The sequence below is a fragment of the Schistocerca gregaria genome, chromosome 4, assembly GCF_023897955.1.
Source record: "Schistocerca gregaria isolate iqSchGreg1 chromosome 4, iqSchGreg1.2, whole genome shotgun sequence".
Lineage (NCBI taxonomy): Eukaryota > Metazoa > Arthropoda > Insecta > Orthoptera > Acrididae > Schistocerca > Schistocerca gregaria.
Window position 1 is genome coordinate 546,631,682 of NC_064923.1, and position 72,089 is coordinate 546,703,770.

Genomic DNA, 72,089 nt, shown 5'->3' on the forward strand with positions numbered 1-72,089 from the left:
TAATTTTTAAATATTATTTATTGTGCAGAAGTGGTACAAAGCTCAATGCAAGTCCTCCAGCGCGTACAAAGTGAATAAATTCATTTAGAAACAAATTCTTTTGGTAGTCCGCGCAACCACTCATGCACCGCGTGGCGTACCTCTTCATCAGAACGGAACTTCTTTCCTCCCATTATGTCTTTGATTGGTCCAAACATATGGAAATCACTTGGAGGCAAGGTCTGGTGAGTATGATGGATGAGGAAGACACTCAAAATACAGGTCTGTGATTGTTGCAACTGTTGTACGGGCAGTGGCAGTGTGGGGCCTTGCATTGTCATGTTGCAAAAGGACACCTGCTGACAGCAATCCACATCACTTTGATTTGATTGCAGGCCACAGACAATTTTTTAGGAGATCTGTGTATGATGCACTGGTGACAGGGTGACAGTGGTCCCTCTAGGCATGTAATGCTCCAAAAATGATGCCTTTTTCGCCCCAAAAGAGAGTCAGCAAAACCTTCCCTGCTGACGATTCTGTTCCAAACTTCTTTGGTTTTGGAGATGAGGAATGGCGCCATTCCTTGGCCGCTCTCTTCGTTTCCGGTTACTGGAAGTGAATCCAAGTTTCGTACCCAGTAACGATTTTTACAAGAAAGCTATCACCTTCTTGTTTAAAGCGCCGAAGAAGTTCTTCACAAGAACCAACACGTCATTCTCTCATTTCAGGAGTCAGCTGCCGTGGCACCCATCTTGCAGACACTTTGTGAAACTGGAGCACATCATGCACAATGTGGTGTGCTGACCCATGACTAATCTGTAATCATGCAGCATTGTCATTCAGTGTCACTCGGCGGTTTTCCTTCACTATGGCTTCAACTGCTGCAACGTTCTGTGGAGTCACAACTCATTGTGCCTGACCTGGACGAGGAGCGTCTTCCACTGAAATCACGCCATTTGCGAACTTCCAGACTTTCTGTTGTGACAAACATGCATCACCGTACTGAACCTTCATTCGTCGATGAATTTCAATAGGTTTCACACCTTCACTACGCAAAAACCGAATAACAGAACGCTATTCTTCCCTGGTGCAAGTCGCAAGTGGGGCGGCCATCTTTATGCTGATACTGCGACGGTATGTATGCATGTGCACTGAATAAAAGACTTGCTCCTGTCTGCGGCTTCCCCAGGAGACAGGGAGAACAAGTCCAGCACACTTCAACCCGAAGCCGACTCTAGGCATCGGCCTAGGTGGGACAGCAGCTCTGCAGCACTCGGGCACTTAACACCGCCAGTTCCCCAGGATCTGAACTCCAAGTCAATGAGATTACGCCCCGCCGCAGGAGACCAGGTCTCCCACCAGTTCACCGTAGCTGTGAACACCGTCTCCTCCTGGACGACTCGATGCATGACGGAGAAAGCACGCCGGATGGATGGCATGTCGTAGTAGGTCGCCTTCTGGGTGTAATACCAGTTGAGCCGGAGGTGGTCGCCGACTACCTGGGCGTCGATCACGCGAGCGATGCCGTCTTTCACCGCCACTACGTCTGGCTTGGGCAGTCCCTCTGGTGTTCGGAGGTGGGGCTCTACGGCGACATTGAAGCCCCTCTGCACGAGTCCATGGGTGACGTACTTGACGACTGCATCATGTCGCTCCACTCGGGACCCGTGCGTCTGGTATCAAGCCTGGATGACGTGGTTGGCGGCTTCGACGGCTCTGCAGCCCGCGCGGCATCTGGTGTCTGCCTTCCGCTCGCGACTGCTCCACGCCTTGGTGGGGAAAGCGTTGATGCTGGCGCGGATGACGTTGATGTCTCGCCCAGAAAGTAGCCAACTGGTGTCGGCGACCGACTGGTGCGGCCCCCGGACGGCGGCAGACGAGCAGAGAGACGTCCTGTCGCTAGGAATGTGCAGGAGCGCCGCCCACATTCTCCGACCTGCATTGACGTCTTTAGGAGGTGATCCACATAAGTTGCCACTCCATGGCCGCGATCTCGCGCTGCACCTTCTCCAGGCCCGTACCGTCGATGGCTGACCCCATCTTCCTCAACGCCGGAGGGCTGGCCCCATCCAGCGGCACGATGGAATGCCGGGTCCTCCCTCGGCCCCAGCAGCATGGAAGTAGCCCGCGAGGCCCGGATGGCGATGTCCGCTGACTTCAGGGCATCGAAGCGGGTGCGGCTGAGGGCTGCCCATAGTTCAAAAATGGCTGTGAGCACTATGAGACTTAACTTCTAAGGTTATCAGTCCCCCAGAACTTAGAACTACTTAAACCTAAGTAACCTAAGGACATCACACATCCGTGCCCGAGGCAGGATTCGAACCTGCGACTGTAGCGGTCGCGCGGGTCCGGACTGTAGCGCCTAGAACCGCTCGGCCACCATGGCCGGCCTTCCCATAGTACAGGCCAGATAGAAGCACGTAGACGAATGCATAAAGGCGATGTTGGGGCTTCGGCGGAGCTCGGGGGATGACGTCCAGCCGCTCCCCCAGATGTCGAGGGTCGAACAGGCATCGACCAGACGTTGAGAACTGCAGCCCCAGGTAGCGGAAGGTCTCACCCACGCGTAAGGTCGGCACGGTGGTGTAGCCAGCCTTGAAGGTTATGTTGCCGTCCACCTTCACCTTCTTGTCGTCGCCCGAGGCCACTAAAGCGAGGGTGAAACACTTCGGCGGAGTGATATGCAGCCACAGACGCGCGAGGGCCGCCACGGCTTCATCAGTGAGGAACTGCAGGCCCTTCTTGGATAACGCAAACAGCAGGACGTCATCCGCATGGCCGCAGCAGCGTTGACTCTGCGGACCAGGATACGAGTTCCGATGTGTGAGGGAAGTTGCTCTGAAACAAAGTCCACAGCGAAATTGAACAGGATGGGGGAGAGTGGGTCCCCCTGCCGTACACCCTGTGACGGCTGTATGCCCGCTCCCACGCCGGCGCCGCCCGTTACCACAGTCGCGCTGTCCCTGTAGCATCTCTCGACGTATTCTATGTATTCATTCGGTAGGCCATGCGCCTTGTTCTCTTTCCTGCTGAACCCTTCTACTCATAAATAGCTACAAAAATTTTATAAAATTGTTTATCATAGTGAAATAGGCCTGTAATGCTGGTGAATTAGAAAGTGTAAAAAATATTTCCCACGCCGGGAATCGAACCCGGGCCTGCTGGGTGAATGCCAGCTATCCTAGCCACTTTTTTTTCGGAAATAGTTACAACAACATTATGAAATTTCTTATTATAGTACATAGGCCTAAAGTTCATATAAAAAAAAACAGAGCCGTTACCTTTCAGAATGTCCTGGTAACAAATAAACAAAGATAAATGTTAGCATGTGATGGCCTAAAAGTACCTAACTGCTACGATAAACACCTATAGCCAGCCGGAGTGGCCGATCGGTTCTAGGTGCTTCAGTCTGGAACCGCGCGACTGCTACGGTCGCAGGTTCGAATCCTGCCTCGGGCATGTATGTGTGTGATGTCTTTAGGTAGTTAGGTTTAAGTAGTTCTAAGTTCTAGGGGACTGATGACCTCAGCTGTTAAGTCTCATAGTGCTCAGAGCCATTTCAACCATTTGAAACACCTATAGTAGTATCAATGAAAAATCAGAGACTTCGTAATAAATAAAGAAATAGTAAAATATAAGTGTATACGTTTGATTTCTCTTGCACTGACTGGTACGCCATACCTGAGTGTGGTCTTAAAGAAGTGTTCAAGTCAGAAAGACGTTTGAGTAAGGCGTCGTAGATCAAAGTCAACCTTTTTCAGAGGAGAGAGAATATCTCGTATCTGAGAACGTATGGATTGTGATGGCGGTTGAGGGAGTGTGTGTGTGTAGGGAGGGCACTTATCGCAGGAGCGGCAAAATCCCTGGAACCGGCTCAGTATGATAACTCGCGTCAGAAAGGACATCCGCGGGTATATTTGTAGATATTAGCAACAATAATTATTTTGTTCTTAAAAGTTAAAGGACAGTATAAGTATTTACATACGAGTGACAGCAAAAAGCACAACGGATAAAATTAGTCACGGAGATATCACTCTAATACAGTGTGAAACTACCTCCAAACTCCAGTTAAAATTATTTGATAGTTGACACTTCAGGCGTCGGAGCAGCCTTCCTCCAATCAGAGCTCTCAACGTCACGCCCGAACCGTTCGCCGTCGCCAAACTGCCACAAAAATCAGTCCTTTCACTTCTTGTTCCAAGTCCGGCAATCTTTCTTGATGCGTTTGGATCCCGGATCATGGGTCTGGCATGTTTATTTCGTATTTCACCACACGTGGTAACCACACCAAAAACAATACTCATATACAACTATACTAACGAAATACACACGTTTCATACACGGAACATTACCAGACGCTACTGGATACTTCCCTACAAGACGCGATTCAGCTTCACGTATACAGTTATCAGAATCACAGAGATCGACTTACATTAGACAAGATTCGCACGACATTGTGTGAAGCCGAACTTTTGAAGACTTCAATTCGTTGTTGCGGCTCGGCAAGTACAGTCATAAATAATAAAGCTTAACCCGGTGCTCTGCCGTAGTGCAATGGTTAGCGTACGAACTTGACATGTAGAAGTTTGTAGCTTCGAATTTTGTCAAATGCAACGAAACTTTTTAATTTCTAAGTCCTATGAAATGAGTTTGATTATTATTATTATTCAATTAATCGATTTTAATTTATTTTTTATTTATAATTCTTTGCCTCGTCAGTTTTAACATCGTATAAAGATTTTTATTTGTGCTTGTGTTTCTTCTTATCATTCATTTTTCATTTGGAATCTGCCTCTACCGCCTATAATCAGTAACCAAGTGCCGACGAGGACTGCTCATCGGTTGGCAGTGCGGCAGCTTGTGTAACCACTGACAGGGAGACGCTACAGTTTACTTTTAGCGTTGAAATTGAATTTTTTTATGTCTCGTAGAGGTTAGCTTTAGTTGCCGTGAATAAAGGGATCGTGATTTTAGTTTCGCCGCGGATTGTTGATCGCCTTTTTCTCGGATACACTGTACGTCACGAGGTTGTGGTTAACTTAGGACACGATTTTAAACTCAGGGCTACAAAACGCGTCATCTGCCGCAATTCAGTCGTTGGTCACTTTAAACCTGGTGTCGACAGGGCACCTCACATTTCTGACATACCTCGCGACGGCCACTTCCAACATTCCTCCGCGGTACACATTAACAGCATGTTTGAAGTGACCCATTGTGTTTGTGTGTTACACAAATAGGTGGCCGGCAGCCGATGCGGCAACACTGTAGCGGCAAACGACAGACGTCAACTATCAAATAATTTTAATCGGACTGTAATCCTCAATTTGGTGACGAACAGAGCGCACAATTTTCTTCTTATATTCCACTTATTGCAGATTAGATGCCGTAGAGCAACAAAACTGTTGGAACGCTGAGTGCTGAGCTTCACCAGCTCTTCCAAATTTTACCAGAAGTTTCCTTAGGCCTTACAAATATTTGATAATCTCAATGATGCGGAAATAAAATCGGTTTCAGTAATTGGGATACGGAAATTTAGATTTTTGAACATATCTAGAATATGGGAGACTGTGTTTATTGAAATATGGTTACCGTTGGACTCCATGTTCTGTGTCAATGGAATGTAAATTAGGAGATCCGCCTTCAACAGTCGAAATTTCAAGCAACGGTCTTATTGTGAGAGTTGTGATGTACCGAAATGGTTAAAATAATCTAGAAAATTTCAATATCCGGGATTCAGATAAAAGACATGGGTATAAGAGGATTACGCATGCGTTGCTAATGTGGGTATCACTTCTTTTATTCGCGTAGACCTCTGCCTGCCAAGCAGATCTTGACGCCAACGCAAACGATTTACATTAACAAATAGTGTGACGTTAAATGGCCTCGAAATACGTGGGGATCCCTTGATAATTAGAATCCATCACATTAATAGCATATCTGAGATCGGACGCAGATATAACTCACTGGTACATGTTATTGAAATACATAGTTTCAACGCTTCATTTTACTGGCCACGCATGTGTGTTTATGTTAACACACTCGCAGTTGTCTCACTATCTTATTATCACATCTGAACATCAGTTAACTCCCCTCCTTAGCCTAGGTCCTAGCGCAGCGGTGTGGATCTGAGGTAGCAGGTTCGAAAACTACTGGTGGAAGAAATTCTCACCACCCAATTTGGCATGCAACAAAAGGGGAAGTGGCGATGTAAAGCCTCCGATCATCACAACAGTTCCGTAATGTCTCATGGGGAGGTTTCACGTGACGCTGTTGAAGTAATTCGTCCGTCAGACGGGAATGTTCAGCTTAGCTTGCACACCATTTGTTCTTAGATTTTTGATTGAAACCACATGCTTTTAGTTACATCTTATCCACACTCGACTCCTCTTTGTAAATTTGTAGCCAACACATATATTGGTGCCGTTAATCTTGATAGTTTCATACTGGCTACTGTTCCGTTAGCTGGGTTATTCGGATAAAGCTCTGTTAGGCGACCGTGAGCAACACGTTGACGCGATAGAGGCCGCTCACCGCGTGTACTAAACTTTGCCGATTATGGAACTTTCCTGATCGCTAGGTCTGGTGTTAATGAACCGCGAGTTTGTGGCATTGGAGTACAGAGTCTGGCGGAGCGAGAGGCAGGGTGAGCGCTTTGAGAGTTCACAGCGGTCAGCCGACGGGGCGAGGATGCAGGGAGGCTGGCGGCTGGACACCTGGTGCGAGGAGTCTGGCACAGTTCAGTGGCAGCTAGGGGGGGGGGGGGCAAATGAAAGGTGCATATTATATTTTCAGCCAATTAGCTTACAGGTCCTACAAATATGACATAGCAAACCCGTGTACATCAGAAAAGTCACTGCACTGGGATGAGGTGACTGACGTTGAATTGTAAAGATTTTAAACCGGTAATGGTACCTTTTGAATAAAGAAACTTGAAATAAATTTGTGGCTCGTTGCTGTATCGACACCATCAACATTTGTTTCAAATAACAGCAACTGCTCACTGTGGTTTCAAGCATGATTCTAAGATATAAATTAAGAAAACTGCAGTGATTTTTAATTACACCATATAGTAAAATAAAATAAAGAAATTTATGGCACCTGAGGAGAGGCAGCTGCCGATGTGTGGAGATACAGAGTAAAGTAAAGTAAATACCTAAATGGTCATTAATAAAATTGTATAAAAGTGCCACGGAGCTTCAAACTATCGATACCTATTTTTAATTTCAGTCACATGGTTAAAACGGAGGTAGTCATGCTTCCTGAATTTTGTTGATAACTGGTTGAATATTGCGCTTTTTCTCAATGAAAGGTCGCAAAATGACTGCAATATTTTTAACAGTTTTCTAATATAATTTCTATATGTGCAGTTATGTTTAGATTGGTTGTCATGGATGCAGTGGTGTGAGACGTCCCAGCAAGCATTTAAGAACGAGCTGTAGGATGCGTGTGGTCTCTTGAAGATTGGTTTTCATTGTGCTGTGGTCAGACTGTTGACTGAGCTGTGCGGCCGAGCAGCCCCGCGAGTTTTCATTGGGCTTATATCATTTGAGTTTGTTTTCGGTGATTTAATTTTGCATTATTTTAAGATCTTTAACTCTTTCTATGGACTTGGCTGCTCTCGCAGCGGTTATTCAGAAAATGAACTTCAGCTTATGGCGCTATTGATTGTGGGGAACTGTTCGGATTTTTAGTGATTGCTGTCGATTTTCGTGATTTAACACATATTTAAATGAATTTCACTCGCATGTGTCTCTGTACCCGATGCTCTATTCACAGCGCGTTATTTAATTTCTTTCATTTAAATCCGCATATCACTTGAGACTACCATTCACATATGTGTGAATGATATCCAATGAACTTTTATCTGGTTTGAACCATAAATTCCTCATTTCGCCAAAATTATAAATTTTCAGGATTTATCCAGTCATTTCACTTATGTATATATTGTTCGTTAACTACCCTACTTACTTAAATCAATCAGTTCTGCAGTGAATGTCTGGGCCTTAGAGCGTTGGTGCCTGACTGACATATATGTTATCGTAACGAGTCAAGTCAACAAATTAGGTTGTGTATTGACTACACAGATAGCGGTTAATAAAACCTCTGTTGCAGTTGTAAGTTTGAATGTACACACTCTCTGAAACTAAACATCTGTGACGAAGCGAAATTCGTGACATGGAAACACCATTGTACCATCTACGTTTCGGAAAAGAAAACGGCGGAAAGAAGTTTATAGTATAATGCAATGCCGATAGTGACTTTGTCATAGGAGGAATACTTTCTCAGCTGAGAAAGATGGGTGTGTGAAGTACCTGTGGATAGTTGCATAATCCGTTAAAAAACTTGTCTGATATATTTAGGATAACTGTATAAGATCAGTACTGTCGGACGTGGTTTTGAACGTTGCTCCTACAGGAAAATGATAAGTTTCGTAACCTGTACTACAATTCCTTGGGATTTTGGTCATAGTTTTCGCAATGTCTTTCACATATCACTTTTAGACTGAATGATTTGGATTTGGTCAATCCCTGGACAACCATACCTGCTATCGCGTGTGGCGCCAACATTGAAGTACAGAGGAGGTGGTGTTACGGCATGGGGGTGTTTTTCATGGCCAGGATGTGGTCCCTTTATTGCGCTTAAGAAAATGCTGAATGGTGAAGGATATTATCATAGACTACAGTAATGTTAGCTGTGTGCTATTGAGGAACAGTTCGAACAAGACAACAGTATCAGCATGATAATGCAACTTATCACAAAGCAGCATAAGTGAGGTAATGGTTTGATCGACTCCTGAGATCGACTGACCTGTTTAGAGTCATGACATGAACCCAATGGAACACCTTTGAGATAAGGTAGAACGTCGAGATCTCTCTTTTGTTTTCGGCTTTTGAGGAAATATTAGCTGCCGTTCCTCCGCAGACAATCAGACACGTCATTGAAAATGTTCCTAGCAGAGTGCAAGCTACCATAAAGGCGAACGGTGGACAGGCCATATCAGTGTTCACTAATGAAGGCGGGCATTGCAGGCTTGAGAACAGCCTGCATTGGAACCTCGTGGCAGATTAAAACTGTGTGCTAGACCGAGAATCGAACTCGGGACCTTTGCCTTTCACAAACAAGTGCTCTACGGACTGAGCCACCCAAGCGCAACTCAGGACCCATTCTCACAGCCTTACTTGCTCCAGTATCTCGTTTCCTGCCTTCCAAACTTCGCAGAAGCTGTTCTGTGAACCATACAAGACTAGCTAGCACTTCTGGAGGAAAGAATGTTGCAGACATGGCTTAGCCACACCCTAAAGGATGTTTCCTGAATGAAATTTTCACTCTCTAATTTTAAGGTTCCAGGAGGTTACATATCAGCACATACTCCACTGAACAGTGCAAATTTAATTATGACAACCTGCATTGTTGTCAGATGTTCCCCACCCCTTCCCCCCTCCTCCACACCTTCCTCCAATCCCGCCGTCCTCCTCCACTCCTCTAGGCCCTTGTCCTGTTGATTGAAAAGGTTGGGAAATCAAAGATCCGAGATACACTCCTGGAAATGGAAAAAAGAACACATTGACGCCGGTGTGTCAGACCCACCATACTTGCTCCGGACACTGCGAGAGGGCTGTACAAGCAATGATCACACGCACGGCACAGCGGACACACCAGGAACCGCGGTGTTGACCGTCGAATGGCGCTAGCTGCGCACCATTTGTGCACCGCCGCCGTCAGTGTCAGCCAGTTTGCCGTGGCATACGGAGCTCCATCGCAGTCTTTAACACTGGTAGCATGCCGCGACAGCGTGGACGTGAACCGTATGTGCAGTTGACGGACTTTGAGCGAGGGCGTATAGTGGGCATGCGGGAGGCCGGGTGGACGTACCGCCGAATTGCTCAACACGTGGGGCGTGAGGTCTCCACAGTACATCGATGTTGTCGCCAGTGGTCGGCGGAAGGTGCACGTGCCCGTCGACCTGGGACCGGACCGCAGCGACGCACGGATGCACGCCAAGACCGTAGGATCCTACGCAGTGCCGTAGTGGACCGCACCGCCACTTCCCAGCAAATTAGGGACACTGTTGCTCCTGGGGTATCGGCGAGGACCATTCGCAACCGTCTCCATGAAGCTGGGCTACGGTCCCGCACACCGTTAGGCCGTCTTCCGCTCACGCCCCAACATCGAGCAGCCCGCCTCCAGTGGTGTCGCGACAGGCGTGAATGGAGGGACGAATGGAGACGTGTCGTCTTCAGCGATGAGAGTCGCTTCTGCCTTGGTGCCAATGATGGTCGTATGCGTGTTTGGCGCCTTGCAGGTGAGCGCCACAATCAGGACTGCATACAACCGAGGCACACAGGGCCAACACCTGGCATCATGGTGTGAGGAGCGATGTCCTACACTGGCCGTACACCTCTGGTGATCGTCGAGGGGACACTGAATAGTGCACGGTACATCCAAACCGTCATCGAACCCATCGTTCTACCATTCCTAGACCGGCAAGGGAACTTGCTGTTCCAACAGGACAATGCACGTCCGCATGTATCCCGTGCCACCCAACGTGCTCTAGAAGGTGTAAGTCAACTACCCCGGCCAGCAAGATCTCCGGATCTGTCCCCCATTGAGCATTTTTGGGACTGGATGAAGCGTCGTCTCACGCGGTCTGCACGTCCAGCACGAACGCTGGTCCAACTGAGGCGCCAGGTGGAAATGGCATGGCAAGCCGTTCCACAGGACTACATACAGCATCTCTACGATCGTCTCCATGGGAGAATAGCAGCCTGCATTGCTGCGAAAGGTGGATATACACTGTAATAGTGCCGACACTGTGCATGCTCTGTTGCCTGTGTCTATGTGCCTGTGGTTCTGTCAGTGTGATCATGTGATGTATCTGACCCCAGTAATGTGTCAATAAAGTTTCCCCTTCCTGGGACAATGAATTCACGGTGTTCTTATTTCAGTTTCCAGGAGTGTAGTTAGGGACTGCGTGATTGCCAGATTTTTCCGTGATGGCGAAATTAGCAGTCAAGGTCAAAGGGTCACCTGCAATTCAAGAGGGTATCTATGACGTCACAATCAAAGATAGCGGATCTGAGAGAACAAGGACAAATGGTTCAAATGGCTCTCAGCACTATGGGACTTAACTTCTGAGGTCATCAGTCCCCTAGAACTTAGAACTACTTAAACCTAACTAACCTAAGGACATCACACACATCCATGCCCGAGGTAGGATTCGAACCTGCGACCGTAGCAGTCTCGCGGTTCCAGACTGTAGCGCCTAGAACCGCTCCGTCACCACGGCCGGCAGAGGAGGAAGAGAGGAGGAGGGGTGTGTGGGAAAGATCTTTTAGCAACACAGACTGTGTTGAAACCGGCAGTTCACCACTACTCACTAACGGGTGTCCAGATGCTCGTGATCGGATAGTGTGTGTAACGTACCTCGTCATGTCCCTGTGTGCTTGCTAGTGGTAAATGTTCCCACTGAACTTTCAACAGTAGAAAAATACTTTAACCTGAGGATGATCAATGGCTTGTCGGAATAGTTTGTGTGATTTTGCAGTGGCGAAGTGATTGTGTGGTATAAAATATAAAAAAGTAAAAGAATATAATCAGCTAGCCTGTCTTCATATACAGCATGTAATTTTTTCAAACGAAGGTTTTGTCCGAAGCCAAAAATGTCTGTTTCACATGCTTGTGCCACAGAGTTAAAAATGGCTACCCACACGAATTAGGGAAAAAACAAAATAAATGAATATGCTAATCCAAGGCCGGAGAGGCAGATTATTCTCTTTCAAAACATTTATTTCCGTTGTGGACTCTGTTGCAACTGCACAGAAAGTACCTTACTACGGATTGCGAACGTAAGTATGGATGTTTATTGGGATCCGTATCAGTATTCGTAACAGAGGTAGAATGTGTGTAATATCGTGACGTTTTGGTGACGCCCCGGTAACACAGCTCCCGCGCGTTTACTGCTTGAGAACCATTGTTGTAAAGAACTCCCGGAAAAATGTCTGGGAATTTATGATGTATCCGTTTAGTAGTAAAGGGCGCTGTTGCAGTATTACAGTACTGCTTCACAGTTATCACCATATAATCATGATACAATTTTACACAGTTAATTCTACACTCCTGGAAATGGAAAAAAGAACACATTGACACCGGTGTGTCAGATCCACCATACTTGCTCCGGACACTGCGAGAGGGCTGTACAAGCAATGATCACACGCACGGCACAGCGGACACACCAGGAACCGCGGTGTTGGCCGTCGAATGGCGCTAGCTACGCAGCATTTGTGCACCGCCGCCGTCAGTGTCAGCCAGTTTGCCGTGGCATACGGAGCTCCATCGCAGTCTTTAACACTGGTAGCATGCCGCGACAGCGTGGACGTGAACCGTATGTGCAGTTGACGGACTTTGAGCGAGGGCGTATAGTGGGCATGCGGGAGGCCGGGTGGACGTACTGCCGAATTGCTCAACACGTGGGACGTGAGGTCTCCACAGTACATCGATGTTGTCGCCAGTGGTCGGCGGAAGGTGCACGTGCCCGTCGACCTGGGACCGGACCGCAGCGACGCACGGATGCACGCCAAGACCCCTGAATAGGTCAGGCGTGCACTACACGCCGGAAGCGGCTACGAGGGTAGCGGAGTACGTGTGGAGTGCACATGGGGTTTTTTTAGGTTAGAGAATTCCCTCCCTAGGCCCGACAAGACGCCTCCTGAGACGCGGCAAGGCAGGAGTAGGCAAAATGCAACAAGGAATAACAATATTAATGTGCTTATAGTAAACTGCAGGAGCGTCTATAGAAAGGTCCCAGAACTGCTCTCATTAATAAACGGTCACAACGCCCATATAGTACTAGGAACAGAAAGTTGGCTGAAACCAGACGTAAACAGTAATGAAATCCTAAACTCGGATTGGAATGTATACCGCAGAGATAGGCTGGACAGTGAAGGGGGAGGCGTGTTTATAGCGATAAGAAGTGCAATAGTATCGAAGGAAATTGACGGAGGTTCGAATTGTGAAATGATTTGGGTGAAGGTCACGGTTAAAGCAGGCTCAGACATGGTAATTGGATGTCTCTATAGGCCCCCGGGCTCAGCAGCTGTTGTGGCTCAGCACCTGAAGAATAATTTGGAAAATATTTCGAGTAGATTTCCCCACCATGTTATAGTTCTGGGTGGAGATTTTAATTTGCCGGATATAGACTGGGAGACTCAAACGTTCGTAACGGGTGGCAGGGACAAAGAATCCAGTGAAATATTTTTAAGTGCTTTATCTGAAAACTACCTTGAGCAGTTAAACAGAAAACCGACTCGTGGCGATAACATATTAGACCTCCTGGTGACAAACAGACCCGAACTATTTGAATCAGTTAGTGCAGAACAGGGAATCAGCGATCACAAAGCGGTTACTGGATCGATGATTTCAGCCGTAAATAGAAATATTAAAAAAGGTAGGAAGATTTTTCTGTTTAGCAAAAGTGACAAAAAGCAGATTTCAGAGTACTTGGTGGCTCAACACAAAAGTTTTGTCTCAAGTACAGACAGTGTTGAGGATCAGTGGACAAAGTTCAAAACCATGGTACAATATGCGTTAGATGAGTATGTGCCAAGCAAGATCGTAAGAGATGGGAAAGAGCCACCGTGGTACAACAACCGAGTTAGAAAACTGCTGCGGAAGCAAAGGTAACTTCACAGCAAACATAAACATAGCCAAAGCCTTGCAGACAAACAAAAATTACGCGAAGCGAAATGCAGTGTGAGGAGGGCTATGCGAGAGGCTTTCAATGAATTCGAAAGTAAAGTTCTATGTACTGACTAGGCAGAAAATCCTAAGAAATTTTGGTCCTATGTCAAAGCGGTAGGTGGATCAGAACAAAATGTCCAGACACTCTGTGACCAAAATGGTACTGAAACAGAGGATGACAGACTAAAGGCCGAATTACTAAATGTCTTCTTCCAAAGCTGTTTCACAGAGGAAGACTGATCTGTGCTTCCTTCTCTAGATTGTCGCACAGTTGACAAAATGGTAGATATCGAAGTAGACGACAGAGGGATAGAGAAACAATTAAAATCGCTCAAAAGAGGAAAGGCCGCTGGTCCTGATGGAATACCAGTTCGATTTTACACAGAGTACGCGAAGGAACTTGCCCCCCTTCTTGCAGCGGTGTACCGTAGGTCTCTAGAAGAGCGAAGCGTTCCAAAGGATTGGAAAAGGGCACAGGTCATCCCCGTTTTCAAGAAGGGACGTCGAACAGATGTGCAGAACTATAGACCTGTATCTCTAACGTCGATCAGTTGTAGAATTTTGGAACACGTATTATGTTCGAATATGTCTTTTCTGGAGACTAGAAATCTACTCTGTAGGAATCAGCATGGGTTTCGAAACAGACGGTCGTGTGAAACCCAGCTCGCGCTATTCGTCCACGAGACTCAGAGGGCCTTAGACACGGGTTCACAGGTAGATGCCGTGTTTCTTGACTTCCGCAAGGCGTTTGACACAGTTCCCCACAGTCGTTTAATGAACAAAGTAAGAGCATACGGACTATCAGATCAATTGTGTGATTGGATTGAGGAGTCCCTAGATAACAGAACGCAGCATGTCATTCTCAATGGAGAGAAGTCTTCCGAAGTAAGAGTGATTTCAGGTGTGCCACAGGGGAGTGCCATAGGACCGTTGCTATTCACAATATACATAAATGACCTGGTTGATGACATCGGAAGTTCACTGAGGCTTTTTGCAGATGATGCTGTGGTGTATCGAGAGGTTGCAACAATGGAAAATTGTACTGAAATGCAGGAGGATCTGCAGCGAATTGACGCATGGTGCACGGAATGGCAATTGAATCTCAATGTAGACAAGTGTAATGTGATGCGAATACATAGAAAGATAGGTCCCTTATCATTTAGCTACAAAATAGCAGGTCAGCAACTGGAAGCAGTTAATTCCATAAATTATCTGGGAGTACTCATTAGGAGTGATTTAAAATGGAATGATCATATAAAGTTGATCGTCGGTAAAGCAGATGCCAAACTGAGATTCATTGGAAGAATCCTAAGGAAATGCAATCCGACAACAAAGGAAGTAGGTTACAGTACGCTTGTTCGCGCAATGCTTGAATATTGCTCAGCTGTGTGGTATCCGCACCAGGTAGGGTTGATAGAAGAGATAGAGAAGATCCAATGGAGAGCAGCGCGCTTCGTTACAGGATCATTTAGTAATTGCGAAAGCGTTACGGAGATGATAGATAAACTCCAGTGGAAGACTATGCAGGAGAGAAGCTCAGTAGCTCGGTACGGGCTTTTGTTAAAGTTTCGAGAACATACCTTCACCGAAGAGTCAAGCAGTATATTGCTCCCTCCTACGTATACCTCGCGAAGACACCATGAGGATAAAATCAGAGAGATTAGAGCCCACACAGAAGCATACCGACAATCCTTCTTTCCACGTACAATACGAGACTGGAATAGAAGGGAGAACCGATAGAGGTACTCAGGGTACCCTCCGCCACACACCGTCAGATGGCTTACGGAGTATGGATGTAGATGTAGATGTAGATGTAGAAGACCGTAGGATCCTACGCAGTGCCGTAGGGGACCGCACCGCCACTTCCCAGCAAATTAGGGACACTGTTTCTCCTGGGGTATCGGCGAGGACCATTCGCAACCGTCTCCTTGAAGCTGGGCTACGGTCCCGCACACCGTTAGGCCGTCTTCCGCTCACGCCCCAACATCGTGCAGCTCGCCTCCGGTGGTGTCGCGACAGGCGTGAATGGAGGGACGAATGGAGACGTGTCGTCTTCAGCGATGAGAGTCGCTTCTGCCTTGGTGCCAATGATGGTCGTATGCGTGTTTGGCGCCGTGCAGGTGAGCGCCACAATCAGGACTGCATACGACCGAGGCACACAGGGCCAACACTTGGCATCATGGTGTGGGGAGCGATCTCCTACACTGGCTGTACACCTCTGGTGATCGTCGAGGGAACACTGAATAGTGCACGGTACATCCAAACCGTCATCGAACCCATCGTTCTACCATTCCGAGACCGGCAAGGGAACTTGCTGTTCCAACAGGACAATTCACGTCCGCATGTATCCCGTGCCACCCAACGTGCTCTAGAAGGTGTAAGTCAACTACCCTGGCCAGCAAGATCTCCGGATCTGTCCCCCATTGAGCATGTTTGGGACTGGATGAAGCGTCGTCTCACGCGGTCTGCACGTCCAGCACGAACGCTGGTCCAACTGAGGCGCCAGGTGGAAATGGCATGGCAAGCCGTTCCACAGGACTACATCCAGCATCTCTACGATCGTCTCCATGGGAGAATAGCAGCCTGCATTGCTGCGAAAGGTGGATATACACTGTACTAGTGCCGACATTGTGCATGCTCTGTTGCCTGTGTCTATGTGCCTGTGGTTCTGTCAGTGTGATTATGTGATGTATCCGACCCCAGGAATGTGTCAATAAAGTTTCCCCTTCCTGGGACAATGAATTCACGGTGTTCTTATTTCAATTTCCAGGAGTGTATTTATGCCCAACAGTCACGCTCATCACGTAAATTATTCTTATTCCAGTCCTCTAGTCTTGATGTACTATTCTGGTCTCATGCTGTTTTTAGAGTTGCCGGTACACCTGCTGATTCTCGCACTATCTGAATTAAAGCTCATCTTACCATAATTATACAAACCTAGCAAGTTTAACATTGTTGTTAACAATAGATAATGTATTCGCCGGCCGGTGTGGCTGATCGGTTCTAGGCGCTACAGTCTGGAACCGCGTGACTGCTACGGTCGCAGGTTCGAATCCTGCCTCGGGCATGGATGTGTGTGATATTCGTAGGTTAGTTAGGTTTAAATAGTTCTAAGTTCTAGGGGATTGATGACCTCAGTGCTCAGAGCCATTTGAACCGTTTTTTATAATGTAATCTTAACTGTTTTAAATACGAGTGTAGTTACAATAGGTTTTTTACGAAAATTATTACGCATGTCACGATCCTACTGAGTGATGACAATTACTGTTGTTTCTGATCTACTTTTATTACCAAGACGACCGGAGCCATCTAATTATGCAGTACAAATCCTTTACTAACGTAATGACAACATGATTTTTTGCTATCTCCTTTCCGCTCCAATCGTTTTGTATAAACGCTGTTACTGTGCTGTCCCTGGGGATGTGAATCAGTGAGCCGTCGTACTGTGCTATACGCCTTTTTAGCGTTTTGTTTGGTGATTAAGTAGTTTTTGAGTCGCAAGACCGGCACATTTTGTAATTACTTGTTACGAGGACTCTTGGTGAATTTCTGATGTGACTTAGATATATTACATTATGCGCATGTTTTAGTTACTTGTAGACTAAGCTGTGTCTTGTTGAACTTCAAGTAACCTGAAGAGTGTCCTGTAAACTGCGCCCAGCTATATTAACGCAAAGGAAAGGTCGAGGCAATGTCACTCCCCCCCCATTCCCATCCGAAGTCTGCTACTTACATGGCAGAGTTACAGCGAGGACCCTTACGTGGTGTACTGATGAAGAGGACTGGAGATGCTCGAACGAAAACTATAACAGAATTTGTTTTACAATCGGAAATGATCATAATTATTTTACCTTCTGACGCGTGCTATCACAAAATTTCTTACTAGCTCGTGCATCTTCAGAAATTTAAATGGAAAACATAAAAAGCGAATTACAAACAAGGAATTTAAAAAACGTATCTCTTCTACTTGACAAAGCACGCGTCAAAACAAAACTAAATTAAAATACGGCCTATCCCTGCTGATTCATGCGTGTGTGCGTATCGACGGTTATTACGTTCGTCTGTCTTTGCTCAGAGAATTCTATAACGTCTCTCGCTGGCCGAGAGAGGCCAAGTCCGGGGAAGGCGATTTAAGTGTCTCCGTTGGCGAGGAGAAGAAAGCTGTCGGCGGCAGTGACTACTGGCAGTTTTCCTTGTGGCTGCTGGGTGGCCGGTGATTGCGTGTGAGCCCACAGTGGACTCGGATCTTCGTTGGTTTGGATATTCGAGCGGCACTCGTTATATGGTGTGGTCTCTTAGAAACGAAGGCAGCCTGGACTCGTTAATGTTGGTCAACTTCTGTAAGGAATGTGGACTTGTTGCCGCCAAGAAAAGGTTACATGGTGAGCAATTTGTGTATTTTATACTCACCGTGTTGTCGAAAGGATTAACGAGGCTGACTGATAATGTTCGGCAAGTCTGACGTCTGTAGTTACCGTCGTCGGAATAATAGCTGATTCGTCTACAATAGCGAGTTGATAAGCTGCAAATCAAAAAGATAATATTCTAGTTCGTTTATCCCGGTAGTACTATTTTTTTCTGGGTCGAGTTAATAAGACTTATTGTGTACTAATTATTTATAAGTGCTTCTCCGGATTTGCATTCTTAATTCAGTAGAGTTTAGCATTATATGTTTTAAGCTCGTGTTTAATTGTGTCTTTTATCTATTGTAGAACAGCTCATTGGCTTGCAGTTACTATTGTTTTTAGGGCCTTGCTGGCCGGTCACTCAACTGTAGTTAATGTGATGTTAGTAGAGAGAATAAACACGTGAAACGCTGTTGGCTAGGAGTCAGATAATTCATTTTAAATTTTGAATTGTCACCAGTAAGCCGAAGAAATCTACGGTGACTGGATTTTGAATGTTCTCGCAGTTAAAATAAAAGTAATTTTCCTATTTGGCCTTACTTATATAAGGCATTTAACATCCAGTTTGCTGAAATTTGGCATTTTGCCAGCTTTGTTATTTCTGTTTTATTCCTAATGTCTATGTACATGTTTTCAAAGAGTATTCCTTGCACAGTTATTTTTGAATAACAGTGCCTTCCATTTACGAGTAATTAGGAGCTTTCAGCTAATCCTTCCTTGTGGTTTCTTTTAATTTGCTTCCGTGTTTGTTGAACTGTTTTATTCTTAGAGATGCACATTGACTAAAAATTTTATAAGTGTGTTATTCTCTAAATGCAGTAAGTCGCCCACTGCGCAGTCTTGGCAAATATTGACTGTTGTGTAAATTACACTGCCTATTGTTTTTTTATCCCCTTCTGCGAATTCTGTTATCCTGTTTAGAAATTTCTTCAGTAATTTTTAATGGTTATCTGTTGAGCTATTGATTAAATTTTTTTGTAAGTGTGTTGAACAGTCATCAATAAAATGTTAATCAATATTCGTGGCAGGTAAACTTATCCTTGGCATTCCCCTCTACATCAGCATATAGTACATGTAATTTATATAACATACCTTGTCAGATTCACTAAAACGATGGGTGACATTAACTATACATAGTTCTCCTAGCTACATGAGCGCCTCCTCTACGTATGACTTCTACATCTACATCTACGTGATTAATCTTGTATTCATAATAAAGTGCCTGGCAGAGGGTTCAAGGAATCACCTTCAAGCTGTCTCACTAACGTTCCACTCTCGAACGGCACGCGGGAAAAACGAGCACTTAAATTTTTATGTGCGAACCCTGATTTCTCTTATTTTATCGTGATGATCATTTCTCCCTATGTAGGTTGGTGGCAACAGAATGTTTTAGCAATCGGAGGAGAAAACTGGTGATTGAAACGTCATGAGAAGAGGCCGTTGCAACGAAAAAGTCTTTGTTTTAATGATTGCTACACCAATTCACGTATCATGTCTGTGACACGATCTCTCCTATTTCGCCATAACACAAAACGAGATGCCCTTCTTTGTATTTTTTCGATGTCATCCGTCATCCCACTTGATGCGGATCCCACACCGCACAGCAATACTCCTGAATAGGGCGGACAAGCGTGGTGTAAGCAGTCTCTTTAGTAGACATGTAAAGAATTTGCTTTATAATTATAATCCTACACATTATTATTATCTCGCGGTTCTAGGCGCGCAGTCCGGAACCGTGCGACTGCTATGGTCGCAGGTTCGAATCCTGCCTCGGGCATGGATGTGTGTGATGTCGTTGGGTTAGTTAGGTTTAAGTAGTTCTAAGTTCTAGGGGACTAATGACCACAGCAGTTGAGTCCCATAGTGCTCAGAGCCATTTGAAATCCAAAAAAAATTTTTTTAGGTGGGATTGGATAACTATTTTTTACGTCAGGTCACAGTAAGCACCTTAAAATAAGCATAAGCAGGATTTAAACGTTAATACAATTATGACCAGTTATAGATGCGTGTTTAAAAGGCCATATCGTAGAAAGTTACGTCAAAAAATTCAAATGGCTCTGAGCACTATGGGACTTATCTTCTGAGGTCATCAGTCCCCTAAAACTTAGAACTACTGAAACCTAACAAACCTAGAAACTTCACATACATCCATGCCCGAGACAGGATTCGAAACTGCGACCGTAGTTGTCGCGCGGTTACAGAATGTAGCGCCTAGAACCGCTCGGCTATCCCGGTCGGCTCACGTCAAAAGTTGGAGGCGTACACCTTTTACGATTTTTACGTTGTCCGTTTGGATGACGGCGTCGACACCGCGTTGCACGCAAATTTCTCGGGATTTTGTTTGAGTGCAAATTTCACAGTTTTCATATATCCCACCTGAAGATGTTCACCTAGCGCGAAACCGGTAGTGACGTAATAAACGCACATCTAACGACTGCTGTTGGGGTTTTTATTTACGTTCACTTTATTTAGCTAGCCGTCCAGATACCAGATAATAGAAGCTGTGGACGTTGTTTACAGTTTTTGTCGCTACGTTGCTTTTTGAAGTTATGATCGAAGTGAGCCTTACACGGTAGATTAGCTGGTCTCGGAGTCAGGCCGTGCCGCCTGTGGGAGACAGCGGCGAGTGCAGTGCGGGGGATATGTTGACAGGGAGCCGGGCCGCGCCGTGCAGTGTGTGGGCACGTGGCGCCGGCGCACGTGACGCGCCATAACGATCCGGCCTGCGCCAGCGCCAGCGCCGGCGCCCGCTGCGACGCCACCACCGCGGGCCGCGCGCGCTCTCACCTACCGCGGCACCGTCTGCTGGCATTTCGTTTCAGGGAGTGCTTCTTTTGGCCATTGGATGTTACGAGGCTTATATACATTGACTATTGTGAGGTTACTTACTAGTTTTCTATTAAAAACATGTTATCCGAAGAACTTATTTTTATTGGAGCTTTGGTTCAAATGGTTCTGAGCACTATGCGACTTAACTTCTGAGGTCATCAGTCACCTAGAGCTTAGAACTAATTAAACTTAACCAACTTAAGGACATCACACACATCCATGTCCGAGGCAGGATTCGAACCTGCGACCGTAGCGGTCGCTCGGCTCCAGACTGTAGCGCCCAGAACCGCACTGCCACTCCGACCGGCTTTCATCGGAGCCCAGTTATCAATGTCACTACGCACGTATGTAGCAGATCCATAGTTTTCATGGTGAATAGCTCCAGAAAACGATGCATCCACTTATGAGACCTCTTTTCATGAGATCTGCCTCGTGGTTTACATGTGTTTCTTGGACCAGTATGACATGTATATTGTTATCCCGTGCTAGTCTTGAGAGGATATCACATTTAGTCTTACTTATACCTTCTATGTTAATTTTCAGTACTCGGACTGATGGGCCGAGGTCTCTTGTCGTTGGGTTTTGAGAAGATCCATTCATTTTATCGTTTGCCTCCATTTGTACTTTTAAGCCGCGAGATGAGTTCACGCTCATAGTGCAGCGCCACGATAGTAGTAGACTTTTGGCTACCATTCGGCATTGCCCGGGCTGTACCACTTGGAGGTAGCCACACGCCTAAAGTGGATACTCAACTAAACAATACCATGAGTACCATAACTGAGACCATTAAATCCACCCCACTATCTTGGCTTCCTGTTCTCTGCAGTACAGCTCCATCACATCTTAGGCGGCAAACCGCCTTAGTTAATGAATGGCGTAAAATCTCCTCCAATGACAACCTTCCAATCCATCAGGACATTGCCCCAGATCTTTCCCGACTAAGATCTAGAAGACCACCATGGAGAACAGCTCAAAACCTTACGGCTACGTCTTACGATGCCATGGATTCATGGAAAAATGAATGGTCACAGACCGGACTATCCAAGAACTGCAATGAAATATCACCTGGTGGAAACCTACATGGTACAGACCTGCCAAGAAGAACTTAGGTTATACTCAATAGACTCAGAACTGGTCATGGCAGAAGTGGCGAGATGCTCTGTAGATGGGGCATATGAGATTCACCACAGTGCGATTGTTGACATCCAGAGCAAACGATCCAGCACATCATTCAGGAATGCCCTAAACGTGCGTTTAAAGGATCCATTCGAGAACTTCTGCAGCCTCGAGTGGATGGAAAACCTAGACATAGAACTTTAAAGAGACTCTATAGATTCCATATATGTGATTGCTGAATGACCTTATAACAAAATTGCTATATGATAATTTTATCTTATTTATGACAAGATACCTTATTCTAACAACCTGTGTATGCCTACTTTATCTACATCTACATCTACATCCATACTCCGCAAGCCACCTGACGGTGTGTGGCGGAGGGTACCCTGAGTACCTCTATCGGTTCTCCCTTCTATTCCAGTCTCGTATTGTACGTGGAAAGAAGGATTGTCGGTATGCTTCTGTGTGGGCTCTAATCTCTCTGATTTTATCCTCATGGTCTCTTCGAGAGATACACGTAGGAGGGAGCAATATACTGCTTGACTCTTCGGTGAAGGTATGTTCTCGAAACTTTAACAAAAGCCCGTACCGAGCTACTGAGCGTCTCTCCTGCAGAGTCTTCCACTGGAGTTTATCTATCATCTCCGTAACGCTTTCGCAATTACTAAATGATCCTGTAACGAAGCGCGCTGCTCTCCGTTGGATCTCCTCTATCTCTTCTATCAACCCTACCTGGTGCGGATCCCACACTGCTGAGCAGTATTCAAGCATTGGACGAACAAGCGTACTGTAACCTACTTCCTTTGTTGTCGGATTGCATTTCCTTAGGATTCTTCCAATGAATCTCAGTCTGGCATCTGCTTTACCGACGATCAACTTTATATGATCATTACATTTCAAATCACTCCTAAAATGGTTCAAATGGCTCTGAGCACTATGGGACTCAACTGCTGTGGTCATCAGTCCCCTAGAACTTAGAACTACTTAAACCTAACTAACCTAAGGACATCACACACATCCATGCCCGAGCCAGGATTCGAACCTGAGACCGTAGCAGTCGCACGGTTCCGGACTGCGCGCCTAGAACCGCGAGACCACCGCGGCCGGCAAATCACTCCTAATGCGTACTCCCAGATAATTTATGGAATTAACTGTTTCCAGTTGCTGACCTGCTATTTTATAGCTAAATGATAAGGGACCTATCAGATCAATTGTGTGATTGGATTGAGGAGTTCCTAGATAACAGAACGCAGCATGTCATTCTCAATGGAGAGAAGTCTTCCGAAGTAAGAGTGATTTCAGGTGTGCCGCAGGGGAGTGTCATAGGACCGTTGCTATTCACAATATACATGAATGACCTGGTGGATGACATCCGAAGTTCACTGAGGCTTTTTGCAGATGATGCTGTGGTGTATAGAGAGGTTGTAACAATTGAAAATTGTACTGAAATGCAGGAGGATCTGCAGCGAATTGGCGCATGGTGCAGGGAATGGCAATAGAATCTCAATGTAGACAAGTGTAATGTGATGCGAATACATAGAAAGAAAGATCCCTTATCATTACCTACAATATCGCAGGTCAGCAACTGGAAGCAGTTACTCCATAAATTATCTGGGAGTACGCATTAGGAATGATTTAAAATGGAATGATCGTATAAAGTTGATCGTCGGTAAAGCAGATGCCAGACTGAGATTCACTGGAAGAATCCTAAGGAAATGAAATCCGACAACAAAGGAAGTAGGTTACAGTACACTTGTTCGCCCGCTGCTTGAATACTGCTCGCCGGTGTGGGATCCGTACCAGATAGGGTTGATAGAAGAGATAGAGAAGATCCAACGGAGAGCAGCGCGATTCGTTACAGGATCGTCTGGTAATCGCGAAAGCGTTACGGAGATGGTAGATAAACTCCAGTGGAAGACTCTGCAGGAGAGACGCTCAGTAGCTCGGTACGGCCTTTTGTTAAAGTTTCGAGAACATACCTTCACTGAAGTGTCAAGCAGTATATTGCTCCCTTCTACGTATATCTCGCGAAGAGACCATGGTGATAAAATCAGAGAGGCATACCGACAATCCTTCTTTCCACGAACAATACGAGACTGGAATAGAAGGGAGAATCGATAGAGGTACTCAAGGTAACCTCCACCACACACCGTCAGGTGGCTTGCGGAGTATGGATAGCGATGTAGATGTAGATGTAGATGTAGATGAAGATGTAGATGTAGATGAAGATGTAGATGCAGCTCTCCATGCTACGCTATCCTTTGCAAGCTTATTCATCTCCCAGTACTTACTGCAACCTACATCTTTCTCAATCTGCTTAGTGTATTCATCTCTTGGTCTCCCTCTACGATTTTTACCCTCCACGCTTCCCTCCAATACTAAATTGGTGATCCATTGATGCCTCAGAATATGCCCTACCAGCCGATCCCTTCTTCTAGTCAAGTTGTGCCACAAACTCTTCTTCTTCTCAATTCTATTCAATACCTCCTCATTAGTTATGTGATCTACCCATCTACTCCTCAGCATTCTTCTGTAGCACCACATCTCGAAAGCTTCTATTCTCTTCCTGTTCAAATTATTTATCGACCATGTTTCAATTCCATACATGGCTACACTCCATACAAATATTTTCAGAAACGACTTCCTGACACTTAAATCTGCACTCGATGTTAACAAATTTCTCTTCTTCAGGAACGCTTTCCTTCCCATTGCCAGTCTACATTTTATATCCTCTCTACTTCGACCATCATCAGTTATTTTGCTCCCCGAATAGCAAAACTCCTTTACTACTTTAAGTGTCTCATTTCATAATGTAATTTCCGCAGCATCACCCGAATTAATTCGTCTACATTCCATTACCCTTGTTTTGCTTTTGTTGATGTTCATCTTATATCCTTCTTTCAAGACACTGTTCATTCCGTTCATCTGCTCTTCCAAGTCCTTTGCTGTCTCTGACAGAATTATAATGTCATCGGTGAACCTCAAAGTTTTTATTTCTTCTCCGTGGATTTTAATACCTACTCCGAACTTTTCTTTTGTTTCCTTTACTGTTTACTCAATATACAGATTGAATAACATCGCCGGCCGCGGTGGTCTAGTGGTTCTAGGAACGCAGTCCGGAACCGCGTGACTGCTACGGTCGCAGGTTCGAATCCTGCCTCGGGCATGGATGTGTGTAATGTCCTTAGGTTAGTTAGGTTTAAGTAGTTCTAAGTTCTAGGGGACTGATGACCATAGTAGTTAAGTCCCATAGTGCTCAGAGCCATTTTGAATTACATCGGGGATAGGCTACAACCCTGTCTCACTCCCTTCCCGACCACTGCTTCCCTTTCATTCCATTTGACTCTTATAACTGCCATCTGGTTTCTGTACAAATTGTAAATAGCCTTTCACTCTCTATATTTTACCCCTGCCACCTTCAGAATTTGAAAGAGAGTAATCAACATTGTCAAAAGCTTTCTCTAAGTTTACAAATGCTAGAAACGTAGGTTTGCCTTTCCTTAATATTTCTTCCAAGATAAGTCGTAGGGTCAGTATTGCCTCACGTGTTCCAATATTTCTACAGAATCCAAACTGATCTTCCCCGAGGTCGGCCTCTACAGTTTTTCCATTCGTCTGTAAAGAATTCGCGTTAGTATTTTGCAGCTGTGACTTATTAAACTGATTGTTCGGTAATTTTCACATCTGTCAGCACCTGCTTTCTTTAAGTTTGGAATTATTATATTCTTCTTGAAGTCTTAGGGTATTTCGCCAGTTTCATCCATCTTGCTCACCAGATGATAGAGTTTTGTCAGGACTCTCTCTCCCAAGGCTGTCAGTAGTTCTAATGGAATGTTGTCTACTCCTGGGGCCTTGTTTCGACTCAAGTAACATATTAAAGCGATTAACATTGGAAGATGAAAGGTTAACGTAACCGCGAGATAAGTCATTGCAAATGTCAAATGCTGGATCATTAATAGCTAGTACAAGCACCAGAATGTTTAATGCAAACGGGCAAATGTGAATGCATTCTGTTGTACAGGTGCCGAATGTCAGTTTGTGAGATGAAGTCCCATGCCTGTTGCACTTGGTCGGTCAATAAAAGGATAGATAATGCTGCTTGTGGATCAAGCTGCAGTTGCCGTTGGATGATGTCCCATATGTGCGCCATCGGAGACAGATCCGGTGATCGATCAGGCCAAGACAACACTCTGTAGAGGTTTTTGGGTATGTGGGCGGGCGTTATCGTGTTGGGAAACACCCCTGGCATGCTGCTCATAAATGGCAAAAGGTCGAATCACCAGACTGATGTACAAATTTGCAGTCAAGGTGTGTGGGATAACCACAAGAGGGCTCCTGCTGTCATACGAAATCGTACACGAGACCATAACTCCAGGTGTAATGTAGTGTGTCTGGCATGCAGACAGGCTGCTTGCAAACCTTCAAAAAATATTCAAATGGCTCTGAGCACTATGGGACTTAACATCTGAGGTCATCAGGCCCCTAGAACGTAGATCTACTTAAACCTAACTAACCTAAGGACATCTCACACATCCATGCCCGAGGCCGGATTCGAACCTGCGACCGTAGGGGTCGCGATGTTCCAGACTGAAGCGCCTAGAACCGCTCGGCCACTCCGGCCGGCTGAAGTCACAAATGGATATGGTTTGGAGTCAGTGGAGTGCACGCTGTAGGGCGTCATGGCTTGGAGCTGTCCTTCAACTAATCGATTTGTAACAGTTCATTGTGTCACTGCGGTGCCAACTGCTTCTCAAATTGCTGTTGCAGGAGCAGTACGATGCGCCAGAGCCGCAAGCCGAGCACGATGGTTCCCCCTCTCAGTAGTGCTGGCTACGTGACCGTCCTTAGCCCGGTGTTCTTGCGAGCCTTCATTCTCGCGACCAATGCTACCAGCAGTTATGTACAGTGCCTACATTCCTGCAAAGTCTCTCTGCAATATCGCAGAAGGAACATCCAGCTTCTCGTAGTCGTATTACACGACCTCGTTCTTATTTAGTGAGATCACACGTGATTCGAACCTTCGACCTTAGCAGCTGCGTTGTTCCGGACTGAAGCGCCTGGAACAACTCAGTCACAGCGGCCGGCTTTTTCCCGCCAGAGAAAAAAAAACTTTACGTACTGAGAAGGAGTTTCTGGTTACCTGAGACTCCGTAGAGATCGTAGTGCAGAAGATGTACAAGTTAGTAGATATCAAAGGACCATAACGGTGTACTGCAAAAGATTTGTGTGTACCAAGTGAGGCAGTGTCTATGTTGGATACAGAGCGCGACTCGTGCGGCATTACTGGATGGTGTCTGTCACTACATTTGACCAAACTGACTGTAATTGGTTTTCTGACGCCGTATTTCTTTTGTTTTCTGTCGGCGGATGCTGAATCATCAGTCTCTTGACTGATTTCATGTATCTCGCCACGGCTTCCTCTTCATCTCAGAATAGTATGTACAGAGAACGTCGTAACTTGTTTGTTATATTGAAAGGTGGCTGTATCTTTTAGACCCTTTCAGCATCGGAAATGTATGAAGTTTACGTACGATTGTCTAGCAGCAGACGATTTTAACTGCGCTCTCTACTTTGCTGCAGTCAACTATCTGCTCGAACACTATCTGATCAAAAGTATTCGGACACTTATTAGTGGATACTTATGCGGTGTAGGGCACTGCTATTTTTTTCGAGTGGTACAGTGATATACGGACGTTGCTCACTGTTACTGCAAGGATCGCACGGAGAAAGTGGGTCCGGACAATTACAACAGACCTAACCTGTATGGTGCAGCGAGAACCAGCCCCACAGCACTGAAGAGTTACCTCAGACCAGAGGCGTCATACCGCTGGCGCAGTAGGAGGTAGGGTCTCTGTAGCATCGCTGTCCTGATTACCGCACGGCAAAGGGGAGGGGGCGGGGCACTGCTGCGGGTTAGGTGGTGGAAATCAACATTTCGTCACAACATGGGCCAGCCAAGCCCATACAAACACCACTCATTGTTTGAAAATGTATGCAGTCAGGTGGCAATCATCTGCGAACAGAGAGCTAGGCCAACCTACGAATCGACATGTATCTGCGAGCTGCCAAGCCGGACCTTGCTCCTACTAGCAGCGGGCCTGCCAATATGACCAGTAGGCCTCTTGCAGGCCAGCCGTCAGACACCGCCGGGTTCCACATTGGTGGCACACAGTTTGGAGCAACGTACCTATTCACTCGTCTTGTCTAGGCAAGCAACCAGCGGCACCTGCATGTCTGGGCATCGTGGCTGCGCTCTGCGTCCTTCTGCACTGAGCTTCCGCCGCTGCTGAGGTCAGCACGTTGGCGCAGCCGCTGCCGACTCTGCTCCTCCGGCCATGCGGCATCTGGCTGAGGGGAACAGCTGACGGCGCAGCTCTGCAGGAGCAAGCGTCCTGGGGGGCGCGGGAACGACCCAACGCCGTCACCACTGTCTAAGGCAACAACCTTCTTTCTTCTTTCCCACTGCCACTTTGCAATTAGAGCCGCTGCCTCTATAATATACGCTACTGACCATTAAAATTGTTACACCACGAAGGTGTTGTGCTACAGACGCGAAATTTAACAGACACGAAGAAGATCCTGTGATATACAAATGATTAGCTTTTCGGAGCATTCACACAAGGTTGGCGCCGGTGGGGACACCTAAAACGTGCTGACAGGAGGGAAGTTTCCAATCGATTTCTCATACACAAACAGCAGTTGACCGGCGTTGCCTGGTGAAACGCGATGCCTCGTGTAAAGAGGAGAAATGCGTTTCCGACTTTGAGGAAAGTCGGATTGTAGACTATCGCGATTGCGATTGCGATTTATCGCATCGCAACATTGCTGCTCGCGTTGGTCGAGATCCAATGACTGTTAGCAGAATATGGAATCGGTGGTTTCAGGAGTGTAATACGGAACGCCGTGCTGGATCCCAACGGCCTCGTATCACAAGCAGTCGAGATGACAGGCATCTTATCCGTATGGCTGTAACAGATCGTGCAGCCACCTCTCGATCCCTGAGTCAACAAATGGGGACGTTTACAAAAGACAACAACCATCTGCACGAACAGTTCGACGACGTTTGCAGCAGCATGGACTATTAGCTCGGAGACCATGGCTGCGGTTACCCTTGACGCTGCATCACAGACAGGAGCGCGTGCGATAGTGTACCCACCGGCGAACCTGGGTGCACGAACGGCAAAACGTCTTTTTTTCGGATGAATCCAGGATCTGTTTACAGCATCATGATGGTCGCATCCGTGTATGGCGACATCGCGGTGAATGCACATTGGAAGCGTAAATTGGTCATCGCCATACTGGCGTATCATCCGGTGTGATAGTATGGGGTTCCATCGGTTACACGTCTCGGTCAGCTCTTGTTCGCATTGACGGCACTTTGAACAATGGACTTTACATTTCAGATGTGTTACGACCCGTGGCTCTATCTTTCATTCGATCCCTGCCAAACCCTGCATTTCAGCAGGATAATGCACGGCCGCATGTTGCAGGTCATGTACGGGCCTTTCTGCATACAGAAAATGATCAACTGCTGCCCTGGCCAGCACATCTCTAGATCTCTCACCAATCGAAAACGTCTGGTCAATGGTGGCCGAGCAACTGGCTCGTCACAATACGCCAGTCCACTACTCTTGACGAACTGTGATATCGTGTTGAAGCTGCATGGGCAGCTGTACCTGTAGACGCTATCCAAGCTCTGTTTGACTCAATGCCCAGGCGTATCAAGGTCGTTATTACGGCCAGACGTGGTTGTTCTGAGTACTGATTTCTCAGGATCTATGCACCCAAATTGCGTGAAAGTGTAATCACATGTCAGTTCTAGTATAATAAATTTGTCCAATGATTACCCGTTTCTCATCTGAATTTCTTCTTGGTTTAGCAGTTTTAATGGCCAATAGTGTAGCATATTGCATTTTCTACAGTTCGTCTGCTAGCCATCGCATCGGTCGCCCAAAAACCCTCACACAAAACCTATATTAACACAATGGCCCATACACTTACAGCTATACGCTCAGGTGACAAAAGTCGTGTGATGGAGCACCTAAACAGATGCCGGTAGTATCCCGAACACAAGGTATAAAAGTGCAGTGCACTGGAAGAGCTGTCATTTGTACTCGGGTGATTAATGTGAAAAGATTTCCGGCACGATTATGGCCGTCCGATAGGAATTAACAGACATTTAACCCGGAGTGGTAGCTGGAGCTAGGCGCACGTGATATCCGTTTCATAAACTGTTAGGGAATTCAATATTCCGAGATCCATAGTGTTAAGAGTGTGCCGAAAATATAAAATTTCAGGCATTGGGTCTAGCCCCGGAAAACGTGGCGACCAACGGCCTTTATTTAATGACCAAGAGTAGAGTTGGCAGTGCTAACAGGAAAACAGCACTGCATCAGATAACCGCAGAAATAAATGTGGGGCGTATAACGAACGTATCCGTTTGGATAGTGCTGCGAAATTTGGCTTTAATGGACTGTGGCAGCAAACTATCAGCGCGAGTTCATTTGCGAACAGCACGACATCGCCTGCAGTGCTTCTCTTGGGCTCATAACCATATCGGTTGTATCCTAGACGACTGGAAAATCGTGGCCCGGTCAGATGAGTCCCGATTTCAGCTGGTAAGAGCTGGTTTAATGGTTCGAGTGTGGGGCAGACTCCACGAAGCCATGGCCCAGGCTGTCAAGAAGGCACTGTGCAAGCTGCTGGTGGTCCCATAATGCTGTACTCGGGTCCAACTGAAATGGATGTGTTCGGCTACTTGGAGACCATTTGCGCGGGACTTCATGTTCCCAAATATATCAGTCCACAATTGATCGCGATTGGTTTGATGAACATTCTGGACAGTTCGAGCGAATGATTTGGCCTCCCAGGTCGCACGACATGAATCGCATCGAACATTTATTGGACATAATCGAGGTGATGTCTGATTAATAATGATATTTCAATGAACAACTATGAGTCAGCATGCAGACAACAACCCCTCGCGTCATGGTAACCCTGCCACTGTATGGGTCATCCAACCCAGGATGTGTCCACCTTTCACCTTTATGACAGCATGAACTCTGCTGCGAAGCTTTCTGTGTGTCTGTGGACAAACGGCACCTGGCTCTTCCTCGAGAGAATATAGTGATCTTGGTCGCTAGATTCTGGAACGAAGTCGGTGTTCTAATTCTTCCCAAAGGAAGTTCAAGTAAATCTAAGGGATAGGTTCAAGTTATTGTGACACATTCTTTTGAAACAAATTACATTTATGACAGTTCCAATATGGAACAAACAGTTCTTCATAAATAATACTCATGCCCCACTAGCATTTCCTTCATTACAAGGCTTCGAATCCCCAGTTAGTGTTACAAACTGATGAGCTCGCACACAATTACAATGACAATTACTTCCCACACCATTTTAATAAAACAGACACCCAACTTACATGAAATATTTTCACACTTTCGATGGTTAACTATCAGCCGTATAATGGAATTACAGCTATAAAAAACTGGATTTCCTGCTTATGGTCAGGTCTTGAAGTGTGCTCGGATAGCTTTATGGTAAGGCGACCACTCGCGTTAAGCGGGAAATCCGTGTTCGAGTCCCGGTTTGCGTAAATTTTCACTTTCTTCATTCCGTTATACGGTTGAAGGTTGTCCATATACGCAATTGCGCATATGTTTCATGTATTTCATAACGGCTGTAGTCGCGACAGTGCCTGTTCCTTCTACATGTGTGTATGTCTGAAGGAACATTGCATCGTACTTTTGAATACAGGCACGGAATTATTGTAGACACTAATCTCTTAATTATAATTAACAGTCGGGTATAATTTAATGATGTGGTCATGAAGCCAGAAACAACGTCAGCAATCTTAGAGAATACACCCCTTCCAACCATTAAATACTTTTATTGAACGATGTATTGCAACATACTCAAACAACGAACAACGTTATCTTTTGCATGTCCATCAACCAGTTCAAATAGCGACACAAATCATTAATTATCTGTATAATACAATTCAACGCCATTCTTATTCTTCGTAACGGGTCGATCCTGATAAATCTCAGACAGTTACAACCCAGTCAGTGTGGTTTACTTAATGATACCATAGCCCCGTATTCAGCTAGAGTAACGCCAGGGAGCAACGCCCGACAAATCAGAAGTCGAGCGCGCAAGTTTTCTCCAGAATTGGTCCCAACTACTACACAAAATAACATTGATGTTTGATGGTAACCGATACAGTCATTGATAAGGAACAAGTAACCGCTCTGCAGTGGTATGGCCAGCAGAGCTGTGGACGGAGAGCGAGGTGACTTCTTGGTACTTCGAGGCTGAAGGCTGAATGCAGAAGAAATTCCACCGGTGTGCCTGGTAAGCCGCAGCAGGGACTAGACAGCGCTGCGCTGCAGCCAGAGGAACGCGCAACTCGTGACGACTTGCAGTCAGCACAGTTATCGCCCACAAACCGTTGCTTCGCAGGACTTTATGACAGGGTACACTGTCCTGATGCTTCAAACAATTTCCATCTCCGACCTGTTACGCTAATGTATTCAGTACACAGTCCTGTAAAGTGTATGCATATCTTTCCACATTTAGCGTTTTCTTAAGCGCAAGCTAGGGGCATACACTAACTATCCAGCTCATGTTCTGATAGTTCTTTCGTGTTTCAGCTTCGCAATTACACCACCAACAATCGAAATGGGCAGCTTTAAAAGGGTTGAAATGTCCCTAGTGGATTTGTTACTCAGGTTATGTCCAACGGTCAGTCTACGTTCGAAGCGACTGAGTTCTCTGAGTCATTCCGCTGTTACTGCTTCTCTACTGATGACACAGTACTCCCTGTCTATTTTTATACAGTTGAAGTCCGCCTCTCGTCACATCTAGTGGTCAGTTCCACACTACATTGGGTATCCAGACATTTTTTTATGGTTCAAATGGCTCTAAGAACTATGGGACTTGAAATCTGAGGTCATCAGTCCCCTAGACTTAAAACTACTTAAACCTAACTAAACTAAGGACTCACACTTATCCATGCCCGAGGCAGGATTCGATCTTTCTCTTCACTTTTCATCTCTTCATCTCTCTCTCCCTAGCGTTTATCCCGTATAGTGTGGGGTCCACTTTTTTATGATTTGACAAATGGGCGAATGTCACAGTCGTCAGTTGACTTCCATAGGGAAGTCTAGTACACCTGCTGGCTGTGGATCGTGTAGACTTTGTTTGCTTTGCGTAATATAGTGTTTTATCTGCTTGAGTACAGTATTTTCTTAACTGAAGATAGGGGACCACTCCAACATTTGCCTAAACCAGCGAGGAAAACTTCCAAAAAACCACAGTCGTGCCGGCTAGTATACCAGACCAGCCGTCTTTAATGTGCCGCTAGCGTTCGATCCTTGTCTGTCTAGGTTCCCGTTTCGCAAGCTAGCGCGCCAAGTCCCAGTGGTGATAAGACTTTCCAGAAACTTTGTCGTAACACGTATTTGAGTTATTTTTGTTATGTCTCACACTCCTTCTGGCTGGAATGTGTGAGCGTGATAGCCGGCGAGACAATAGGACGGAGAGCGCAGCGGCGGCGAGGCGCGTGGCGGCCAGCGGGCTGAAAGGCCGGCCTCCAGACGGCGGCCGTCCTCGCGGCAGGGAGGCCACCGCGGCCCTGCCAGTCGCTGCGCCGGGGGATACTGGGCACTGCTGCCAACCGCAACATCAAACAACGCCGCCTGCGTCATTCACCGAGGTCTACATAAACCGGGGGTCACCCTCATACTAGGCTCGTTCGATCAACAACGCCCCAAATATACACCACTGCCCATTAAAACTGCTACACCAAGAAGAAATGCAGATGATAAATAGGTATTCATTGGACAAATATATTATACTAGAACTGAGATGTGATTAGATTTTCACGCAATTTGGGTGCATAGATCCTGAGAAATCAGTACCCAGAACAACCACCTCTGGCCGTAATAACGGCCTTGATACGCCTGGGCATTGAGTCTAACACAGCTTGGGTGGAGAGTACAGGTGCAGCTGCCCATGCAGCTTCAACACGATACCACAGTTCATCAAGAGTAGTGACTGGCGTATTGTGAGGAGCCAGTTGCTCGGCCACCATTGACCAGACGTTTTCAATTGGTGAGAGATCTAGAGATGTGCTGGCCAGAGCAGCAGTTGAACATTTTCTGTATCCAGAAAGGCCCGTACAGGACCTGCAACATGCGGCCGTGCATTATCCTGCTGAAATGCAGGGTTTGGCAGGGATCGAATGAAAGATAGAGCCACGGGTCATAACACATCTTAACTGTAACGTCCACTGTTCAAAGTGCCGTCAATGCGAACAAGAGGTGACCGAGACGTGTAACCAATGGCACCCCATACCATCAAGCCGGGTGATGCGCCAGTATGGTGATGACGAATACACGCTTGCGATGTGTGTTCACCAGGATGTCGCCAGACACGGATGCGACCATCATGATGCTGTAAACACAACGTGGATTCATCCTAAAAAAAGACGTTTTGCCATTCTTGCACCCAGGTTCGTCGTTGACTACACCATCCCAGGCGCTCCTGTCTGTGATGCAGCGTCAAGGGTAACCGCAGCCATGGTCTCCGAGCTGATAGTCCATGCTGCTGCAAACGCCGTCGAACTGTTTGTGCAGATGGTTGTTGTCTTTCATACGTCCCCATCTGTTGATTCAGGGATCGGGACGCGGCTGCACGATCCGTTACAGCCATACGGATAAGATGGCTGTCATCTCGACTGCTAGTGATACGAGGCCGTTGGGATCCAGCACGGCGTTCCGCATTACCCTCCTGAACCCACCGATTCCATATTCTGCTAACAGTCATTGGATCTCGACCAACGCGAGCAGCAATGTCGTGATACGATAAACCGCAATCACGATAGGCTACAATCCGACCTTTATCAAAGTCGGAAACGAGAAGGTACGCATTTCTCCTCCTTACACAAGGCATCCACCAGGAAACGCCGGTCAGCTGCTGTTTGTGTATGAGAAATCGGTTGGAAACTTTCCTCATGTCAGCACGTTGTAGGTGTTGCCACCGGCGCCAACCTTGTGTGAATGCTCTGAAAAGCCCATCATTAGCATATCACAGCATTTTCTTCCAGTCAGTTAAATTTCACGTCTGTAGCACGTCATCTTCGTGGTCTAGCAATTTTAATGGTCAGTAGTGTATTTTTTCCAGCCATTAATGTGTGTAAAAAAAACTTTCCTTTGGGTGCTTAGCATCTGCACGTGTGCAGATGGGAGCGTCTTAGCCCGTTTTACGCGAGCGACTTTCTGCTCAAAAACCGACTACTCGACATGCGTATTCATTCCTACTAGAGTGCTCGTACAAGAGAGACGAAGTATCGGAAAGCAAAAAGGTATTTATGTTTTACAGAGAAAAATTTATGCACAAATAAAAACGTAGATGGATAAACGTGTTATTTTATTTATTTACAACATGTTCCATTACAATATTTGTAATACTACATGCATGTGTGTGTGTGTGTGTGTGTGTGTGTGTGTGTGTGTGTGTGTGGTGTAATGCTTGTGTTATATGATGATGAGAGAAGCGAGAGGGTAAAATCTGGTGCCAGCAGATAGCCTACTCTTTGCTAATAGCTCCAGTGGGGCCGCCAAGTTTAACGTCCCCATCCGACGGACGAATAAGCATGAACGGAGTCACAAGCCCTCAATTGATGAGACACTTTTGAGATATTTGTTATTTAAACCAGGACATTGGCGAGAAGGTTGTTGATCATGAACTTTGCGCCACCACCTTTACTCCCCTTGCTGGTCAAGTACTGTCAGTGAAAACTTTTTCCACTACCAGGCTTACACCCGGGTCGAGCGCTATCGCACAAGAGTGTGTTAGCGACCGCGACCACATAGGCGATCCAGATGAATGTGTTGTAATGAATATTATTTCGACAGAGAAAAGGTCAGAATTATTTGACGAGAAAAAAATTTTCATTGATTTTTGGCACTTAGCAAGGAAACAAGACATTAGAAATACAGTACATTTTACTTCCTATTTATTGCTTTGGATTTCTCTCATACGTGTACTGTTCTGCGGGTTACGGGATGACTCATTTTTCCGGCATTGTTGCTCTTTATCCAGACAAAGGCTAATTTGAAGTCTGATAGAATAATCTTATGTTCTTCGGTAGTATACTGAACGGAAAGAAGAGATTCCAAGATTTCGATTCGCTCCGATGACGGGATTGTGTTTTGCAGGTTTAAATTTCCGACCACATTGCCGTCTATTGTTTCAGTATGCACTGCCTGCACCATCTCCATTCTTGGATCCATCTGTGTACATAACGTTCGGACTGTGGAAACCAGGTAAAGTTCTTGTGTATTGAAAGTATTTGTCAGTGTTAGGTCCAATGATGTATGGTTCTGTGGTAGAATTGTTAAAGTGGTATTCATTAAATAGTTTTGCTTCGGATGTAGCTCATCTGACATCGTTCATACTCTCCACGTATATACCCGCAAAGGATTACGTGTTCTTATTAATCCAATACCTTTCTGATGCACTTCTAAGTGTTCTGAGAAACTTGTGAGCGGCTCATAAGGCATTTTTGACTAGCTTTGTTCGCTTCAACAAGAGGCATTAGTTGGTGTAGACGCCATGATTCCATTGCAGATTATAAAAACTTTACGTAGCAAATTACTTCGTTTTCCTAATAGGCGGTTTACTGTGACTCAAAGACGTGCTAATCAAAGTGTGGGCGTACCAGTGCTCTATATATGTTCAGACACGTATTTCGATCTGCTTTTCATCTAATACCAGTTTTCGCCCATATTACGCTGATCTTTTCTCGCATCTGTTTATTATTTGTCTAATATGTGCGTCTCACTTTATTCACCTGTGAACACAGAGACCCGGTTATTTTACCATCTTTGTCTTAGGGAACAAGGGAGACAATGTTGACCGTCGAGGTAATCCTTACTTGTTCTTCTGTTGCCCATTAAGTTGCTTTTTTGGTCAAATATTTGAGTCGAGCGGAAAGAAGACGACCTATAAATTACACAATGCGTTTTTGTTCGAATCTTCATGTCCTAACGAAGTATGGGATATGACAAACGGAGTATCAAATTGACTAGCTTGAAATTTAGTTTTGCCAAAGGTATTTAATTAGTTGAAAGTAATCAGGGTAACTAAGAAAAATTAATTAGTGATTTGACAGAACATTTTTGTTAGAATTTTCATAGCCAAGCGACGATTGGAAAAGTGACAAATATAGCATCAAACCGACCAGTGTGATCTCTGGTTTTGCAAAACATTTTATTACTTGAAAGCATTCATGGTAAGTAAGAAAAAACCTAATTATTGATTTGAGGGAAAATTGAAATATTCCACGAGCAGCGTCAAAAAACTGATCTCTTCAAGGCCTAGCTATTTTCCGCAATAAAGAATCCTTCAAATGTCAGGAAAGGGACTGCACGTTTCAATCGACACCTCATTTGCTGTGCATGAATTAGACAATCATTCAAAGGCGCATCGAATGTTTCTCTGATTAGTGTTACATCTTAACTGTAGACACATTATTTCATAAAATAATTGACCGGTTTTTCCCCAAAAACACTTTTACGTAACTTTCATAAACATACTGCCTACCGGCAAAAATGGCCTGAAGAGTTAGCACAAACGAACCGGATACATTAATCTCCATCTACATCTACATCTACATGATTACTCTGCAATTTACATTTAAGTGCTTGGCAGAAGGTTCATCGGACCACAATCATACTATCTCTCTACCATTCCACTCCCGAACAGTGCGCGGGAAAAACGAACACCTAAACCTTTCTGTTAGAGCTCTGATTTCTCTTATTTTATTTTAATGATTATTCCTACCTAAGTAGGTTGGGCTCAACAAAATATTTTCGCATTCGGAAGAGAAAGTTGGTGACTGAAATTTCGTAAATAGATCTTGCCGCGACGAAAAACGTCTTTGCTTTAATCACTTTCATCCCAACTCGCGTGTCATATCTGCTACACTCTCTCCCCTATTACGTAATAATACGGGCTGCCCTTTTTTGTACCCTTTCGATGTCCTCCGTCAATCCCACCTGGTAAGGATCCCACACCACGCAGCAATATTCTAACAGAGGTCGAACGAATGTAGTGTAAGCTGTCTCTTTAGTGGACTTGTTGCATCTTCTAAGTGTCCTGCCAATGAAACGCAACCTTCGGCTCGCCTTCCCCACAATATTATCTATGTGGTCTTTCCAACTGAAGTTGTTCGTAATTTTAACACCCAGGTACTTAGTTGGATTGACAGCCTTGAGAATTGTACTATTTATCGAGCAATCGAATTCCAACGGATGTCTTTTGGAACTCATGTGGATCACCTCACACTTTTCGTTATTTAGCGTCAACTGCCACCTGCCACACCATACAGCAATCTTTTCTAAATCTCTTTGCAACTGATACTGGTCTTCGGGTGACCTTACTAGACGGTAAATTACAGCATCATCTGCGAATTTGTATCATCTTTTCTTCTAGTGATACTGACTAACATTATTATAATCGAGGACGTTGAGAGTAAGCGTTATTCTGAGATGAAGAGGTTGACACAGGAGAGGACCGCATCAAACCAGTGAGACGACTGACGACAGAAAAAAAGTACCGTCCGGCACATGTGTTACGAAGATTCGACGTCGACCAACTACGGTGTTGTTCCAAAACTATCACTGGCAACAAGACTTTTTGCCAGAATATCCTCTTCTGTCGCACAAAAGACTTTTCTTATGACGTGAGGGATCAGGTCAGGTGAACAAACAGAACCTCTTCTTTCTAAGCATTTCTCAGAGAACGTCTAATGGTGGTGTTCACTTTAAAATTGTACAGTTTGAAGCTGGGACCCATAAGATTTAAAATACGACTCGCACGGAGATCTAGTGGGATATCAGCTAATATCGTGTCAAACTGTTTATCAGAGACACAGATTATACTAATACAGCTAAGCGGAGAGAAGCAGACGCCGGACTGTTCACTAGTGATTGACTATATCTGTCCGTCAACTCACTGCATATTCGTATTTGTGTCGATGGGTCTTTACGACTACACACTTCAAATAAGAGTTTTGCATCACCTCGAATCCGAGAGTTCCGGAACCAGTACAGAAAATTGGAACAGAGGTCAACACAAACATCATTTCCGCCCTTTTTATTGCTCGATTGCTCGTGAAAACCACACATTGCATGTTGTACCACCATGCAGAGATACCTTCAGAGGTGGTCGTGTAGATTGCTGTACACACCGGTACCTGTAATACCCAGTTGCACGTCCTCTTGCATTGAAGCACGCCTGTATTCGTCGTGGCGTATTATCCATAAGTTCGTCAAGGTACTGTTGGTCCAGATTGTCCCAGTCTTCAACGGCGATTCGGCGTAGATCCCTCAGAGTGGTTGGTGGGTCACGTCGTCCATAAACAGCCCTTTTCAATCTATCCCAGGCGTGTTCGATAGGGTTCATGTCTGGAGAACATGCTGGCCACTCTAGTCGAGCGATGTCGTTATCCTGAAGGAAGTCATTCACAAGATGTGCACGATGGGGGCGCGAATGGTCGTCCATGAAGACGAGTGTCTCGCCAATTTGTTACCGATGAGGTTGCACTTTCGGCCGGAGGATGGCATTCACGTACCGTACAGCCGTTACGGCACCTTCCATGACCACCAGTGACGTACGTCGGCCCCACATGAAACCACTCCAAAACAGCAGGGAACCTCCATCTTACTACACTCGCTGGATGGTGTGTCTAAGGCGTTCAGCCTGACCGGGTTGCCTCCAAACACGTCTCCGACGATTGTCTGATTGAAGGCATTTGCGACATTCATCGCTGAAGAGAATGTGATGCCATTCGGCATGTTGTCGGCCCCATCTGTACCGCGCTGCATGATGTCATGGTTGCAAAGATGGACCTCGCCGTGGACGTCGGAAGTGAAGTTGTGCATCAAGTATTCTATTGCGCACAGTTTGAGTCGTAACACGGCGTCCTGTGGCTGCACGAAAAGCATTATTCAAATCTCCTCCATGTCCGAACAACAACGCTTTGATTCACTCCGAGACGCCTGGACACTTCCCTTGTTGAGAGCCCTTCCTGGCACAAAGTAACAATGCTGACGCGATCGAACCGCGGTATTGATATTCTAGGCATGGTTGAACTACAGACAACGCGAGCCGTGTACCTCCTTCCTGGAGGAATGACTGCAACTGATCGGCTGTCGTACCCCCTCGTCTAATAGGCGCTGCTCATGCATGGTTGTTTACATCTTTGGTCGGGTTTAGTGACATCTCTGAATAGTCAAAGGGACTGTGTCTGTGCAACAATATCCATAGTCAACGTCTGTCTTCAGGATTTCTGGGAACCGGGGTGATGCAAAACTTTTTTTGATGTGTGTATAATCTGAGGATTCTCAGCGCCCATAGCTATTATGATTACTCTTTCAAGCCATGGTTGACTCAGGCTTCATCCCTACAATATTACACAATAAACTAATTTATTATGTCGTCTAAACTACGTTGAGTACAGTCTTGTATTCGATTGGTAGAATTATTCCACAAGACGTTATGCCTCCTAACTTCCGACTCATTTCTTTGCGAACCAAGTTTCTTCATCTCAGGTTGATACATTTTTTCTTCTTCATCATCCCTAAAATCAGTGGTGGCTCAACAAAATATTTACCATTGTGCTAAAATGTGGTGACCTACAGCATTTTGACTAACATATGTACTAATCGTACATTAACTGAATATATTAATTTCACCTTAAACATATTTAAATTTTGTTATTAATCACTTAACACTGTGAGGAAAAAAATTAAAAATAAAAGATTAGTAGCAGCGGGATTCGAATCTGAGGCATCTAAGTGCCGATCAGTGCACTTGACAAGTGGCCTACCGCGTCAGCGGCCGAATTTCTGCTTGAAAATCCTTCAAACTCTGTTTGTAGCTCTTTAGAGAGCTGTTTACCTTTTCCTAAGGCCCATTCAGGCGAAACATTCCAGGGACTTGAAAGGGGCATCTACCTGCTTCGACTCACATAGTCTGAGTCAAATCTGCGTGCCTTGGAGCCCGATCTGCTATTGTTAGATTTGCATTTTGAATAAATCTACATAGCTGTTTAAATCTCACTTTCTCCTCTGGAGGACTGCTGGAAAACGGCCTCTTTAACAGATTATCTACAGAAAACACTTTCATACTAAATTTCCTCATATACTCGTTTTTTTTATCATCAACTACTGCCTTTGACTTAAACGGTAGCAATCGTAACTAAATTGAATATGTTAATTTTTCATACATAAACTGAACTGTTCAAATATATTAATTATAACATATTAAATATGTTAATTAATCGTTTAACACTGCGAGGAATAAAATGAAATAAAAAAAATGTTGGTAGGAGTGGGAATTGAACACAAGCCAGCAAAAGTTTAGTATCCGAGCTAGGGCATGGCGCTATCCGAACTGTTCTGTTTCTCCGGAGTCCTTCTTTCTCTATACTTGCACAAAACGTTACATACACTTTCAAAGAAAAATACTGACTTAGTGCTTTGAGCAACGTAGCGCTCATGGTGCCGGAAGAGATGATGTCACATCAGGGCATGCACAGTCGAAAACAGATAGGTGCGTTCCATCTCTGAGTTGATTGTTGCACGGCTGAGCATCATTTTCGGCACTCGACACTGGTTTCTAGTTAACATGGAGAGAGCGGTACAAAACATGTTTTCGTTCATTTTATTTACATACCAGCATGACGGTAAATTCTCATACAGCTACCATATTAAGCAGATGTTCATTGCAATGTTTCATGCACTTTTCCAAACAGTCTGTGAGATAAAAGTAGGTGTATTTTGCGGCCCAGTCGAAGGGTGATAGGCTGTTTGTTCGTCAAACGAGAAATGTATGTGTGCACCATTGTGCAGCCATTTTGGCAGATGTAATTGTCCACAGCATACTCACGCTGAAGAGGTAGATCAAACAGCAAAACTCAGTCATCTGAGAAAGTCGAAATAAACGTCGTGGTTCATGTTCATGGTAAACTAAATGAGTGAGTACAAGTCACAGTACGAAATATATCCCCAAAACATCGCAGACTCTGTAACGGTATCACTAATCATCTTAAACGACAATCGATGCTAATGTTATACCTCTGCGAGGAATTTTTAAGAAGTTGTGACCGTGAGATAATCTAATGGAAACAGAACAGTCAAGCTGGGATTCGTTTCCGAAACACTACAGCTGAGCATGACTAGCAGTAATCAGGTGGGCCATGAACAGACGTTCTCCCAGTACAAAAACAAGTTGTAACATTACATATTAGTATCGATCGCCAGACTAACTAGGCATTTTTGTGTCAAGCAACATAATAAAGCAGAAGGCAGTGCTAAAGCTAACGTAGCGTTTCTTGGCACACATACTAAACTCTTTCTTTACACCCGTTCACACTACAACACAGTAACCTGACGTTGCAGATAAATGTGCTACTAACTAGTAAGTCAGACAAACAAATGGCCAATGAGATAGTAAACAGTAACATATACCTCTCAACAACACTTACCCTAAATGAACTAGATGCAGCAGTTTATAGAAAAAAGCACCAACACACATGAAACTAGTAGCAATACTAAACAGGGAAGAGCATGGAATGATTCTGATTTAAATCAGGGGGTACGTTAGTCATCATACTCTATAACTTCATTGCTTAGTACAGGCTCTTTGCGCGTGTGCATTAACCAACTTGCATTAGAATAGATAACACAGAAAATATTTCTTTCTCAAACTCGGTTTGAAGCAATTAAACAGAATGCAAATCTAACTACACTGGATCTAAGGATCCTTTTCATTACTTCATTAATTAACTAGCCTAGTACATGAGGCCCTTAAACTTTCATAGTTTGAAGAACCATGCTAATTAACAAAACTACTCCAGTATGTATAAGAAATGGTAAGTATTCTCATCATTAATTATTTATCAAGTAAAGCACAGCAAAGTGTAACTCTTTAAATGAAAAATGTGCTTTGATAAGCAGTCTGTTAACCTACTCAAAATATAATTGTCTGTACAAATGCCAACACAACACTGAATTCAAGTTCAAACACTTTCTTTTGAGATGAACACTGATAAAACTTTGTAATTCTGATCCAAGTGTATAAATGTAACAATTAATAATCTTTTTCATTTCAACTTAACTTCACCATATTCAGGCAGCTTTTCAAGTAAGGCAACTTATTTAAGGAAATGACTGCAGATGGGCTAATGATTCACTGGAAGTGGAGTATTTCTCTAACTATGAAACTGAACTTCAAACTCTATAGCTCCACGCATTAGAAACTATCGTAACTATTTTTATAGCTGCCGAATAAGTCTTTCCCTAATAAATTAGGACACTCGAAATTAAATTCACTAGGATAGGATTCCTGTCCAAAATAATCACTGGTGTAAGAGAGAGTTTTCAGTGACATCACGACTATTATTGAAAGCGACCAAATTTCACAAACACCTGTTCCATTTATTTGGAATGCTAAATATAAACAGTTTAGAGGAAGTCTGATGGTACTGGTGGCGTAATCAGTATTGGCTGTTAACCTGGTTGCGATGCAGTCATGGCAGTTCAGTTGGCCTCGCCCTATTACTGACCTTCTTATCGTCGAAATAATATTTTTATGGTGCTAAAAACCTTGCCAAGATAATTTTATCAGAAAAATAGGGCATCCCAGGCCCATAAATACTGCCCTTAAGTTCTTCTGGCCTCAAAACTCGAAGAATATGAGCCACAATGATCCGCTACTGCTAGCACTGCTCAGTCCAGACTCCCTACCCGTCTCAAAGGACGAATTGGTACTTGCGCGCCAACCACACACTTTCCACTCCACCAGGCTACTTCCGTAGCTTCGGATCTTTCCCACATCTTTTACATTCAACCCTAAGTTCCCTAACTACGGACCAAGTTATTTACTGTACATTATATAACAATCATTCCATTAGTTACTTAAATCTTTAAGCATAAGTTAAACAACATCGTTCAAAAGTTCACATAACTGAAATAGGTGTTCATCCTCAAAGAATTTCCATGATAGATACAACACTGTACATAAGCAACACTAAAAATTGACGTAGAAATATCTATATCGATAAAAAAATAGGTCGAAAATAGGTGTTACAAACCGTCTCCTGCGTGAACTAAGGACTGCAAACACTCCGTATTAATCGCCTCATTGAGTTGTTGGTGAAATTGTGAGATTTGAAAAGAGATTTGTAGAACCACACTGGACACCTGCAGTCAGCTACTGTCCAGTTTGTATGGTGTGTGGCGCACTCAAGACACAAACTTTATGTGCCGCTGCGTGCAAAGGCCTTTTCTGAGGTATCAAACACCAAATGACCATCGCATATGGTTCCCTTATCAATGTTCGCTCGAAAATTGGTTGAGATAGACCTCCATTCACAGACAGCAGCACTTTCTGTCTTCATTCACGAAGTATCTCGTTTTCGGTCCCTGTCGGTAAGGATCCTTTTAGTGTCATTGTTCTTCGGTCATGATACGTAGCTGCGAATGATACTCCATTCCTTGGAGAGATGTTGAGTACCCTATGTTGATACTCCAACAAATCGGACAGATTCATTCACGGTGTGGTCAAGAGCACATTCAAACACTACAGCTTGTTTTTACCATTCCATCACGTCTCCATGTGGACCCAATTTTCTACGTTGAATCCACACATGCGGCTGGCACATACACACCATGTCATATTCCTTTCTGGTGAGCTTGTTTATGCTGATAATTTTGTTAAAAGTGCATCTAAATTAACAGTGTGCCAGGGGTCCGCGATCCCTACGAAAGTCACCTTTCCTGTTCCACTCACAGGGCGAGGGAAAAACGACTATCTGTTTTTCTCCGTAAGAGCCCTCATTTCTGGTATCTTACCTTCGTGGTTCTTACATGTAATGGGACCGCAGTAGAACCGTTCGGCAGTCAGCTCCAAATGCCGGTTGTCTGCATTTTATCAATAGTGTTTCCCGCAAAGAACGTCACCTTCCTTCCAGGGATTCTTACTTGAGTTCCCGAAGCATCTCCGTAACAATTTGGTGTTGTCCGAACCTACCGGTAACAAATCTAGCAGCCCGCCTCTGAACTGCTTCGATATTTTCCATCAATCCGACCCGGTACGGATTCCAGACACCCGAGCAGTACATAAGAATAGATCGCACCCGCGTCCTAAATGCGGTCTCCTTTACAGATGAACCATTCTTTCCTAAAACTCTCCAAATACACCAAAATCGACCATTCGCTTCCCTACCACAGTTCTCACATGCTCGTTCCATTTCATTTCGCTGTGCAATCGCTGTGCAACATTACGCCCAGTTTTTTAAACGACTTGACAGTGTCAAACAGGACACTAGTAATATTGCATCCGAACATTACAGGTTTGTTTTTACTACTGTTTCGCATTAACTTAATTTTTACATATTTAGAACTAGCTGTCGTTCACCACACCAACAAAAATTTTGTCTGAGTGATCTTGTATCTTCCTACAGTCACTCAATTTCGACACTTTTCATACCCCACAGCATCATCAGCAAACAGCCGCAGATTGTTGCCCACCCTGTCTGCAAAATCATTTATTCGTATGCAAAAGCGGCGCTCAAAAAGTAACGAGCCGGAGGCATAATTACAGAAACCAGTACCTGTACGAGGTGCATTCAAGTTCTAAGGCCTCCGATTTTTTTTCTAATTAAGTACTCACCCGAAATCGATGAAACTGGCATTACTTCTCGACGTGATCGCCCTGCAGACGTACACATTTTTCACAACGCTGACGCCATGATTCCATGGCAGCGGCGAAGGCCTCTTTAGGAGTCTGTTTTGACCACTGGAAAATCGCTAAGGCGATAGGAGCACGGCTGGTGAATGTGCGGCCACGGAGAGTGTCTTTCATTGTTGTAAAAAGCCAAAAGTCACTAGGAGCCAGGTCAGGTAAGTAGGGAGCATGCGGAATCACTTCAAAGTTGTTATCACGAAGAAACTGTTGCGTAACGTTAGCTCGATGTGCGGGTGCGTTGTCTTGGTGAAACAGCACACGCGCAGCCCTTTCCGGACGTTTTTGTTGCAGTGCAGTAAGGAATTTGTTCTTCAAAACGTTTTCGCAGGATGCACCTGTTACCGTAGTGCCCTTTGGAACGCAATGGGTAAGGATTACGCCCTCGCTGTCCCAGACCATGAATACCATCATTTTTTCAGCACTGGCGGTTAACCGAAATTTTTTTGGTGGCGGTGAATCTACATCTACATCTACATTCATACTCCGGAAGCCACCCAACGGTGTGTGCTTCCATTGAGCTGACTGGCGCCTTGTTTCTGGATTGAAAAATAGCATCCACGTCTCATCCATTGTCACAACGAAAAGAAAGTCCCATTCATGCTGTCGTTGCGCGTCAACATTGCTTGGTAACATGCCACACTGGGAGCCATGTGGTCGTCCGTCAGCATTCGTGGCACTCACCTGGATGACACTTTTTGCATTTTCAGGTCGTCATGCAGGATTGTGTGCACAGAAACCACAGAAATGGCAACTCTGGTGGCGATCTGTTCAACAGTCATTCGGCGATCCTCCAAAACAATTCTCTCCACTTTCTCGATCATGTCGTCAGACCGGCTTGTGCGAGCCCGAGGTTGTTTCGGTTTGTTGTCACACGATGTTCTACGTTCAATAACGAACGCACTTTCGACACATCCATAACTCCATCACCACATGTCTCCTTCAACTGTCGATGAATTTCAATTGGTTTCACACCACGCAAATCCAGAAAACGAATGATTGCACGCTGTTCAAGTAAGGAAAATGTCGCCGTTTTAAGTATTTAAAACAGTTCTCATTCTCGCCGCTGGCGGTAAAATTCGATCTGCCGTACGGTGCTGCCATCTCTGGGACGTATTGACAATGAACGAGGCCTCATTCTAAATCCGGAAAAAAAAAATCGGCGGCCTTAGAACTTGAATGCACCTTGTATGTTAGAAGTATCGACCCTACCTCTTGAGACACTTGTTCCACTGTGACACAAGACGGTGAATGGCTGTCTCATAAAAATCCCGGGGCTGCGGTGTTAACCAGTTCCGCACGTACAGCTGGACGTCGTCGTCCACACGAGTGCAGCAAAGGTTATGCTGACGTTCTTCTTTGACCAAGATGGCCTCCTTCTGATTCACTTCTGCAGCACGGGACAACAGTGCTCTGCTCCACGATAATGCAAAGCTTCATACGGCCAACACAGTCGCAGCACTCTTGCAGAAATTTAATTGGGAGGTTCTCGGCCACCCTCCATACATTCCGGACCTCTCTCCCTGTGATTAAGCTAGTTTTGGTCCCCTTAAAAAGGCTCTGAGGGCCAAACGTTTCACCTCGGACGACGACGTCCAGCTGTACGGGCGGAACTGGTTAAAATCGCAGCCACGGGAATTTTATGAGACAGCCATTGGCCGCCTTGTGTCACAGTGGAACAAGTGTCTCAACAGCCAGGGTCAATACTTCTAACACACAGGTACTGGTTTATATAATTATGCCTCGGCTCGTTTCTGTTTGAACGTCCTTTATTTATAGAGAACAACAGCGGTCCTATCACACATTCGTAAGGCATTCCTGACGGTACCCTTTTCTTTGACGAACTCGCGCCGTCGAGGGCAACATACTGGGTTCTATTACTTAAAAAGTCTTCGAGCCATTCACATATCTGTGGACTTATTCCACATGCTCGTACCTTCACTAACAGACTGCAATGCGGCGGCGTGTCAAATACTTTCCGGAAATCTAGACATCTACCTGTTGTCTTAGATCCATAGTTCGCAGTATATCATGTGAGAAAAGGGTAAACTGACTTTCACACAAACGATGGTTTCTAAAACTATGTTGACACGTGGACACAAGCTTCTCAGTCCCAAGAAAGTTTATTATATTCGAACAACGAATATAGCCAAAGATTCTGCAGCAAACCGAGGTCAGGGATACTAGTCTGTAATTTTGCGAGTCCGTTCTCTTACCCTTCTTATATACTGGAGTCACCCGCGCTTCTTTCCAGTCGCTAGGGACTTTGTGCTGGGCGAGAGATTCACGATAAATGCAAGCTAGGTAAGGGTTTAGCGGTGTACTCTTTGTAAAACCGGATAGGGATTCCTCTAGACCTGGTGATTTATTTGCTTTCAAATCTTTCATTGTTTCTCTGCGCCAAGGATGCTTGTTTCTGTGTCGTCCAAAAGGGAGTGTGTCTGATGGTCAGATGAGGCTATGTTTGTACTATTCTCCCTTGTAGCGGTTTCGTTAACGTGAAATTTAAAACTTCGGCTTTAGTTTACGAAGTTTTACGCTGTACCGTATTTTCGTGTTCGCGTCAACCGCGCCAGACACCCACTGGATTGCAGTGAGTGTTAACCATTGTTACAGGGTGTGTTGCAATACCGAAAATTCTGATCTGTGAAAGAGATTAACCGTAATTACAAGGTGTGTCTGCTTCATATTAAGTAGGAACAGTATACATAAACCAAACAGTGTGAAACATCTTGGCAATCGTTATTTCGAAAGCCTTGATTATTGTGCTGAACGTTTTGGAGCAGCCGTACTCCTATTAGAAACGACCCCCGAAGCAGCTAAATCCGATGAGCACTTACCTATTAGGTCACGGTCACATCAAAATTAAAGTTAGGCTGCTGTCTGGTTAACAACAATCGACGTCATATTAATCAGGAGTACCCCAAATGTACCAAAAAACTGAAAAGTACATCTGGTAACACAATTACCATGGACATTTAAGCGGGTGTTGAATAAGACGTCGGAGAAAGTTCACTTTTTTTTTCTTTGGGGTAAAAAGTCTGTTAAGGCTGTGTAATGCAGCCACATGTTCTGAGAACCCAAAAATCTTCACACTCGTTTAGTCTGCATCGTGTGTTGAATAACAACTTTGAGAATGTAACATTTTATCGTTGATAGATAATGCTGGTGCAGTAACTCAGGCATCACAATCGACACATCTCTCTTCTTTTCACATAATGCTCTATTAGTCCCTTTTGTAACAAAATGTAATAATGCCTTACCAATATATAGAACTATGAAATCAAACAATTGTAAATATCACAGATTACGGCCTTCTCGTTTAGCATTCTGGCTGTCGAGTTTTTTGTAAAAATTTCCTTAACAATTATGGGTTTTTTAACTTCAAGTCAATGCTTTTCTAAAAAAAATTGATTATGTTCGGCTCAAGGAACAGATACTAGTCGCGTACATCAAGGAGCTATTCCAAATAACGTTTACGTATCTTCCCTAGTGATGTAAGAGCTGGGGACGCCAGCTTTAACATTGCAAGAGCGGAAAACATTGTTAATCCCTTTTTATTGTTTTGAAATTTAGCTGCGATAGATTTCATTTCAGGAAGAAAAAAATCATGTGACAAGCGATGTATAGGACACCTGCAAGTGTTTTATCCGAATGAGAAGTAGCTCATATGTGTTGGTAGGCTACCCAAATGTTTCAGAGGCTGACTTCTTGGCCTATAATTGAATCGTGACATATGTATACAAGGGCAGTGTACGAGCCCAGATAACCTACGATATTATATGTTACTTTCACATGAGTCACCATAACCACAGCTGGAACTTTCTAATTGCAGTGTGTCACTTTCAGAGTGTCTCGGCACATACAGCTGCACCACCCATGCGCCCCGCGGAGTAGCCGCGCGGTCTGTGCGCCTTGACACTGTTTGCCCGCTTACCCCCATCGGAGGTTTGTGTCCTCCCTCGGGCATGGGTATGTGTGTTGCCCTTAGCGTTAGTCAGTTTAAGTTAGGTCAAGTAGTGTGTAAGCTTACGGACCGATGACCTCAGCAGTTTGGTCCCATAGAACTTACACTAATTTTCAAAATTACCACTCATGCATGCCATTGGAAGTTTTGGCCAATGTCACAATGGCTACAGTAAACAAATTCTTTTCGTTGAGGAATGCTTCGTTCGGCTTGCGTTTCCGTGGCTCCCCTTCTCGTATTTGTATATCGCCACCTTGCAGAAGCCAACGAACAATTGTTTTGGAGCAATACTATGGAGCGGTATGAAAAAGGACGAGGACGATCATGTAAAATCAGTATTACATAGGAGAACAAAATACATAGATTGATTGAAAGGGTACTGGATAAAGAAGTGCACCTGTATGGAAAATAACCTGCAAGATTCTAGTGCGACCAACACTATAGTATTGTTCCAGTGTTTGGAGAGAAGCAGGGATGACAAGAGCTGGCTAAAGAGTTCAGAAACTCGCTGGTGGGATGGGAACAAGTGTAGCAGAAATGCTCGGCGAAGAGAACCTAGGACGTGTACAGAGGCATTATATAGAGATTAATTTTACCCTCGCTGAATACGTGAACGGAATGGAAAACTACCCTGCTCCGGAATGCTTCAGGACGATCTAGGTAAAGTAACATAACGTACTAACAAATAGTGGAAGTGCGGTAGCATATTGCCAGAGGTTCCAGAGGTGCCCACGAAGTTGGACGTCACACGGCTTGATTGCTCGAAATGGGGCTGGCCCCACAACGCGATGCAGTTGAAGGAACTGGAAAAGACAGCGTGTGTCAAACAACGAGTATTTACCGGGTTCCGTGTGGTGTTCTTCATTATAACAGGGCCCGGAACAACATTTACATCGCTTCACTGGGGGAAGAAGCATCGGGAAACTGGAAGGAGAACGAGTATGATGAGTGTAGGGAGTTTTCCGAACCACAGGCACTGCTGTCCGAAGGAGAAGAGGTCGTCGACCACGGTCAACTACAGCAGCAGATGACTGCCACATCGTGCAACAGGCAAGAAGGGACCCACTTCAAACTGTGTTTGCAGTTGCAATACATTTAACATGAATGTAAGGCACGGTATCTCATACTCCACAGTGGCACACCGACTGCGTGGGGTCGCGTCTTTACCCAGCAACAAGTAAGTTGTGTTCCGTTGACACACGCACATCGGTGGCATCGTTTGCGATGGTACCAAGAGCACAGGGACTAGAGTGGCGTTGCATGAGAGCAGATTCAGTGTGAGTAGTGATTCTGGAGATTCCCTCACATGGCGAGAGGTGAGAGCACCTAGCGCACCGTTTTGACGGTCTGGGTACTATGGTGTGGAAAGGCGTAATGTTGCCTGGGCGTGCTGACCTCCCAATCTCTGAACACGGTACACTCATCGTCAACGTTACTGTGACACTGCGTTGCCTATCTAGTGCACGTTCTTTCAGGGGTGCATTAGGCACTGGTTTCATTTTTGTGGATGGTAAAATGCGACCGCATCGAACAGCGCAGGTGGCAGAGCTCTAGGGATGAGAGGATATTCGGCGAATGGACTGGCCTCCCCAGTCCCCCTACTTAAATCCCGTGGAGCACGTATGGGATGCGTTGGGGAGCCCACATGCACCAACGACCATCCAGAACATGTCAACTGCGCTGGTGAAGGAACGTAACGGCCTACCATAAGAGCTCCTTAGCAACCTTGTGGCCATTATAGGGGCAAGTGGGCAGAGCACACATTTGCGACCGTGGTGATCACATGCCCTATTAAGAACCGCCTTCCGACTTCGGTAATGAGCAGGGGAGCATTACAAATTGCGAAGTCTTATATGTAATTATTGTCTTTGAATAAATGGGCATTCCAGTTCGTTTCATTGCGTGTTTCTTTGAGTTACTTACTTTACTACACATCTACATCTACATTTATACTCCGCAAGCCACCCAACGGTGTGTGGCGAAGGGCACTTTACGTGCCACTGTAATTACCTCCCTTTCCTGTTCCAGTCGCGTATGCTTCGCGGGAAGAACGACCGCCGGAAAGCCTGCGTGCGCGCTCGAATCTCTCTAATTTTACATTCGTGATCTCCTCGGGAAGTATAAGTAGGGGGAAGCAATATATTCGATACCTCATCCAGAAACGCACCCTCTCGAAACCTGGACAGCAAGCTACACCACGATGCAGAGCGCCTCTCTTGCAGAGTCTGCTACTTGAGTTTGCTAAACATCTCCGTAGCGCTTTCACGCTTACCAAATAACGCTGTGACGAAACGCTCCGCTCTTCTTTGGATCTTCCCTATCTCCTCTGTCAAGCCGACCTGGTACAGATCCCACACTGATGAGCAATACTCAAGTATAGGTCGAACGATTGTTTTGTAAGCCACCTCCTTTGTTGATGGACTACACTTTCTAAGGACACTCACAATGAATCTCAACCTGGCACCTGCTTTACGAACAATTAATTTTATATGGTCATTCCACTTCAAATCGTTCCGCACGCATACTCCCAGATATTTTACAGAAGTAACTGCTACCAGTGTTTGTTCCGCTACCATATAATCATACAATAAAGGATCCTTCTTTCTATGTATTCGCAATACATTACATTTGTCTATGTTAAGGGCCAGTTGGCACTCCCAGCACCAAGAGACTATCCGCTTCAGTCTGGAACCGCGCGACTGCTACGGTCGCAGATCCAATTCTGCCTCGGGCATGGAAGTGTGTAATGTCCTTAGGTTAGTTAGGTTTATGTAGTTCTGAGTTCTAGGGGACTGATGACCTCAGATGTTAAGTTCCATAGTGCTCAGAGCTATTTGAACCATTTTTTTCTCTCTAGTGTGGTCAAAATTTCATCGAGCTACGATACTTGGCAGTGACACATCATGCGAAAGTTACTTTCGTCATAATGTTTTAAACGCCAGTGTAATGCTGGTGCGGTATATCATCCTCAACGCAGTGCACAGCTCGCGCAGTATTCTGTTGGCTGTAGACTGTGGCGTTAGCGGTGCGGCCTGCGCTGCGGGGAAAGCCACGCTACCAGGATGTCCGTGACTCAGCGCCGCGCCGCGCCGAGCGCTGCCGAGCGGCTCCGCCGCTGACGTCACTGCGCGCCGGCCTCGTGGGCGTTTCCATGCGGCGCGGGCTGCGCACGTGGACGGCCGCCGCGCTTCGTGGCTGGCGCGTGGCCCGTAACCCTCGCCCGTTACGTAAAGTCCCATAGCCACTCCAACGGTGGCGGCGAAGTCATTAAGAGAGACAGCACAAGCACATATCGAAAGACGAACAGTGCAGGAAACCGCAGTTTCATTTCAGAGGAACCACCTCCGCACCTCGCCTTTGCACTTTGCGACACGGGCCAACAGAGCTGTTGCAGGCGTCATCGTACTTAGCCGGATGGTCACTATCTGAAGTAGCCTACTAGTAGAGGCCGAAACCAGTCATATTTTTGATAACTGAATTTGCAATCGAGACTGTTTTAATAATTTTGCTTAACCGACAGATCTCTGTTTCCCAATAATGTTATTTAAAAATATCTCTCAATCGAGGGAAGTCTTCCGAAGTAAGAGTTATTTCAGAGGTGCCGCAGGGGAGTGTCGGAGGACCGTTGCTATTCACAATAGACAGAAATGACCTTGTGGATGACATCGGAAGTTCACTGAGGCTTTTTGCGGACGATGCTGTGGTATATCGAGAGTAACAATGGAAAATTGTACTGAAATGCAGGAGGATCTGCAACCAATTGACGCATGGTGCAGGGAATGGCAATTGAATCTCAATGTAGACGAGTGTAATGTGCTGCGAATACATAGAAAGAAAGATCCTTTATCATTTAGCTACAATATAGCAGGTCAGCAACTGTAAGCAGTTAATTCCCTAAAATATCTGGGAGTAGGCATTAGGAGTGATTTAAAATGGAATGTTTCAAATGGCTCTGAGCACTATGGGTCTTAACATCTATGGTCATCAGTCCCGTAGAACTTAGAACTACTTAAACCTAACTAACCTAAGGACATCACACATCACCCAGTCATCACGAGTAAAATGGAATGATCATATAAAGTAGATCGTCGGTAAAGCAGATGCCAGACTGAGATTCACTGGAAGAATCCTAAGGAAATGTAATCCGAAAACAAAGGAAGTAGGTTACAGTACACTTGTTCGCCCACTGCTTGAATACTGCTCATCAGTGTGGGATCCGTACCAGATAGGATTGATAGAAGTGATAGAGAAGATCCAACGGAGAGGATCATTTAGTAATCGCGAAAGCGTTACGGAGATGGTAGATAAACTCCAGTGGAAGACTCTGCAGGAGAGACGCTCAGTAGCTCGGTACGGGCTTTTCTTAAAGTTTCTAGAACATACCTTCACCCAGGAGTCAAGCACTATATTACTCCCTCCTACGTATATGTCGCGAAGAGGCCATGAGGATAAAATCAGGGAGATTAGAGCCCACACAGAGGCATACCAACAACCTTTCTTTACGCGAACAATACGAGACTGGAGTAGAAGGGAGAACCGATAGGGGTACTCAAAGTACCCTCCGCCACACACCATCAGGTGGCTTGCTGAGAATGAATGTAGATACAGATGTAGATGTAATCACTGCTGGACCTCGTTTACTTTTAAAGTAAGGTGGATAAAATACAGAGAGCGAGAGAGATCAAACGTTTAGTACGAGATCCACTGTAAGATATTGCTCACTTTTTACGAGGCGTAGTATTAAGGTTTTAATTATCAACTCGGGAAAAAAGAGGAAGAAAGAAGCCTACGACCATCGACCTTTGTGACGATGTTAATCCTTCTCCTCGTATTCTGCCGTCATCCTGAAACTGCTTGTCACCCAAAGGATTCTTCATAAGAGGAAAGAGGAAGCAGTCACTGAGTGTTATGACAGGTGAAATGGTAGGGGAACTGGAGGAGGGGGGGGGGGGAGGGGGAGTGAAATTTGATAGCCCAAAGAAGCTGCCTGTTTTTGACTGGGTCCCGCGCAGAATAAGCTGGGACGTTGTCGTGGAACAAAAACATCTTTCTGCAATGTTTAGTGTTGGCAGCAGTCTCATTAGGAGATTTTAGTAGTACGCGTCTGTGACGGTTTGCCTCTTAAGAGAAAAACCAATTCATTGTGATCAGACGAAACTACTTTCGTTCGCATACAAGTGTGGGTTCTTTGTTTGCTCATTGAGGTGGCACGAAGGAACTGTAACTCATGAACTATTAGTTCACTTTATTACAGTAATGAATAAAAGATTTACTTAACTTTCACACACTTCTTTACCACAGGACAACCGTGTAATTTAGAACTGTCAATGACTAGCAAAGCATCACTTGATTCACTAATTAACAAACTGTTCTCCTGAAGTACAATGTCCCATATTTACGAAAGTACAAGTCCATCTGAAACTTCATCAACTCGTTGGTCCTTTACTATGATGTTGACTTTCAGATGAGGTCACGAACTGGGCTGAGTTCTTGCATGCTCGACGCTATATTGACCTCAGTATGGAGGCTCTGCAGTGCTGGGAGAGAGACGTACTCTTCAGGAGTGCCTCCCATATGTTTTGGATTGCAGCGAGCTCGTCCTAACGTCTGTGGCATCGATTCGCGTTGCCGACTTTGGTTTGGCACCGCAGTCTCTGGACGGTGCCATACTATTAGCATCATACTATGGCAGTCCCACCACGGCGTAGCCTACTGACGAATTTTTCAGAGGTGGTGAATCCACGTTACCACTCTTTGCTTTGTTCTTTTGTCTCCGGACCGTATGACACACCCAGCGCACGTTCATTTTGTTAGGGAGGCTGAAGAAGTCATCTGGAATGACTGACACAGTAGCAATATTTCCGATGCTGCGTCAGTTCGGAGGGGTTTTGGATTGGGTGTGATCAGTGGTGACATCATTCGTGATTTTCAGGATATTGTGTAAGATTTTGAAAACGGATGCGTCAATAATTTTCATTTTTTCCACAATCTCCACGATTGTGATACACTGATCGTCGAGCAGTAGAATCTCCGCTTCCCTTGAGATTCCCACCTCTCCACACTGAAGGATGGTCTGCCTCAGCGTTCTTCGTCACTCAGACTTTTCCGACACAGGTCAAAGTATCCAGTTGTTAATGAGAAAGGTAACAGACTTCTATTTCCAGAATATTCGAAACAGTAACGTACTGTTGAGTAGCCTCGCATTTCAGCAGAAACAATTTACTTAACATATCACTGTTAGGATCCCAGAAGCATTACTCAACTGAGAATGCTATTTACACAGCCACCGAACTAATACTACTTGAATAATAAGCTATCGTCAGTTAGTATTTTTGGTGTTCTTTACAGGGCCTTTGATTGTGTAGACATTTTTACACTCTTACAAATCTTCAGAATTGAAGGCTTTACATATAACTGCTTTGAATGATACTTCATAAACGGAACGCAAAAATTTGTGCTGAGTAATTCAGACAATGTTGCAAAGTAAGAAAATTTGACTGAAGGGGGATTAATCAGAAAGTGAATACCACAGGGTACAATTTTGGGACCGTTCCTATTCCCTAGATATGTGAATCCCTTCCCACGTGACGTTCAAAAACCAGAATTGGAACTTTTTGCAAACGATACTGGTGTAATTGCACATACTGATCAATACTCGAACTGGCAAAGGCAACCGACATCTTTGCAGACAACTACGATCAGCTACTTTTGCTATTTGATACTTCTTCTGCTCTTGGAAACGAACGAATTAACCCTCCCTTCTCCCTGTTATACTTCACACATTTACAATCAGTAATGTCTTAGGGAGTAATTTTCTGGGTAACGCATCACTTACAAAGAAAGTACTGATTGCACAAAAGCGAACAATAAGAATAATACATGGTGTTCATCCGCTGTCGTCATGTATGTACGTCGTCAAGGAATTGGAGTGCCTGAGCGGCTCGAGGCTTCAGTCTGGAATCGCGCGACCGCTACGGTCGCAGGTTGGAATCCTGCCTCGGGCATGGATGTGTGTGATGTCCTTAGGTTAGGTTAGGTTTAAGTCGTTCAAAGTACTAGGGGACTGATGACCTCAGATGTTAAGTCCCATAGTGCTCAGAGCCATTTGAACCATCAAGGAGTTGGACATTTTAACTGCACCATGACAATACATGTATTCGCTAATGAAACTAGTCATAAATAGTCAATCACAATTTGAAAAGAATCGTGATAACCGTAACTAAAACACTACAAGAATAAATGGTCCTTATTACGCATTGTTAAAGCTGTCAGTGGCTCAGAAAGGAGTTCAGTATGCAGAAACAAACATTTTTGGTCATTTGCTCAATAACATAAAAGTTTGGCAGGTAACAAAGCAAGTTCAAATCTAACTTAAAATCATTTCTCCGTGAACAAATTTCTATTTAAAACCAGGTAGGCAGTAGAAAAATAAAGAAATTAATTACTTAAAAAAACAAAAATTGAAACAACAAGTATGTAAGTGTAGTGACACGAATAGCACTAAAAATAATGAGTTCATTGTTGTTGACACTTATCATGTATACGTATCCTGTAAACTGCCACGTTCCTCAACCATTACGATAAAAGAGTCGTTCAAATGACGTATCCAAGAAGTAACTAACTAACCTTCAAGAGTCTACGATACATAACTACCGTGGCTTATGATGAAGCACTGTTGACGCACATTTCCGCTAACTTTGCATGGATTATTGCAGAATTATTTCCCTTCAAATGCAGAAAACAAATTATTGCTCAATACTTTGTAAATAGGATGCATCATTTTGTTTTGGCATCTCTAGCGACGTGGTACAATACTGTGGCGCAGGGATTTAAATGTACACCAGTCCTGTAAGAAAAGAAAAAAATAATTACATAACTTTGTTTTTTGGAGGTATTGACTTCCCCTCGTACAATTCGTCATCATTACGCAATGGTTCGCTTCTTAATGAGCTAATCATCGTCGAGCAATTTTTTTGTTTTTGTTTTAGTACGTTCGTCTGGTACCGTTACCAGGCTCTAATCAGACTCCTGTCGCCCGGGTTTGGAGCTAATCCCGAAATCGAATTTTTCTACACTTTCCTGTCTCTAACACATTAAAAAATAAAGGCCATGAAGAGATGACGTTTACTTTTTGTGAGAAGAGGTTTCCAAGTTAACAGCAGAGATACCTGTCTCGGCTTTTCGAATCTGAAACAATTTATTATACCATAACTAGTTCGCGAGGCTGATCATTACATGGAGATGTTATAGCATCATTGTTCTCTGGATCACGTTCAGTTAGACACTGGCTTCGTAGTTCGGCAGAAAATAACGAAACTTGGAGCACATTTACCGAAATGTGTACGAACGAAAACGTCACTATTTTTACGATACTTACATTTCACTTCCTCGTGCTTTCCATGAGAAATCAATTTCTATACCGTACATTTCCGCCAGCTTACACACGGTTTTTAGGTGCACTTCCAACGTGCTCCTCTAATACCTCCCTCTGATGTTCAGGCTGCATTAGCTCGAAGACTATTTCGTGGTACAATAAATCGTTTCAAATTCAGAGAGCGACTGGTTGCATAACGCATTAACTGTATTCACTCGAGTTGTAACACACAGAAATGCGTAGTGCGATCAGAAACACGTATGTGTTCTATTATAAAAGTTTTTTTTATCTCAAACAGTAAAAAGTTAAAGAGAATGGAAAACAAAGGAAGAAAAACAAAGTAGTAACTACATAAAGCTGGGTAGATCGAATGAAGTAATTGTTTGACCTTTGTTGACGAACTTGTGATAGTAGATAGAGAGTGCGAAGAAGAGAGTAGAACTTCTGAAGGAGAGAGCTGAAAAGGCTGGTGTACAAACAGCGTTTCAAAAGACAGAACACCGAGCGAGGTGGCGCAGTGGTTAGCACACTGGACTCGCATTCGGGAGGACGACCGTTGAAACCCACGTCCCGCCATCCCGGTTTAGGTTTTCCGTGATTTCTCTAAATCGCTTCAGGCAAATGTCGGGATGGTTCCTCTGAAAGGGCACGGCCGAATTCCGTCCTCATCCTTTCCTAATCCGATGGGACCGATGACCTCGCTGTTTGGTCACCTCGCTCGATTCAACCAACCTACGAGAAGACAGGACAAACGATCTCCAAGAATCTTAAAAACAAGAATGTCAACACCAAGAAAACTGATAATTTTAAATATTTGGGTGAAAATGTAAAAAAAAAAGAAGAATCAGTTAAAATCAGGACTGAAAAGAGAAAAGAGCATAAAAAAAGTGAGAAATCCGTACAATATAAAGTGTTTGCTAAAGATCTTAAATTAAGGCTATGTAAACCTGTTATAAATCCAGAAGTCCTCTATGGGCCGGAAACACAACTTTTATCTGCATGTAAAATAGCATTGGAAGTTTGAAAAAGATGGAAAGCAGAATCTTGCGAACAGTAGGCACACACTCTCGCACGCACGTGCGCACGAGTGCACACACACACACACACACACACACACACACACACACACACACACACACACACACACACATACACAAGCACAAACACTCAAACGACGCACCACGAAGGAATTATCCGAACTGGATGAAAATCAGTATATTTGATGTATATACATATACAAACAAATGCTTACAATTTCATAAAAATTGAATGATATATTCAAGAGAAAGAACTGATTCAAGCAGTTATTCGGCTTGGCATTGATTGACAGAGCTCTTGGATGTCCGCCTGACGGATTCGGGCCAAATTCTGTCTAACAGGCGCGTTAGGTCGTCAAATCCCGAGGTGGTAGGAGGGCCCGGACCATAATGCTTCTAACTTTCTCAATTGGGGAGAGATCCGACCACCTTGCTGGCCAAGGTAGGGTGTGGCAAGCACGGAGACAAGCAGTAGTAATTCTCGCGTGTGCGGGCGGGCGTTATTTTGCTGAAATGTAAGGCCATGGTGGCGCTACAACATAGGGCAACAAAACGGGTCGTAGAACATCATCGTCTCACTGCTGTGCTGTAAGGGCGAAGCGGATAACAACTAAAGGGGTTTTGCTACTAAATGGCACCCCAGTCCATTACTTCTGATTGTCGTGCCGTACGGCGGGCGACAGTGAAGTTGGTATCCCACCACTGTCCCAGGGCGTCTCCAAACACGTCTTCTCTGGTCAGCGGGGCTCAGTTCGATGCGGGACTCATCACTGAATACAATTCTCATCACTGAAGACAATACTACTTCAGTCTGAATGTGCCAGACGCCACTGCATACGGCCATGTTGGTGTATAGAGGTCAATGGTTGTTGGTACAAGGGACGCCGTGAGCTGAGCCCCATTTCTGTGTGCTGCCTGTTGATAGTCCTTGTGGTCACAAACCATCAGTTGCACGTCGGATAGGTGCTAATGAGTGCCTCTCTCATGACTGCTCGGTCCTCGCGTTCTATCGTTTCTCTAGGTCAACCGCTTCTTCCTTGAAGCTATGTTCGGTCATGGTCCAGTCATTCCTGCCTACATCGCGGAATAGATCATCGCTCCTATTCAAATGTCGAGCGATTCGCCGATTGCTCCGACCGGGTTCTTTGAACTAAACAACACGTCCTCTCTCAAATGCTGACATCTGCGTATATTGTCCACACACCTGTCTGCGAGGCATAGTTACTGTCCAACTGAGTACGGAATGAAAATCTCGAAGGCTGCATGCTCAGATATCGACCTTGTTTATTACCCTTGCCAACAGTGCGGAGAAATTGCCCAGCAGCATCACATATTCATTCATCGGCCGCCAAAATTTATAATTTTGCATTTTTCGTCAAGACCTGAATGAATATCAATCTATGACCAGTTTACGTGACTCCTTTGTGGCGCGTCGTTTTTCACTTTCTTTACTTAAGACTGTATTACGTCCCATGAGGAGCAAAAGTAAGCTATGGAGAGCGAATAAGGAGTTATTTCATTCTTTGAAATAGAGGGAAAGAAAGGGCAAGGGACTGATAGGAAATCATGATTCCTAGACTCATAGGATATTGCGCCATTGCAGTGACGGGAGCTGAAATTTTGTTCCAGAGCGGGGCTCGAACCCTGATGTTCCACTTCTCGAGAACGGTTGCCTTTGCCAATTCGGCCACTCGGACAAATTCTTAACGTATTTCATCCTGTATTGTAGCATCCCTTGTCCTTTACATCTCCTATTCGCGAATTCTTGATTTCTGTAGAGGCTCGAAACGTATGTCGTAGAGCAGTCGCGCTCGGTTGTATTAATGTAACTGAGTGTTTTGTGATCTGTCGGGCATCTAGAGAGAATGTAGGAAGGCTGATTAACAAAGACGATCCAGTTACTCTTCCAAAAAAGGAAAACAGACAAATAAAATGATATGTAGGAAAGACAAAGAAGGAATTGTAGGAAATATGAAGTTAGCAGGAGACCATACTGAACAGAGATAAATTTCGGCTATGAGTCAAGAAATTCAGTGATTTTCTGGAAGATAAGTACAGAGAAATACAGCTGGATTTAAATGGTCAGGTGAGAGGAAAAGAGCTCATTGTGAGGAAGGGGTTTTGGAGATTGGTGAAAGAAAATATTATCTTAATGCAGTCCTTACCTAGACTCAAAAAAAAAAAAAAAAAAATCTTCGAAATTCGTGTCCAATTAGGTATTAGAGGCATTTTTAAATTTTACCTGCATTAAGTAAGCATATACTTCCGTAGCTTATAGGAAAATTAATTGTTCTTTTCTTAACCTGTTCGTGCAGTGTCAACAAATGTAGCTTAAAACACTTGAAGACGAAATATGGCAAGTCGCCAGTAAAATATATTTACGAGTGCACTTATTTCACAAGTACAACAGCAAGTACAACCATACTGAAAGTAGCCAAATTTTGAAAACAGACTCAGTGCAGTCTTTATGAAGGTGGGGCGTAGATACTGTACTTTTAACTGCACATTATCCACATTAAATCGGAAAATTGGGTTCTTATTAATACTTTCCTTTCGTGAAATATAAGGCACGTGTGTATTTGCAGAAAAATTACACTACACAGAGGCATTGTCAAACTTTTAAGTAGCAAAAGACCGTCAGCTACTGGAAACTCTCAGATTCTGCTCTCTGTAACCTCCGAGGCGTTTTCCAAGGACGCCTGCGAGCCTGCAGCCTTGGTTTTCGCGGCCTGACGTTAATGCTGAGTTTCACCAAGTGCGAGCAGCCTGGCTTTTTCCTCTTCATCTTCTTATTCTTTTTCCTGGCCTTTCCTCGTATCTTCAACTTGTCGGCGTCTTAATCTGTATATCCCAATGACAGTTACCCCTCCGCTCACGGAGTTTGTGCCCTCATCTGCGCCTAATATTATTCCATGTGAAAGGAGGACTTTTTCGAAATGTTTGCAAATCATGTAACCGAGGCTATACGTAGGTGAAAGCCCGATATTCAGCTATTGGTGTGTGGGAAACCGCTCAAAAAACGACATCCAGGCTGATCGGCTCATCAGTTCTCGTCGTTAATCGGCCGGGCAGATTAGATTCAGGGATGGGGCGCCTCTCCGAATTCCGGAAGCGGTGTGCTAACATGCGTGGCTGTGTGGGTCTGCAGCATAGTTTTTTTCTGTTCGTCAAATTAACTGTGAATAAAGCTAGATCAGTCAATTAATTTCGTGTTCCATGGATCATTTTGCACGATAAATCGTAATGATGTGGACCGAGTCGTTTTACATTCACATCGTAAATTAATTCGTAAATGTAATACATGCTAAGCATTTATAAGACTTTTTTAAAAGAAACATGGAGATATAAATAAGTTAGTAATTCCTAGCCACCACCGTTTATACATTACAGTAATATAAATCATTCTACAGAATAGAAGGGGTTGTCACGGAAAGACTTTCTCAAATTGTTTTCAAATTTTACTTTGTTGCCTGTCAGTCATTTTATATCCAGTGATAAATGATCAAAAATATTAGTTACATAATCGTGGATCCGTTTTAGCGCTAAAGACAATGTGGAGTAATGAATGTCATTTTTCCTTCTGGTGTCGTAACTATGTACGTCGTTGTTCCTTCTGAACTGCAGTGAATTAAGAGGGAATGAACATACTGTGAAGCAGTAGTCAGAGTGCACAACTCTTAAACAGATGTCTACAAGATAACCGTGGAAGTGCACCACATAATATTCTTACAGCATGATACTGAGCTATGAAGACTTTCTTCCTTAAAGATAGGTTACCCCAGAACATTATTACATATGGCAGTACTGAATGAAAATATGCAAAAATGTCAGCTTAGTGATTTGTCCCTCCCCAAGATTTGCAATGATTGTAAGTGCAAATGTGGCTGAACTACGTTGTTTTAGGAGTTCCAAAATGTGATTTTTCCAGTTTAAATTCTCATCAATATGGACACCTAAAATTTTTGATGTTTCCAACCTGTTTATTATTTCGTCACCATGTGCTACACTTACCAGAGGTGTAGCTCTTGATTTGCAGAACTGAATATGTTCTGTCTTTTCAAAACTGAATGTGAGACAGTTCACAGGAAATTAGTCAGTGATACTTTTAAAAACATTGTTTGCCATTCTTTTGTTTCTGCACGTAAATGAACTAATTCTATTTATTGTATATAACACGGAATATCGTTTACATGTACGAGGAAATACACAGTTGCTAAATACTACCAGCTGCATTCTTATTGTTACAAATGACACTGTCTGCTGGTTGGATATACTTTCAATCCCATGAAACTTCAGTTTATGTAGGAAAATGCTGCCACTCTCACACTTGAGTGCCTTAAGGTCGCAGAAAATACCAACCCGGAGCTATATTATTATTTAATGCTTGTAAAATTAGGTCAGTGTACATGTAAATGGCACTCTCAGTAGAGCAACTTTTCTGAAGTCCTGCCTGTGATTTACTGAGGTTATTATTGTTGCTCAGGTGAGATACCATTCTAGAACATATCACCTTCTCAAAAATTTTGGAAAATGATGTCAACAGTGAAACAAATCGGTAGTTATGAACAACTCTGCTATCACCGTTCTTAAACAGGGGTTTGACAACGGCAGATTTCAGTCTCTTTGGAAAATGGTTTGAATTAAAGATGTATTACATATTTCAGATAAGACTGGGCTGATTGTGGGGGAACAAATCTTTTGTATTCTATAGGAAATCCCAATGAAACCAGATGAGCTTTTATTAATGGGAAACTATATAATTTTCTTAATTTTAGAAGGAGAAGTTGGTGATACATTCATGTGACTGTATTTTATGACAGCTACTTTTTCAACATACTGCTGTGGTTTTTCTCTTGAACTGTTTGTCCCTATACTTTATATTACATTTAAGAAATGATTATTAAATATATTTTCTACTCGTGCCTCATCATTTATAGCCCCTTCATTCAATGATTGTCATTATTTTAAACATTTGGGATACTGTGAGTCCAACGTCAGATATAATTCTTTTATTTGCGTTACGTTCTCCTCTCTTGGGTACATAAAACTCGTTGTATTGAGCAAACCTGCAACGTACTTCGTGTTGCAAGAGCGGGTGTTAACTCCATTAACGATATGGAAAATTAAGCAAACTGCACCCGAAGACGCCCCCACAATGACACGAAATGCATAGCGTAACGGAATAAAACAGTAATAGGCATTTTAAAAGTATCCATCTTAAGTCTGCAGCAGTAGTTATGAAGATAACCATCAAAGTTATTTAGCATACAACACGAAAATGGATGGAACGTAATTCACAGCTACACATTTCGAGAGTCAAACTCCCATCATCTGTCTCTCTGCGTTCGAACATTCATAAACACGCACTTAAAAAGCACAAAATAGGTACAAAATAAAAACATATTAAAAATATTTGGGCGCTAGTTCCACGTCTGGCTTTAAAATCGGCAACACCTGATTCTCTCTTTCGCTTCTCCAAACTGCGAAGAATTCGCCAAAGTTGTCCTTTCCTGTAGCACTGACCACATCTGCTTCAAGTCACAATAACCGCCTTTCCGTGCGGATGAGATAGCAAGTTTATTTTTTATCTAATGTTGCTAACTGGTACTTCTGATTATACAACATGAGGTTTTTATTTTTACGTATTTACACTGCGCAAAAGAATTAAAAAATCACATTTTTGAAATCTCGTCATTTTCTCCCGTTGCGGCACAGAAATTTGAAATTTGGCTAAGAGGTGCCTACAATATTCCTCTGTAATGGCGCAAGTATGTGGTTCCCTGCGATGTTACCCTGGGATTCGGCGACGCTTCACACAGCAAGATGTAGATACATTCCAAAGAAAAGGCCAGCGCTCAGAAATTCGTGTGAGGTGAAAGGTGGGCTAATGATGTCACATTGGCACCAATTTTCGTAAAAATTCTGTCCAATGCCACCACGGACGTTTGACACGGTGAACAGATCGTAACACCCTCCGTTATCCGCGTCTTTCTTTTGACAGCTCTGCGATGGAGCTCAGAACCGCGACCCCCAGCGCTGAAATAACGCGGTTTTCTTGTGGGTGGCCGAGGAAAACATTTCAGACACATCGCCGCTCTGAACCGACACGGAATGGCCCCAGGAGGTTGCCTAAACTGTCAATGAAACCACCCCTGCCATTGGGGCGTTCATTTACACATATGTCGTGATGGAAAACGACTGTTTGTCGTGCGATGTACACCAGAACAATGTTCTAGACAACCTTTGACACTGCTGACACCTCTTGGATCATCCAGCTCTTCTCTAAGTACATTGTGATCTGAGGCCTTTGGACTGCAGCACGACCGCAAATTTTGCCCTGACAATCAGGGTTGAACCACTACGGAGCCCTCAGAATCATTCCACGAGATTTGAACTTCATCTGTTTCGCGCCCGTCTGTGACATGATCACGGGAGGAGGTGGGGGGAAGGGGTGGAGGGGGGATAGGTGATAGGGGGCAGCGCGACATACAGGCACGAATGAAACAATTAAGAGTCCCTCTAAGAGCCTCCCCAGGTTCGGCGACCCCTTGGTGCCTCCAACACAGTTTTGTTGAGTCCAGTGGCGCTACACTGCTGTTCTAGGGCCTGCATCCGAGCGTGTGCAATCTGAGACGTGACGAGGAAAATTGGGTTTCCTGAAGGACAGTGTGGGAGACTAGGAACAAAACTACCGCCTCTCCAAGATCAGACAGCAGACACCACGCGCTAGGACAACAACACTGTGTTGATCTCCAGACAGAACTGTATCTGGAAGGGGATTAGGCTGGGAGTGCAGATACACTCCTGGAAATGGAAAAAAGAACACATTGACACCGGTTTGTCAGACCCACCATACTTGCTCCGGACACTGCGAGAGGGCTGTACAAGCAATGATCACACGCACGGCACAGCGGACACACCAGGAACTGCGGTGTTGGCCGTCGAATGGCGCTAGCTGCGCAGCATTTGTGCACCGCCGCCGTCAGTGTCAGCCAGTTTGCCGTCGCATACGGAGCTCCATCGCAGTCTTTAACACTGATAGCATGCCGCGACAGCGTGGACGTGAACAGTATGTGCAGTTGACGGACTTTGAGCGAGGGCATATAGTGGGCATGTGGGAGGCCGGGTGGACGTACCGCCGAATTGCTCAACACGTGGGGCATGAGGTCTCCACAGTGCATCGATGTTGTCGCCAGTGGTCGGCGGAAGGTGCACGTGCCCGTCGACCTGGGACCGGACCGCAGCGACGCACGGATGCACGCAAAGACCGTAGGATCCAACACAGTGCCGTAGGGGACTGCACCGCCACTTCCCAGCAAATTAGGGACACTGTTGCTCCTGGGGTATCGGCGAGGACCATTCGCAACCGTCTCCATGAAGCTGGGATACGGTCCCGCACACCGTTAGGCCGTCTTCCGCTCACGCCCCAACATCGTGCAGCCCGCCTCCAGTGGTGTCGCGACAGGCGTGAATGGAGGGACGAATGGACACGTGACGTCTTCAGCGATGAGAGTCGCTTCTGCCTTGGTGCCAATGATGGTCGTATGCGTGTTTGGCGCCGTGCAGGTGAGCGCCACAATCAGGACTGCATACGACCGAGGCACACAGGGCCAACACCCGGCATCATGGTGTGGGGAGCGATCTCCTACACTGGCCGTACACCTCTGGTGATCGTCGAGGGGACACTGAATACTGCACGGTACATCCAAACCGTCATCGAACCCATCGTTCTACCATTCCTAGAGCGGCAAGGGAACTTGCTGTTCCAACAGGACAATGCACGTCCGCATGTATCCCGTGCCACCCAACGTGCTCTAGAAGGTGTAAGTCAACTACCCTGGCCAGCAAGATCTCCGGATCTGTCCCCCATTGAGCATGTTTGGGACTGGATGAAGCGTCGTCTCACGCTGTCTGCACGTCCAGCACGAACGCTGGTCCAACTGAGGCGCCAGGTGGAAATGGCATGGCAAGCCGTTCCACAGGACTACATCCAGCATCTCTACGATCGTCTCCATGGGAGAATAGCAGCCTGCATTGCTGCGAAAGGTTGATATACACTGTACTAGTGCCTACATTGTGCATGCTCTGTTGCCTGTGTCTATGTGCCTGTGGTTCTGTCAGTGTGATCATGTGATGTATCTGACCCCAGGAATGTGTCAATAAAGTTTCCGCTTCCTGGGACAATGAATTCACGGTGTTCTTATTTCAGTTTCCAGGAGTGTATATGCCGCCTTGTCTCCGCCTCAGAAATAGGAGACAAGGGGGATGAATGCTACCGCCTCTAAGACCCCAGGCCACACATACACAAACAGATATGACCGACATCACAACAGCTTGGATTGCCTGCATGTGTACAGTAAAGTAAAGTTGTATGGCACGAATGGTTGCGAGACCCCAAAGGGTAGATTCAGCCACCTAATTCGAAAGGGTTTCCCTAACCCCCGTGCCCGCAGGCCATTTCTTTAGCGAAGTATGGGAGTTGTGTGCGTAAGTGTACCTATTAATTGTAGATGACTGCAGTGGTATGTGTGAAGTGTATGACTGTGTTCGTGTTGGATATGATGAGAGAAGGGAGACGGTGAAAGCCGGTGATGCCACATAGGCTACTCCTCCCGAAGATGGATTCCAAGCTTAACGTCCCCATCCGGCAGATGGATCGCACATCGACAGTGTCGCATGCCCTCACGTCATGGGACCATGGAGAGGTTTGGAATTGAAACCAGGACATTGGAGCATAGAGTGGCGATAATGAACTCAACGTCACCACCACTCGTATTCCCTTTGTTGTAAAGGCAAAGGAAAAAGTGTGAACAACACGTGGTGTATCCAAACGGTCAACCATTGAAAAACTGGGAACGCCCGACGGTGCTTAACTTCGGTTATCTGACGGGAACCCTTGTTCTCATTTCTGCACGGTCGTTGACTATGTGATGCAATGAAGGGGCTAATCTGCTCCCATCCTCTACTTGGCCACTTACTGGGTACTGTCTACGCCCTGTTGAATCGATCCTGAGACTATTGTTGTATTGTTGATCTCTGAATAATAATAGCAAAAATAATAGTAATTTATATAAATAAAAATGTAAATATTTTGTTCCGAATCGTGTATTTGCGAAATTCTTGACTGATTGCTTTGAAATTTTGACAGAACAATAAATTCTAATACTGACGTTTTTTTTATTTATCTAAACTTTAATGCAATATATATATATATATATAGGGTGAGGCAGCTAACTCATAACACCCCTTGTATCTCCCCCTCCCCCGCCAACGGTAATAAATACAAAGATGCCGTTTGGACAGTGAATTGCAGGGACAGGGGCTACTGGAATACATCACATTTCATGTTTGTGCTTTTTTTTTATTGCAGAGATGTGAGGCCATCTTTGGTTTTTTTTTAAATGGAACCCTATGTTAAATTTTAGAGTAACATGATGGGCTTAAAAAGACAGTTTCAAATATACACTCCTGGAAATTGAAATAAGAACACCGTGAATTCATTGTCCCAGGAAGGGGAAACTTTATTGACACATTCCTGGGGTCAGATACATCACATGATCACACTGACAGAACCACAGGCACATAGACACAGGCAACAGAGCATGCCCAATGTCGGCACTAGTACAGTGTATATCCACCTTTCGCAGCAATGCAGGCTGCTATTCTCCCATGGAGACGATCGTAGAGATGCTGGATGTAGTCCTGTGGAACGGCTTGCCATGCCATTTCCACCTGGCGCCTCAGTTGGACCAGCGTTCATGCTGGACGTGCAGACCGCGTGAGACGACGCTTCATCCAGTCCCAAACATGCTCAATGGGGGACAGATCCGGAGATCTTGCTGGCCAGGGTAGTTGACTTACACCTTCTAGAGCACGTTGGGTGGCACGGGATACATGCGGACGTGCATTGTCCTGTTGGAACAGCAAGTTCCCTTGCCGCTCTAGGAATGGTAGAACGATGGGTTCGATGACGGTTTGGATGTACCGTGCAGTATTCAATGTCCCCTCGACGATCACCAGAGGTGTACGGCCAGTGTAGGAGATCGCTCCCCACACCATGATGCCGGGTGTTGGCCCTGTGTGCCTCGGTCGTATGCAGTCCTGATTGTGGCGCTCACCTGCACGGCGCCAAACACGCATACGACCATCATTGGCACCAAGGCAGAAGCGACTCTCATCGCTGAAGACGTCACGTCTCCATTCGTCCCTCCATTCACGCCTGTCGCGACACCACTGGAGGCGGGCTGCACGATGTTGGGGCGTGAGCGGAAGACGGCCTAACGGTGTGCGGGACCGTAGCCCAGCTTCATGGAGACGGTTGCGAATGGTCCTCGCCGATACCCCAGGAGCAACAGTGTCCCTAATTTGCTGGGAAGTGGCGGTGCGGTCCCCTACGGCACTGCGTAGGATCCTACGGTCTTGGCGTGCATCCGTGCGTCGCTGCGGTCCGGTCCCAGGTCGACGGGCACGTGCACCTTCCGCCGACCACTGGCGACAACATCGATGTACTGTGGAGACCTCACGCCCCACGTGTTGAGCAATTCGGCGGTACGTCCACCCGGCCTCCCGCATGCCCACTATACGCCCTCGCTCAAAGTCCGTCAACTGCACATACGGTTCACATCCACGCTGTCGCGGCATGCTACCAGTGTTAAAGACTGCGATGGAGCTCCTTATGCCACGGCAAATTGGCTGACACTGACGGCGGCGGTGCACAAATACTGCGCAGCTAGCGCCATTCGACGGCCAACACCGCGGTTCCTGGTGTGTCCGCTGTGCCGTGCGTGTGATCATTGCTTGTACAGCCCTCTCGCAGTGTCTGGAGCAAGTATGGTTGGTCTGACACACCGGTGTCAATGTGTTCTTTTTTCCATTTCCAGGAGTGTATGTATATCATGATATTTAGACGAATGGCTTTTGAGACACAGATATGTTCTCGTATCGTGTTCGTCCTTCGAAACGGCATTGTCCAATGCGCTGTGCCCGCATCTCGTGGTCGTGCGGTGGCGTTCTCGCTTCCCACGCCCGGGTTCCTGGGTTCTATTCCCGGCGGGGTTAGGGATTTTCTCTGCCTTGTGATGGCTGGGTGTTGTGTGATGTCCTTAGGTTAGTTAGGTTTAAGTAGTTCTAAGTTATAGGGGACTGATGACCATAGATGTTAAGTCCCATAGTGCTCAGAGCTATTTGAACCTTTTTTTTTTAGTCCAATGCGACTTTTCCTGTTGTGTAGAGTACATGTACATGGTAAACGTCGCGAGTCCGTCCTTACACAAACACGCCTATTTACCCGACAATAGTAATTCATACTGTGATATTTTTCGTAAAAATTATGTTATGATGTCGCTCAAATATTAGTCAGTTATTTGACAACTGTAACACCAAAATAAAAGACAACATACAGTATTAAAATACTACAAGTTGTTAATACATTTAAGTAACAGAAATACAAATGTAAGTGAGGTAGCCCTTATTGGTCACAATTATTTCGTACGTATTTGTTTTTTATTTGAAAATATTTACTACTGATCACAATACGAAGCAAATACATACCGGCCGGCCGCGGTGGTCTCGCGGTTCTAGGCGCGCAGTCCGGGACTGTGCGACTGCTACGGTCGCAGGTTCGAATCCTGCCTCGGGCGTGGATATGTGTGATGTACTTAGGTTAGTTAGGTTTAAGTAGTTCTAAGTTCTAGGGGACTGATGACCACAGCAGTTGAGTCCCATAGTGCTCAGAGCCATTTGAACCATTTTTTGAAATACATACCGTACATGATACAAAGCTTTACTGTAGCATGTGCTCACAATGCTTCCCCTCTGGTGCAATGCACATTTGTAGTTGCCGATCGAATGATTTGAGAACGGCAGCCATGGTGTCAAGTGAGATATCAGCGCACGCTTCAATGACACGTTGCTTCATATCGTCTGCCGTGGGGTATTTGAGCGGACACTTTATGTTTGATTGTTCCCCACGGAAAAAGTCAAGAGGGGTCAAATTAGGAGACCGGGCTGGCCACTTCGCTTCAGCACGTCGTCCTATTCAACAACTCGGGAACTTTTCATGTAACAGCTCTGTAGACACACGGGAAGAGTGAGCAGGACAGCCGTCATGTTGGAACCACATGCACTGACGCGTAGTTAGTGGTACCTGTTCCAGCAAGATGGGCAGACGTTTCGCAGGAGCTGTGCATAGTTATTGCCATTTGGTATACCTGGAATGACGTACGGCCCCACAGTGACATTTCCGACGATGCCGCTCCACACGTTAACCCTCCACGGTTGCTGATGCTGTACCTGTCGAAGCCAATGAGAGTCCTCTATCGAGCAGTAATGCATATTGTGCAAATTCACATTACCGTGGTTGGTGAAAGTCACTTCATCAGTAAAAAGCATCCGTTGGAAAAACGTTGAATCATCTTGTAGGCTCTGCAGAGCAAACCAGCAAAATTCCTGGCGCCGTTCGAGACACACATCGGAGAGTGCTTGATGTAATGAGAGGTGAAACGGGTGAAATCTATGGCGGTTGCAATATGTGTAGAATACTTCTCTGACTTATACCACATTCCGAGGCGATACATTGCGACGGAACAGTAGGATGGTTATGCGCCATCGCTAGAACTCCCTCTTCATATACCTCGCCAGTTGCTGCTTTCTGCCTTGTCCTCTATATGGCGTTCCATGATTTCGATTCAAGTAGTTTCTTGCAAATACGTGAAAGTAGCTGGAGCGTAGGAGGCTCACGATCAGGATACTCCTTTCTATATCGCTTTATTGCTCTAACATTTCTTCTGTTTTCACCATGCACTAGAAACATATCTAAC

At 45.1% G+C, this 72,089-nt stretch overlaps 1 protein-coding gene across 1 annotated transcript; it reads right to left on the bottom strand.

Annotated features, from left to right (window-relative positions):
• Positions 1-1,196: 1,196 nt before the first annotated feature.
• LOC126267805 (uncharacterized) lies at positions 1,197-33,784 on the bottom strand. Its single transcript, XM_049973110.1, has 4 exons — positions 33,564-33,784; positions 2,360-2,817; positions 1,612-2,166; positions 1,197-1,564 (listed from the first exon to the last, which is right to left on the bottom strand). Exons 1-4 carry the CDS (start codon positions 33,782-33,784, stop codon positions 1,197-1,199), a joined length of 1,602 nt encoding a protein of 533 aa, XP_049829067.1.
• Positions 33,785-72,089: the final 38,305 nt, after the last annotated feature.

Excerpts from the sequence above, each read along its gene's own strand:
- LOC126267805 (XM_049973110.1), bottom strand. The coding sequence starts at position 33,784 with ATGACGCAGGCGGCGTTGTTTGATGTTGCGGTTGGCAGCAGTGCCCAG. Across the intron at positions 2,818-33,563 it reads ACATTCCAGCCAGAAGGAGT|AGCAACTTCCCTCACACATC; the intron begins GTGAGACATAAC and ends ACTTTGTTTCAG. Across the intron at positions 1,565-1,611 it reads CGACATGATGCAGTCGTCAA|AGCCCCACCTCCGAACACCA; the intron begins GTACGTCACCCA and ends ATGTCGCCGTAG.